Genomic DNA, 72,089 nt, shown 5'->3' with positions numbered 1-72,089 from the left:
TTGCACACTTGCCAATGTACTCTTGCACACATATGCCATCAATATGCCATGCTCATGATCCGGCTTAATAATGCACACTTGCACACTGCCAATTTCTCATTTAGAGCTCGACTCGCGTAAAACGCATCAGGTTTGACTCGTGTAAAACGCATCAGGTCTATTCAATATCCAACACTTCCTGGCCCACGTAAAACGCATCAGGCCTAGTGTCTCTAGCCCGCGTAAAACGCATCAGGTGCAACACCGATCTCCTTATACGAACAAAAACCTGCGTAAAACGCATCAGGCTGGCCGTCTTCCGGCAATCCGGGCATCGTCCCGTGTAAAACGCATCAGGACGGGTTCAATACCCCGCGTAACACACATCAAGGCTTATAGTGATCACACATATACACGCACCAGATTTTATCTGAACCCCGCGTAAAACGCATCAGGGCAATTAGGTGATCACATGCTCATGTCAGGCACGCATACCGGAACAATTCTTGTATCATGCCAATGCTCAGCATACGAAATGCGTGACCATGCACAATTAGCACTCAATTTCACATAGGCACATAATCAAATCACACCAAGTCATGCTCAACAAATGCCACGACGTACTCTAGCAACGATTCGACATGCTCAATTTAGTCATCATGTGCCCAATTAACATATTAGCATGCCAAATCAAGCAATCACATTCAATCTTGCATGGCACAAAATCCATACACATAATCCACGCAACTAGAACAATATAATTAGGCACACTCGAGGCCCGCCATGCTAGTACATTCTCGGCCACCCTAGGCACGCGACATGGCATCACGAAATCAACATCCAATCAAGCATAAATCAACCACCAAATGGACAATACGAAGCATGCTCGGAATTTCCGTTATTAAACCTTAAATTAACCGAACTTAGGCCAATTAATTCCAATGCTTCCAGCCATTAAACAGCCCACTCTATGGCACTAAACCACATTGAAATCAGCATATTAGACTCCCAAAACATCATATAATCCATCACTAATCAACAGCCCAATAATCACTACTAAACCACCTTAAATTACCCCTAAATTACCCCAATCCTATCTAGAAATGCTAATTAGCCTAATTAGGGTTTCGGGTTAATACTCACCTAGGCTCCTAAGCTCCAAACATGGCTGAACAGGTGGGGGAAAGTGGGCGGCTGGTCACCGGCTCACGGCGGCGGCGTGCGGCGGCGACGGGCGACGATTCAAGGCGACGAGGGGAGATGGTGGTGCTGGTCGGTGGTGTACGGGACAAGGGAGAGGGAATGAGTGGTGGTGGCGGTGAGGCGAGATGGCGGCACTCGGCGAGCGGCGACGGTCTGCGGCGGCGCTCGAGCGGACTGCGGTGGTGCTCCGGCGCGGCCTTCACGTGGTCGGGAGGAGAGAGAGAAAAGGAGAGAATGAGAGGTGAGGGGCGGTCGGTTGAGGTGGTGCAAGGTGGGCGCGGACGGTGGCACGGCGGCGGCGTGCGGTGGCTCTGGCGAGCGGCGGTTCACACGGCCAAGTAAGGAAAATGGAGAGGGAGAGGGAGAGAGAGAGAGATATATACACATTGGGCTAGTGGGGTTGGTGAACAACCTTCTAACAATGACCATCCTAACCTTGCACTAAGGGCTAGGATTAAATCTAGACTAAATATCTAAGGGCAATCTAGACCAAAATTTCCAGCATTATTGAGGTTGACTAAATCCAATATAAAATCCCAAAATTCGGAATCCAAGCTTAGGGGTCCAGGGGCAATTTGATAATTTTCCGGTCCCGGGTCAAATTTCCAATTTTCGACTCTACCGATCCCAAATATAACTGGCCACACTTATACGATGTTGTCCTTGCAAAATAGTCGCGTACGTTCAAGAAATTCGACACCGAAGTCCGGACTCAATTCCACGATCGATTTCGCTCAAAATGCGATTTTAGCGTCTCTCACTAACGGGCTGCTGTTTAGGGTTTATGCGTATTGATCTAGGGTTACTCGAGTCGTGACGGTCTCGATTTCCCAGAGAACACGAGGATTTATCACTAGTTCCGGGGGTCGCGATCGTTCGGAATAAGTTCGGGATCGTTCACCATGCGTACTCTCGGTCATGCGGAATCACCCGCGATCCGACCGTACGTCGTTGGCCAAACCAAATCCGTCATTCTCCTTGGACCGGCCCACATTGGCACAAAATATATCCTCGTCGCTTCTCGGAATCCGACTCAATTCACGGTCGAGTTCTTCGGTCCACGTATCGTTTTCCTAATTAGCCATTCCCTATTGGTCAGTATCCCGAGAATGATCAGGTCCGGGCGAGACTTGCTAAAACGAAATGAGAAATGCATATTCATTTTAGTGATCACGAAAGTGGGTCGAATTCAGGACGTTACAACTCTTCCCCCCTTACAAAAATTTCGTCCTCGAAATTTACAATTCAAACCCGATTATCTAAATAAATGGGGGTGCTGACGTCGCATTACTTCTTTGCTTTCCCAGGTGGCGCCTTCCGTCCAGTGATGCTCCCAAACAACTTTGACCAACGGGATCGTTTTATTCCTCAAAACCTGCTCCTTCCTATCATCGATTCGCACCGGTCTCTCCACGTATGACACCCTGTCGTCCACGTCTATTACTTCATGATTTAGCACGTGGGTCGGATCCGGTTCGTACTTCCTCAACATTGACACGTGGAAGACGTTATGAACTTGCGACAGATTCGGTGGCAGGGCGAGACGATAAGCCAACGTTCCAATCCTTTCCAAAATCTCGAATGGGCCTATATACCTTGGACTCAGCTTTCTTTTCTTGCCAAACTGAGACAGTCCTCTCATTGGTGAGACCTTAAGAAATACATGGTCATCAACCTGAAACTCCAACGGTCTATGCCTTCGATCCGCATAACTCTTCTGACGGCTCTGAGCTGTTCTTAGCCTTTCCCGGATAATCTTTACCATTTCCATCGACTGCTGAACCAACTCTGGACCCGTTACACTTCTTTCTCCCACTTCATCCCAACACAATGGTGTTCTACATGCTCTGCCATAAAGTGCTTTAAACGGTGCCATCCCAATACTCTGCTGAAAGCTGTTATTGTAGGCAAACTCGACCAAATGCAACTGCTCTTCCCACTTGCCTTGAAAATCTAATACACATGCTCTCAGCATATCCTCTAAGGTCTGAATAGTCCTTTCAGATTGGCCATCCGTCTGCGGATGGTAGGCCGTACTGAATTGTAACTTTGTTCCCATGGCCGATTGCAGACTTTTCCAAAAATTAGCAGTAAACCGGGGATCACGGTCCGAAGTGATTGATACCGATACTCCATGAAGACGAACTATCTGCCGCACATATAACTCTGCGTACCTTTCTAACTCGAAGTCCTTTCGCGCTGCCAGGAAGTGCGCTGACTTGGTCAATCTGTCCACTATCACCCAAATAGAGTCGTGTCCCCTCTGGCTCCTTGGCAATCCCGTTACAAAATCCATCGTAATATGCTCCCATTTCCATTCTGGGATTTCCAACGGCTGCAACATTCCACCAAGTTTACAATGCTGTGCCTTCACTTGTTGGCACATCAAACACTTGGCCACATGCTTGGCCATATCTACCTTCATTCCATTCCACCAATAGTGCTGACGAAGGTTCTGGTACATCTTCATGCTACCCGGGTGAATGCTATAATTGCTCCTATCAGCTTCCAATAAAATCTCTTCCTTAAGTTCCAAATCATCGGGCACACACAAACGTCCCCGAAACTTCATAATTCCGTCCTCGGACACTTGGAAGTCCAGTTTCCTCTTAGTACCATCCATCTCTAGAATCTTCTGAATCTCAGGGTCCGTAGACTGCAATGCCTTAATCTTGGTTTGCACTTCCGGTTCAATCCTTAATGTTGCCACCAAACTAGAGAGGTGTCCTACCTCGAACTTAAACTCTGAGTCTCGCGCTCCTTCTAATAAAATCCACTCTTTGACTATTAATTGCGCGATGCTCGATTTCCGGCTTAAGGCATCTGCTACCCGGTTGGCTTTTCCGGGATGATACAAAATGTCACAATTATAGTCCTTCAGAAGTTCCATCTAACGCCTTTGCCTCATATTCAATTCCTTTTGAGAAAATAAATACTTGAGGCTCTGATGGTCCGTGTAGATCTGGAACCTTTCTCCACACAAATAGTGCCTCCAAATCTTAAGTGCGAAAATGATTGCTGCCAGTTCCAAGTCGTGAGTCGGGTAGTTCATCTCATGAGGCCTTAACTGTCGCGATGCATAAGCAACCACCCTTCCATGTTGCATTAGCACGCATCCCAATCCCTTGAGTGAAACATCGCTATAAATCTCATATCCTCCTGAACCTGAAGGGATCGTTAGCACTGGCGCAGTCGTCAATCTCTGCTTCAACTCCTGGAAACTTTCTTCGCACTTTTCCGTCCATTCAAACTTCGTCTCCTTCTTAAGCAACTTTGTCAATGGAGTGGCTATCGCTGAGAATCTTTCTACAAATCGTCAATAATAACCTGCCAATCCTAAAAAGCTTCGAACCTCAGTAACTGTCGTCGGTCTCGGCCAATCCATCACTGCCTCAATCTTTGCCGGATCCACGGAGATTCCTTCTCCGAAAATTATATGTCCAAGAAATGCTACCCGATTCAGCCAAAATTCGCACTTGCTAAACTTAGCATACAGTGCATGTTCTCTTAACGTCCTTAGAACCTTTTCCAAGTGTACCTCATGTTCCTCGGGACTCTTTGAGTACACCAAAATATCATCTATGAAGACAATGACGAACTGATCCAAGAACTCCTCGAATACCCGATTCATTAAGTCCATGAAAGCAGCAAGGGCATTAGTTAGTCCAAACGGCATTACCAAGAATTCATAGTGCCCATACCTCGTCCTGAATGCCGTCTTTGGGATATCCTCCTTCTGGATCCTTAACTAATGATACCCTGTCCTTAGGTCAATCTTAGAAAATACCGAGGCTCCTTGCAACTAATCAAACAGGTCATCAATTCTTGGGAGGGGATACTTATTCTTGATTGTCACTTGATTCAGCTGGCGGTAATCGATACATAGCCTTAGGTAGCGAATGATAACCATTCTGTTCTGGAATGAGTTCCTGAACCAGAAATAGATTTTTCTATTTCTGGTTCCTGGATGAGTTTCTGAGAAAAAAAACCCGTTTGATAATGACAAAAAATTTCTATTTCTAGAACAGAAACCCGTTTGATAACAGCACAAAATTTCTATTTCCTGAAACAAAAACCCGTTTGATAAACAACAGAAAATTCTATTTCCAGGAACAGAAATCCATTTTTTTAGAAATGGAATAAAAATAATAAAAAATCCGAAAAATTCATAAAAATCTTTAAAAAAATTCAGAAAATCCCAAAAAATTGAAAAATTCCAGAAAAAATCATCAAAATGTCGAGAAAATAAAAAAAAATTTAGATTTCGGGAAAATAGGAAATTTGTTGAATTTTTTCAAAAAAAAAAATCAAGAAATCAAAAATTTCAAAACTTCACAGAATTGCTTAGAATACCTGTGGCCACCCACTTTTAGTGAAATTTAAATTTTTTTAGGTGCCAAAAAAAAATCAAAAATTTCAAAACTTCACAGAATAGTTTAGAATACACGTGGTCACCCACTTTGAGTGAAATTTAAATTTTTTAAGGTGCCCAAAAAAATTCAAAAACTCAAAAATTTCAAAACTTTACAGAATTGCTTAGAATACCTGTGGCCACCCACTTTGAGTGAAATTTTAATTTTTGGAGGTGAAAAAAAGGCAAAAAATCAAAAATTTCAAAACTTCACAGAATGACTTAGAATACATGTGGCCATCCACTTTGAGTGAAATTTAATTTTTTTTAGGTGAAAAAAAACATAAAAAATCAAAAATTTCAAAACTTCACAAAATGACTTACAATACCTCTAGCCACCCACTTTGAGTAAAATTTAATTTTTTTTAGATGACCAAATGGTATTTTTTATTTTTTTTTATTTTTTTTGGTTCCTAAAGAAAATTAAATTTCACTCAAAGTGGATGGCTACATGTATTCTAAGCCACTCTGTGAAGTTTTGAAAATTTTTCTTTTTTGCTTATTTTTATTATTTTTCGACACCTAAAAAAAATTAAATTTCACTCAAAGTGGGTGGCCACAGGTATTCTAAGCAATTATGTGAAGTTTTTTTATTTTTTATTTTTTTATTTTTTTCGGCACCTAAAAAAATTTAAATTTCGCTTAAAGTGGGTGGCTACAGGTATTCTAAGCCATTCTGTGAAGTTTTGAAATTTTTTCTTTTTTTCTTTTTTTTTTATTTTTTTCAGCACCTAAAAAAATAAAATTTCACTCAAAGTGGGTGGCCACAGGTATTTTAAGCCATTTTGTAAAGTTTTGAAATTTTTACTTTTTTGCTTATTTTTATTTTTTTTGGCATATAAAAAATTTAAATTTCACTCAAAGTGGGTGGCCACAGGTATTTTAAGCTATTCTGTGAAGTTTTGAATTTTTTTATTTTTTTTATTTTTTTCGGCACCTAAAAAAATTTAAATTTCACTCAAAGTGGATGGCCACAAGTATTTTAAGCCATTCTGTGAAGTTTTGAAATTTTTTATTTTTTGCTTTTTTTTATTTTTTTCGGCACCTAAAAAAATAAAATTTCGCTCAAATTGGGTGGCCACGAGGTATTCTAAGATATTCATGAAGTTTTTAAATTTTAGAATTTTTTATTTTTTTGGCAACTAAAAAATTAAATTTTGCTCAAAGTGGGTGGCCATAGGTTTTCTAAGCCATTTTGTGAAATTTTGAAATTTTTTATTTTTATTTATTTTTTCGGTACCTAAAAAAATTTAAATTTCACTGAAAGTGGGTAGCCACAGATTCTAAACCATTCTGTTAAGTTTTGAAATTTTTGATTTTTTGCTTTTTTTTCTCACCTCAAAGATCGTGACTTCCATATGAATATGTGTTGAAGAAAATGAATTCCTCAGAAATGGTTTTCACTTTTGTTCCAGAAATGAAAAACCAACTTTTTTTTGGTTCCCATTTCTGGTTTCAGAATCAGTTTTGGAAGCAAACTTGTCCCGGAAATAGAAAAATGAAATTGCGTTACCAAACGGGTTTCTGATCCAAAACTGATTCTAGGAACAAAAAACCAGTTCTGGACAGAACCAGAATGGTTTTCATGCAGCACCTTAACGACCCATCCTTCTTCCTTACGAACAATACTGACGCTCCCCATGGAGACGCACTCGGTCAGATAAAACCTTTACCCAGCAGTTCCTGCATCTGAGCTTTTAATTCTTTCAACTCTGACAATGACATCCTATAAGGCGGCTTCGAGATTGGCTCAGTCCCAGGGGCCAACTCGATAACAAATTCCACTTCTCTTTCTAGTGGCAATCCCGGCAATTCCTGGGGAAATACATCAGGAAAGTTGCACATCATTGCTATGTCCTCTAGCCACACTTCTTCTACCGTCGAATCAACCACACTTGCCAGGTAGCCTTGACATCCCTCATCCAACAACTTAGTTGCTTCTACCGAAGATACCCAAGGGATCGAGATTCCTCCTTGACTCCCTACAAACTCAAATCTAGGGTGTCCAGCCAGACTAAACTGAATCACCCTGCTATTGCAATCCATCACAGCATTCTATTTGACTAACCAATCCATGCCCACAATCACATCAAAATCATACATCGGCAAAACAGCTAAATCTATCCTGCTTTCTACACCATCGATTACTATCTCATAGTCCAGGCATCCTAACGATATGCATATCTTATCCATTAACGGTGTAGTCACACATAACCGCACTTCTAGCAAAACAGGTTTTAACCCAGCCAATTCAACAAACTGAGCAGACACAAATGAGTGCGACGCTCTCGAATCAAACAAAGCATATGCGACATGATTGCACAGAGAAACTATACTTATGACCACGCCTGGCGCATTCTCAACTTCTCTTCGCGCCATGGCGTACACCCGTCCTTGTGCCGGCGGTCTGTTCAGATTAGCCGGCGGGGGATTCCCAGCCTGATTCCCCACTCGAGGCTGTTGTGGTTGCATCGGTGGACCTACTGGGCGTTGCTGGGGACAATTTCTTATCTGGTGGTCCATACTCCCGCACTTGAAGCAAGCCCCAAATCTATTCTACCGGTGGTTCGACTTTCCGATATTCTTTCTAATCGGTGGGACGAATCGCCTGTTTCCCGCCATCGGCTTCGTCCCGAGACGGCGGTTACCCCTAGCCAGGGTAAACCGCGATCCCGAAGCGGCTACCCTTTCCAACTGATCTCGCTCTATGGCTTGAGCCCGTTCATACATTTCCCCGTAGTCCCAAATATTAAGTGATATCATCTGACTCCTGAGGTCCGGCTTTAGCCCATCTCTAAACCTCCGAACCTTATCCTACGGGTTCTCCGCCATCCTTGGTGCAAATCTCAACAATCTAGCGAACTCCGCTTCGTACTGATCCACAATCATCTGTCCTTGGCGAAGCCTCATAAATTCTACCAGTTTCCTCTCTTGGGCAGTCTCTGAGAAGTACTTTCTATAAAAATTCTCGGTAAACATAGCCCAAGTCTGGGCGACACCTTCTGGAAATACTCTGCCCTTGGTGGCCTTCCACTAGTCATTTGCATTATCCTGCAGCTGATATACCGCCAATGTCACCCTTTCAGTCTCGGTGCACCCCAGAACATCAAAGGCTTTCTCTAATTCTTCTATCCATCACGGTGCAGCCTCAAGATCACCCTTCCCATTGAACTTCGGCGGTTTCAATTTCAAGAACTACTCGACCAACTTAGACATCGGCCTGATCACATTTACCGGTCCCGGAATTGGATTCCCATTATTCCCCTGATTCTCATTATTTCCGTTATTCCCATTGGCCCCATTGGCAGCAGCAACGGCGGCCTCAACAGCAGCGGCAATAGTGGCATTCCTCTCCTGGTTCTGCCTACCTCCTAGAATTCCTACTTCCTCAAGAGCCCTCAAAATTCCATCTACCCTTGGGTCCTCTGCAACCCTCACTTGCGGTTCTACGCGATCTTGCTCACGACCTCGACCTCTACCACGACCTCGACCCCTACCTTTTCCTTGGTTACTCATCTTCACAACTCGCACGCTCACCTACCTGCTATAATTCCATTCAAGAATTAGAGACCTAAACCAAGCTAAACTGGTCTAAGGTCTTAGGCAGGGAACTAACACTATAGCAATCAATCACTCAGCATGCGGCCAGCACAAGCAGCATAAGACCTCAACCGAGGAGATACACGTACTTACATCGGGTCCTGCCGCACCTACACCTTACGGTCAATTCATATAAGCACTCAATCAAAACATAGACAGTCAGGAGGTACACGTAGCACACACGGTCTCCCTACTAGCTACCCAAGGTCATCGCTCCTTATTACTCCAGACTTAGACAGAATTGGACCGAGCTGACCTTGCTCTGATACCAAATCAACGGGGGATGTCACGCCCCGAACCTACGGCATGCGAGCATCCCAACCGAGGTTGATTAAAGTGCGACGTCCCAGGACGCGTCGCCGACCCAACACCCAACATAGAGAATCATGCACACGCGGAAGCAACATAAACACCCGTACAATTTAAAACACATGACCAAGGATAGCACAAACAATAAACAGCATTATAAATATACACTTGCATTAACATCGGGAAATATATACAATATCTATTTACAGCCAAAATATACACCACCAATAAAAAACGGGTCAGCGGCCACTACTAGCAAAAAGGGTAAGTGGCCCGGGCGGTCAGGGATACTAAAACTAGGTAGGGCTCCAGTCAAAAATGTATTGGCCCAACCTATCTAAGACTAAGGCTAAACCTTACGGAACCCAGTCCGGGTCGAATCACGAGGACTCAGAGGAACTGTCAGACAGCTCGACCTCGGAGTCTAGGGAATCCAGCTCGGACTCGGCCTCTGCCGGCTCCTCCTCAGAATCCATCTCCTCAGGATCGCCCTCCTGCTCGGGGTCCTGCTCCATAGGCTCTGGCTCCTCGTCCGACTCCATCGGCTCCGGGTCAGAGTCCCAATCCATCGGCTCCTCGTCCATCGGGTCAAACTCGTCAACCTCCCAGATAACAGGCCGGCGGCCAGAACTAGAACTCCCCTCGGACGTGTACTCGGGGCTCGCCAAGTCTCCATCCTGACACTGAGAATCTACCTCACCTAGCCCGTTGAACGGGACGTCAAAAGTCCTGAGGGGCCCGAACGTACCAGAGTAGTCTCTGAAACACCAGGCTATATACTCGTGGGCCTGAAAATACTGCGTGCCCACGTCGACCCATACTGTGGTAAAGTGTCTAATATATGTATCCCCTTTCCCTATGGGGTACTCGATCACGTCCCGGTCTATCCGAGACGGAATCCCAAAACGGATAGGTACATCTGACATCTTCATGGCTGGGGGTCTGAAAAGTTGGGTTTTAACAACAATGAGAACGAATCTCAGCGAGTAAAACCCCCTAAACCTAAACTAGGCTAACATGCACCTCCTGACAGGCAAACGAAACACATATAACCAGTAACAATTGACAATCAATTGACCTAGGCCCTTAGGCCCAGATCGAGCACACAATTGACCCTGCAGGTTAGGCATAATATAATTACCATAATAGCACATACGCGACAGGCTTATTCACACGTTGTCGCGACCGACCTCCCTATTTTTTTTACAAAAGAGGGGGGGTCTCCTGGTACGTGCTAAGTCTAGGTTTGGGACTTAACTCGGGCTCTCCCAAGTCCATACCATATCGCGACTTAGGGTTTAAGTTTTTAACATGCAAGTGATTTATATCAAGGAGTCGCCACTAATCGATTTGGGGTGAGCCGATTAGAAACCCAAATAGGGTGATGGGAGAATCACCCTATTCCTGCGAACCAGAGATTAACCGAGTTTGGGGACTTGATTACACTAGTTAGATAACTAATGCCCTTTCGGTACCTTTTTACCTTGTTTATTTCTGAAAATATTTGTCAAGAAGTTTGGATTGATTTTAGGACATTTCTCCTAACATGTGAGGCAATCAAAAGAGTGCATAATCAGAAACGATCGGCAATCAGGAACACAACAATTCATGCAGCCTAAGGTTCTAACCTTAACTGAGTCAGATGACATTCAAAAATACAACAACTCATGCAATTGTACTAAAACACATATAATAATACAACGGTAATAAAAACTAACATGCAAAATACTACCGCGCAACCTCAGGCTTGTCTAATTTAAACAAGATAAAAACTTACATAATAATACCACAAAAAATTAAAACAACAAATATATCACATAAAATAAATAAATAAATAAAAATTTTTAAAAAAGTTTTTTTAAAAATAAAATAAAATAAATTCGAAACTTTTTTTTAATAAAAATAATAATAATAAAAGGAAAAAGAAAAAAAGAAAAGAAAATAATTTTTTTAAATTTTTTTTATTATTATTATTTTTTAAAATAAAAATAAAAATAAAAATAAAAAAGTGGGCGGATCCGGACCGGGTCGGAACCGACCCGAGTCAACGGATCCGACCCGGTCGTTGACCCGGGTCGGGTCAGTTGATCCAGATCGGTCGGACCGACCCGGGTCCAAGGATCCGACCCAGGGCATTGACCCGGGTCGGGTCGGCTGAACCGGGTCAGGCCGAACCCGCATGAGCAGCCGCCGGCGAAGCCGAAAATCGGCCTTTCGCCGGCCGACCCTGTGACATCCTGAAAAATTAGTCCATTTGGGATTTATGAAATACTGGATTTTATGAATATACTCGTAGTCAGTTCTTGCCCGGAACTGATCATTCCTGGGAATGCTAACCATTAGGGAAAGGCTAATAGGGGAATTAAATTCGCGCGACTAAAGAAAATTCGATCGTGAATGGATTTCGACCATTAAATCGCGGAAGTGATATTTTGAACCACTGTTGGCCGATCCAAGGATAGTTAGGGGTTAATTCGCCACTGTCCTAGTAGTGGATCGCGGGTGATTCCGTTGGACCACGAAACGACTTGACGAATGATTCTGAAATTATACCGAACGATCGTACCCCTCGGATCAAGTGATTGATCTTCGCGATTTTAATGACAACCGAGGTCGTCACGTACCGAACGGACTTGCACGTGACTCGATTCAGTATCAGTCATGAGTCGATTCTGCAAATTTCCCCAGCAAGCCGCCCGTTAGCTCGAGAAACGCTCGAGTTGCGTTTAATAGAATTTAATTAAGGAATTTTGCCCAAATTGGACACCGGAAAATTAGGAAGTCACGCCGAAATGTTAGGACGACGTTGCACGTGTCACGTATGAATTTTTGGTGCGCTCAATTCCTTCGGAAAAATTCGATTTGGACAAGAAACGGAGGAAGTGACCATTTTACCCTTGGGAATTAATAAAGGGTTAGTTGTGTGAGAGAAGGGCATTTTGGTAAATTACCAAAAAGCTGGTCAAAATTGATTTTTAAGCCCTTGACCCCCCTTTCTCTCTCTCCTCTCTCTCTTCTTCCTCCTTCCTCATCGTGACATTCCCCCTTTTTGGCCGTACGCCCCCCCCCCCCCCCCACCGTGGACCCATTTTCTCTCTCTCTCTCTCCCTTTGCCGTTGTCGCCGCGCCATCACCGCCGCCGGTCACGCCCGCCGGATCGCCGCTGCTCCACCGCCGAGCCTCAAGCCCCCCCCCCCAGCCGCCGTTCTCTCTCTCCCTCTCGGTCTTTCTCTCTTGGCCGTGAGCCCCCAACCACCGCCCAAGCCGCGCCGTCGCCACCCAAGCCGATTGCCGCCACCCAAGAGCCGTACGTCGTCGCCGCCGTTCTCGATTAAGGGCCGCCGCTTTCCGTTCTAGCCGCGATAGTCTAGAACGCGGGTAAGTCGCGCTCTAAACCCAATTTAGGACTTCGGGTATCGACAGGCGATTTTGGGCGAAATCTGTATAAAGTTAGGTGCGGAATTGTATGAATTGGTAGTGGAAATTTTATGGCGGGCCTTGGGATTTAGTTCGGGCATTAATTATTGAAAATTCAGAAAAATAGGGGCTGCGAATTACTGTTCACGAGCTGTGATTTACTGTTCATGGGGCTGTGATGGTCCGATCGGGACGCAAGTTGGATTTCTAGAACCGAGATTTAATGGTGAGAAAGTCCCGTGAAGGACCGGAATCAATTTGGCGTCGTTTGGCGGGAGAAAAATAGAAATTTATGTGTTTTACGTGTGTTTTAATTATAATTGAGTTGGGATGGTGAAATTTACAATATGCGGGTGCGAAAAATTGGGGATTATGATTGGAATTGTTTGGCGGGCCTTGAGGATTATTTTTGGAATTTTTGGAGAACAATTTGAGGTGAATTATAAGTTGCGAGTTACTGTCACAAGCTGTGATTTACTGTTCACGGGGCTGTGATGATTTGTTCGGGACACAAGTTGGATTTTTAGAACCGGCATTTAATGGCGAGAAAGTGTCGTGAAGGATCGGAATTAATCCGACGTCATTTGGTTGGAGAAAATTGACAATTTACGTGTTTTGGGCATGTTTGAATTATTCTGGATGGGGTTGATTTAATTGAGTATTTGTTTGTGTGTTATATGAGGTAACTTGAGGATGAAATGAGGATGTTTCGAGGTTGGAGTGAGACTCAATAGAGTGTCGGATGTTGTGGGATGGAATTGGCGAGCCTAGGGCTCGATTTAAGGCCAAATGGTGTTGGTTTGGTGTGTGGTAGTATGGCTGGATTGCGGTGTTTAATATGCTCGGAAATGTCGAAATTATGCCTATGAACGTGGCTGTGTTTGTGGGTCCATGAGTGGCCTTGTGTGTTTATTGAACTGTGATTTGATGGGTTGAAATGTGTTTGATTATGTGCAGCGTGGGCCAGATTAAATTAATTGTTGAAATTGGCCATGTCGAATGCTGAGTGAGCATGTTTTACGTGTTAATTGATGCGTGCACGGGCTACGTGTGATGGGCCAGTTGGGTGTGGTATATGCGTGTCGAGCATGCGCATGAGTAAGGAAGAAATGTGGTGTGGCATGTGATTGTGGAATTTATGTGAAGGTGTGGAATTGCGAGTATTGGGATCGGGCCGAGTATCATAAGCTCGGCCAGCGATCACGTAGGTCTGTTGCATTTGGCACAGGCTGAGGCTTGAAAAAGCAAGGTTGAGAATCGGTCCGAGGCACGATCAGCTCAAGTGAGATCGGGATTGGACCGAGGCATCATATGCTCGGGTTCCAATCATGTAGGCCTGTCGCATTTGGCGCGGGCTGAGTTGGAATCGGGCCTAGGCGTGTAATGCTCAGGTCGCGATTGGGGCCTGAGGCGTGAACGGGTACGCGGGCCGGATGTGGTGAATGATCGCAGTGTGCCTGAGGCATGTACTTCAACGCGAGTCACTGGCGAGTGTTGTGGAAAATGAATTGTCGCAGTGTGCCTGAGGCGTGTACTTCAACGCGGGTCACTGGCGAGTGTTGTGGAAAATGAATTGTCGCAGTGTGCCTGAGGCGTGTACTTCGACGCGGGTCACTGGCGAGGAATATGAAAGAGGAATGAGGATGGAAGGAACAGTGGGATGAGAATGATACATGTGCGTGTGTACATCTGACATGATTGAGTTTGAATGCTGATGTGTGCATTATTGAGCCTAACCGTCTTAATTGATGTGCCTGTGATGTGATTACTTGATGTTCGTGAATGTGTGTGATTGCGTAATTGTCTGGAGGTACGTGATAGCCTAGGTTGGGTTTAGGGGTGAACTTACTGAGAAGTGTTCTCACGGTTGTTTCAACTGACAATTTCAGAACCCCGACAGGAACCATGAATCCTCCACCACCGCCGCCAGTACGTTTTGGGATACCAGTGCATGCGGAGTACGATGTGGCAGAGTTTCCGGTGGGTTTCAGAAGGGTAACATTTTTGGAAGTTAGTATGCCAGGTCGTCTGTTTTTGTTCTTACTTTCGAAGGTTTTAGGAATGTGTGTACTGGTAAACTAAGGTTTGTTCTATTGTAAATATGGTGGAATAAGTTTGATCGAGTACTGGAAATGTATATTCTCCCAATTCTCCCCAGTTTAATTTTGTCCGGGTATTTATGGTTTCCGTGTGCGCAATTAAATCTCTGACGTTAGGATGAGGTCGGCGATAATTCCTGGGTTGTCGCACAAATCGACCAGAGGAGGATGTCGCGAGCTCGATAGGGTTCGGGGCATGACAGACCCAGACCGGCGCTGCCCCAATTCGGCCCATGGGACCAATACTGAGCCCCTCCACCCACATGGGTCGCCGTCCGACCACCGGCTCGCCGGCCGGCGACCAAATTAAAACCGGCTTCATTGGGGAATTTTGTCGAGCAGATGGTGTGCACGACCAAAAACAGGATATTCCAACCTGTTCCGGCGAACCGGAGGATTCAGGCGACCCAACCTACCTTCGGTGACGACACACGGATGGCGGGGGACGGCGGTATGGTCCGGGACTCGCGCGAAACGGCCGGCGCGGGTCCCGGCCAAATCGGGAGCAAAAACAGGGAAAACAGAGCGGTTCGGGCCGGAGGGAGAGCTCACCGTCGACGGCGCGTCTGGGGGTTTTCCGGTTGATCGGGGGGCGACGTCGACGCGGCTGGGAACCTGTAAAAACCAACTCTCCTCTCTTTCTCTCTCTATTTTCTCTCTTTCTCTCTCTGTTTTTCTCTCTCGGTTTCTCTCTAAAAAATGACCGACCGGCCTCTCTCTCTCTCTCTGGCTATTTATAGCCGGCGACGATGGTGCCCCCCTGCTCCGTTACATCTGCAATGACGACGGTTTGCACCGGCCTACTCTGGCGCGCGACTTTCGCGGCCATTTAGGCCGGTGCAGAGTAGGGGGGTCAGTTCAATGAGGCGCAGAGAGGAACAGGGAGAAGAGAGGGCAGAGGGGATAAGGGAGGCCGGGAAAACGGGGAGGATGGGACTCGCAATTAATGCCAGTCCCGTCGGCGTGCCTCTTCGGCCCTGCTCTGGCCGGATAGGGACGCCAAGGAGCGGCGCCGCCGTGCATCACGCTACCCTCGGGAACAGAGGAGAATAGGGCAACGAGAGCGACGGGGGAGAAGGAAGGAGAAGGGCTGGGCCGGGCCAGGCCCAGCCGCGCGCGCGGGGGAGAAAAAGAAAGAAAAGCGGGCTGGGCCCGCGCGGAGGGGGAAGAAAAGAAGAAGAAAAAAAAAGAATGGGCCGAGGCCCAAGCGGGGGAAGAAAAGGAAAAAGAAAAAGGCCGGGTCGACCCAGCCCCGACCCGGCCCGACTCAATATTTTTTGTTTTTTTTTATTTTTTTTAACTCTAATAGACCCTATTAATACAAATATGCCTAATTTCTATATGCAATGCATTTTAAATTGAAATATTTTTTTGTTTCAGGAATTAAAGAAAATTAATTCCTAAATTTTATGCAACTAATTTTGGGCAAATAAAAAATAGGTGTCAACACACGTATGCCATACACATGCTCATGCTCATTAATGCCCGCTTTACACACGAGTCACCGACACTCACATGCTTGCACACTTGCCAATGTACTCTTGCACACATATGCCATCAATATGCCATGCTCATGATCTGGCTTAATAATGCACACTTGCACACTGTTAATTTCTCATTTAGAGCTCGACCCCCGTAAAACGCATCAGGTCTGACCCGCGTAAAATGCATCAGGTCTATTCAATATCCAACACTTCCTGGCCCATGTAAAACACATCAGGCGCAATACCGATCTCCTTATACGAACCAAAACCCATGTAAAACGCATCAGGCTGGCCGTCTTCCAGCAATCCGGGCATCATCCCGCGTAAAATGCATCAGGACGGGTTCAATACCCTGCGTAACACGCATCAGGGCTTATAGTGATCACACATATACACGCACCAGATTTTATCTGAACCCCGTGTAAAACGCATCAGGGCAATTAGGTGATCACATGCTCATGCCAGGCACGTATACCCGAACAATTCTCGTATCATGCCAATGCTCAGCATACGAAATGCGTGACCATGCACAATGAGCACTCAATTTCACATAGGCACATAATCAAATCACACCAAGTCATGCTCAACAAATGCCACGACGTGCTCTAGCAACGATTCGACATGCTCAATTTAGTCATCATGTGCCCAATTAACATATTAGCATGCCCAATCAAGCAATCCCATTCAATCTTGCATGGCACAAAATCCATACACATAATCCACGCGACTAGGACAATATAATTAGGCACACTCGAGGCCCGCCATGTTAGTACATTCTCGGCCACCCTAGGCACGCGACATGGCATCACGAAATCAACGTCCAATCAAGCATAAATCAACCACCAAATGGACAATACAAAGCATGCTTGGAATTTCCGTCATTAAACCCTAAATTAACTGAACTTAGGCCAATTAATTCCAATGCTTCCAGCCATTAAACAGCCAACTCTAGGGCACTAAACCACATTGAAATCAGCATATTAGACTCCCAAAACATCACATAATCCACCACTAATCAACAGCCCAATAATCAACCCTAAACCACCTTAAATAACCCCTAAATTACCCTAATCCCATCTAGAAATGCTAATTAGCCTAATTAGGGTTTAGGGTTAATACTCACCTAGGCTCCTAAGCTCCAACCAAGGCTGAACAAGTGGGGGAAAGTGGGAGGCTGGTCACCGGCTCACGGCGGTGGGCGGCGGCTCCCGCGGCGGCGTGCGGCGGCGACAGGCGACGGTTCAAGGCGGCGAGGGGAGATGGTGGTGCTGGTCGGTGGTGTACGGGACAATGGAGAGGGAATGAGTGGTGGTGGCGGTGGCGGTGAGGCGAGATGGTGGCACCCGGCGAGCGGTGGCGGTCCGCGGCGGCGCTCGAGCGGACGGCGGCGGTGCTCCGGCGCGGCCTTCACATGATCGGGAGGAGAGAGAGAAAAGGAGAGAATGAGAGGTGAGGGGCGGTCGGTTGAGGTGGTGCAAGGCGGGCGCGGACGGTGGCAAAGCGGCGGCGTGCAGTGGCTCCGGCGAGAGGCGGCTCACACGGCCGAGCAAGGAAAATGGAGAGGGAGAGAGAGAGAGATATACACATTGGGCTAGTGGGGTTGGTGAACAACCTTCTAACAATGACCATCCTAACCTTGCACTAAGGGCTAGGATTAAATCTAGACTAAATATCTAAGGGCAATCTAGACCAAAATTTCCAAAATTATTAAGGTTGACTAAATCCAATATAAAATCCCAAAATTCGGAATCCAAGCTTAGGGGTCCAAGGGCAATTTGGTAATTTTCCGGTCCCAGTCAAATTTTCAATTTTCGACTCTACCGATCCCAAATATAACTGGCCACACTTATAAGACGTTGTCTTTGCAAAATAGTCGCGTACATCCACGGAATTCGACACAGAAGTCCGGACTCAATTCCACGATCGATTTCGCTCAAAATGCGATTTTAGCGTCTCTCACTAACGAGCGGCTGTTTAGGGGTTACGCATATCGACGTAGGGTTTCTCGAGTCGTGACGGTCTCGATTTCCCAGAGAACACGAGGATTTATCACTAATTCCGGGGGTCGCGATCGTTCGGAATAAGTTCGGGATCGTTCGCCATGCGTACTCTCAGTCGTGCGGAATCACCCGCGATCCGATCGTACATCGTTGGCCAAACCAAATCTGTCACTCTTCTTGGACCGGCCCACATTGGCACAAAATATGTCCTCGTCGCTTCTCGGAATCAGACTCAATTCACGATCGAGTTCTTCAGTTCACGTACTGTTTTCCTAGTTAACCATTTCCTATTGGTCAGTATCCCGAGAATGATCAGTTCCAGGCGAGACTTACTAAAACGAAATGAGAAATGCATATTCATTTTATTGATCATGAAAGTGGGTCGAATTCAGGACGTTACATTTATGACCCATTTAATGATATATGGGCTAAGAAATTGGTTTATGACCCATTTTAACATGTCTAATTATGGCTCAACAAAAAGCAGATGTCATTTTCTTCAAATAAATATTGAATTTTGGAATTCGAATGAAAATTTATATATAATTGAGACATATATCCAATTGTGACTTTTGGTAAAATGTGAGGTGAGGAGCATCAAATATCGTACTACTGTTACAAGAAAGAATTTAACCCTCGCAGTCCTGAACTTTTAAATGATTTTTAAAATAGCTCTTCCGATCAATTTAGGCTGGAAATCGCCGACATAGATACCGGCCGTCCTACGTGGCATAGTCGGTGATCTAACGTGTCCAACTCCACCCAAAACAATGCCATTTTTAGAAAACTTTGGAATTTATTTCTTTTTTTTTCTTTCTTTCATTCATCTTCTCAGATTTCCAATAAGAGGGGTCGCTAATGCCTTGGCGACGGCGGTCGACCCTTGTTGTGGGGATCCCTTTCTGATGCGAAATCTATTAGTGGTGCGTTTTTGGACCGATTGGACAGGCAGAAGTCCAAACGGAAGGCGAAACAGTGATGTGACTAGAACCGGTGGACCCGATCGACGACATCGGATATTTTTTATGAGTTAATTTAAAAAGGCAGTTTTCTAATTTTGATGTTTTACGCTTTCCAATTTAGATTAGGTAACTTTCCTATTATGATTAGGTTTCCAATTCAGATTAGGTAACTTTCCTATTATGATTAGGTTTCCTATTGTAATTAGGTTTAACCCCTATAAAAGGGTGTTTAGGGTTGTTTTGAAGACAGAACATTCTTATCATCAATATTGAATTTCGAGATTTTTCTCTCTAAGCAAGGTTTTGCTTGAATTATTCGCGGAACGCTGCGTCAGGTGGTATCAGAGCCTATGGCGACTGGCGGTGGTCTTCGTGACGATGCTCAGGAGACTGGAGCCCCAACCCTTGGGGACGACGCGCTGCAACGTTTGGAGCAGCGTTTAATGGAACGCTTGGATCAACGATTCGATCAAAGTCTTCGTCGTTTCGAAGAACGATTCGACGAGTTATCAGAACGATTCGAAGGTCTCAGCGTTGATGTGAACCGGAATCAGCGGAACGACAGAAGGCCGGGTGCAGATCTTGCTCGCGGTGATCCTGTTGATAGGCCTGTTCCTGTCCGCAGGCAGAATAACCCTCTGTTTTCAGAGAGTTCGGAAGAAGAAGAAACTGAAAATTTTGATGAGGAACGTGCTGATTATGGCGGCAGACGTCGTCATGGAGGATTTCAAAGAGGATATGATCGGAGAGATGGAAGACGACGCTATGACGATCGTGAAGGTAACGACTTTAAATTGAAAGTCGATATCTCTTATTTTAATGGTAGTCTGGGCATAGAAGAATTTCTGGATTGGCTTGCTGATATAGATAGATTTTTCGACTATATGGAGACCCCTGGTGAGAAAAGGGTGTGATTAGTAGCCTGTAGATTAAAGGGCGGTGCGTCTGCATGGTGGGAGAGATTACAGAATAGGAGAGAACGAGAAGGGAAAGAGAGAGTTCGAACTTGGACTAGGATGAGGAGGCTGCTGAAGCAAGAATTCCTTCCACCCGACTATGAGCAGATTATGTTCCAGCAGTACCAACGTTGCCAGCAGGGCAATCGGACTGTGCATGAGTATACGGCCGAATTTATGAGATTGGCGGAGCGGAATAATTTATCAGAGACGGAGGGACAGCAGGTGGCCAGATATCTTGATGGTTTGAAACCCTTCATTCGAGATAAAATTGGAGTGCAGTTTCTGTGAAATTTAACTGAAGCAAAGAATATGGCGATGAAGGCAGAATTGATGCAACAAGATAGGGGAAGAAGAGGCTACGAAAATTATCGGGTAGCAGCTCGAGCAGTTCGGTAGAAAAGAACAGTTTCAATAATCGCTTTAACGCAAGGCGAAATCAGGAAGATAAGGCGGTAGAAAAGCGCCCTATGAACGAGCCGAGGGATAAGGGAATGCAAGCACAGAAAACTGCGAACCCTAACCCTTATACTAAACCAGCCGCGATAAAGTGTTACAGGTGTAATCAGCCTGGGCACCGTTCTAATGAATGCCCTCAGAGAAAGACCGTAAACGTAGCAGCGAGAGAAGAGGAGGAAGATGGATATTGCTGTGCAACGGATGGTGAGGACGATGATTTTGAAGAAGAAGAAGAGGAGCAAGTAAACTGTGTGGTGCGTAGAATGATGTTGGCCCCAAAACAAGAAGATAATTCGCAGCGCCATCAGTTATTCCGAACCAGGTGCACCATTCTGGAAAAGATCTTTGCTGTGGTTATTGATAGTGGAAGTATGGAGAATATCATTGGGAAGGAGGCAGTGAAGAAGCTGGGGATACCCGTGGAGAAGCATCCTAATCCCTATACGTTAGGATGGATTAAATCTGGAGCGAAAAGCATTCATGTGACTGAACGATGCAAAATTCAATTCTCCATCGGTAAATATCATGATGAGCTGTATTGTGATGTAGTAGACATGGATGTATGTCATGTGTTATTTGGGAGACCGTGGCAATTTGACGTAGATGCTCAGCATTCGGGAAGAAGCAATCAGTATAACCTCGTGAAGGATGGAGTGAAGTATACGTTGCTGCCACTGAAGAACAAAGGAAAACAATCTGCTGAAAATAATTTCCTTACCCTTACGAGGAAATTTGAAGCTGAGGTTAAGGAGACCCGACAGATTCACGTGCTGGTCGTGAAACAAGCAATTGAGACTGAGGCTGAATTACAAGTGGAGCAGCCCGAATCAGTTAAACCTTTATTGAAGGAATTTATCGAACTGATGCCTGAAGAGATTCCAGATGGGTTGCCGCCTATGTGTGATATTCAGCACCATATAGACTTAATTCCTGGTGCTAGTCTGCCAAATTTACCGCACTACAGGATGAGTCCAAAAGAGAGCGAGATTCTAAAAGAGAAGGTGGAGGAGTTGTTGCGAAAGGGACACATTCGAATAGCATGAGCCCATGTCTTTGTTCCGGCCTTGTTGACTCCTAAGAAAGATGGGAGTTGGCGGATGTGTGTAGATAGCAGGGCTATTAATAAAATAACCGTGGGTTACAAGTTTCCAATTCCAAGATTGAATGACATCTTTGGATAGGTTGCACGGTGCTAAGTGGTTTTCAAGCTTGGATTTGAAGAATGGATACCATCGGATTCGATTCGGCCCGGAGATGAGTGGAAGACAGCTTTCAAAACAAAGGAGGGGTTGTACGAATGGTTGGTGATGCCTTTCGGACTTTCCAATGCTCCAAGCACTTTCATGAGGCTTATGAATCAAGTTCTGAAATCTTTTATTGGCAAATTTGTTGTAGTTTATTTTGATGATATCCTGATTTATAGTAAGACCGAGGATGATCATCTGATGCATTTAAGGGAGGTGTTGACAGCCTTACAGATTAATAAGCTGTATATTAATCTTAAGAAGTGCAGTTTTTTAACTAATAAGCTGTTATTCTTGGGGTTTATTATTACTGCTGAAGGAATAGAGGTAGATGAGGCAAAGGTAAGAGCAATCAGAGAGTGGCCGACTCCTAAAATAGTTTCTGACGTTAGGAGTTTTCATGGGTTAGCTACTTTCTATCGGCGATTTATTAAGAATTTCAGTACTATCGCAGCCCCAATTACTGAATGTATGAAGAAAGGCAAATTTCTATGGGGAGAGAAAGTTGAGAATAGTTTTGCTATTTTGAAGGAGAAGTTATGTACTGCACATGTTCTTGCTTTACCTGATTTTGATAAACTGTTTGAAGTGGACTGTGATGCTAGTGGAGTGGGTATCGGAGCTGTTTTATCTCAAGAGCGCAGACCAGTTTGTTATTTTAGTGAGAAGCTCAGTGACGCAAGGCAGAAGTGGACACTTATGATAAAGAATTATATTCTGTCGTAAGGGCTTTGAAGACCTGAGAGCATTATCTGATTGGGAAAGAATTCGTCCTTTATTCTGATCATGAAGCTTTGAAGTATCTGAATAGTCAGAAGAGGATTAGCAAAGATATGCATGCGCGATGGTGTCAATTCTTGCAAAAATTTCCTTTCAGATTACAGCACAAGTCAGGTGTGCATAATGTCGTAGCAGATGCATTGAGTAGGAGAGCTGGCTTGTTGATTACATTAAGCCAAGACATCTTGGGGTTTGAGCAGTTGAAAGACTGTTATGCAGATGATGATGACTTTGGAAAAATTTGTGAGTCATGTGCTGCTGGTCAACCTGTACAAGAATTTTATGTGCAGGATGGCTATTTGATGCGTAGCAACCAGCTTTGCCTTCCTCGAACATCATTACGAGAAAAGGTAATTCGCAATTTACATGATGGTGGATTAGCTGCATATCTAGGTCGTGATAAAACTATTGCTGCAGTCCGGGAGCGATTTTACTGGCCCCAGTTGCGTAGAGATGTTAGTAGGTACGTACAAAAGTGTTATGTTTGCCAGACTGCTAAGGGTCAATCTAAGAATACAGGTCTGTATATGCCTTTACCTGTTCCTAACAATATATGGGAAGATCTGTCCATGGATTTTGTGCTTGGTTTACCACGGACACAAAGAGGCATGGATTCTGTTTTCGTTGTGGTTGACAGATTTTCCAAGATGGCGCACTTCATTCCTTGTGGGAAAACTTCTTATGCAGTAAGTGTGGCCAGATTATTCTTTAAGGAAGTGGTTCGTTTGCATGGTGTGCCCAAGTCTATTACCTCAGATAGGGATAGTAAATTTCTAGGGCATTTTTGGCGGACTTTATGAAAACTGTTTGATTCATCTTTGAATTTCAGTAGCACAGCTCACCCGCAGACTGATGGGCAAACAAAGGTGGTTAATAGAACTCTGGGAAACTTGATTCGAAGCATTTGTGGAGATAAGCCGAAGCAATGGGATGTTGCTTTATCACAAGCAGAGTTTGCTTATAATAATGCAGTTCATAGTTCTATTGGCAAGTCGCCTTTTTCTGTTGTTTATACAAAGGCGCCTCAGCATACTCTGGATTTGGTACAGTTGCATAAGCAAGCGGATAAAAGTGTAACAGCGGATCATATGGCTAAACAGATTGTGGAGGTGCATCGTGAAGTCAAACAGAAGCTGGAGGAAGCTAATCAGAAGTATAAAGCTGCAGCAGATAAGCACCGGCGGAAGCAGGTGTTTGTGGTAGGTGATCAACTCATGGTTTTTCTTCGTAAAGAGCGATTACCAGCTGGATCTTACAGTAAATTACAGCCAAAGAAGTATGGACCTTACGCTGTCAGCAAGAAAATCAACGATAATGCTTATGTTATAGACCTTCCACATAGCATTGGCATATCTAACACTTTTAATGTTGCTGATTTGTCACCGCTTCATGAGTCCACAGAGCTGTTATATCCAGATCCTGATTTTAACTCGAGGACGAGTTCTTTTCAAGTGGAAGAGAATGATGCGGAATCTATTAGTGGTGCATTTCCGACCGATTGGACAAAGCGAAGTCCAAACGGAAGGCGAAACAAGATGATGACTAGAACCGGTGGGGCCCGATCGACGACATCGGATATTTTTATGAGTTAATTTAAAAAGGCAGTTTTCTAATTTTGATGTTTTACGCTTTCCAATTTAGATTAGGTAACTTTCCTATTATGATTAGGTTTCCAATTCAGATTAGGTAACTTTCCTATTATGATTAGGTTTCCTATTGTAATTAGGTTTAACCCCTATAAAAGGGTGTTTAGGGTTGTTTTGAAGACTGAACATTCTTATCATCAATATTGAATTTCGAGATTTTTCTCTCTAAGCAAGATTTTGCTTGAATTATTCGCGGAACGCTGCGTCACTTTCGACCAAGAGAAGGGGTATGTACACAAGCCAATATAGATCAAATAACCTTAGTTCGTCCATTGACGCAGCTCAAAAATAACATCTCCCCACTTAGTTACACATATTCATGTTACTAGGCAATAGATCCGCGTTCGACTCCCGGCAGACACATCGATCAAAAAAAAAAAAAGCTCAATTGTCCCCAATCATAAGCTATTAGTATATAGAGCAATAGTCCTTGATGCACATATCTACAACAAATCCTAAGGATATTTGATAGCAAGTTTGGGAAATTATGACATGAGAACATACACTAGCTTCGTGTGATTAGAAAGTCACTAAACAAACCAATCTCAAACTCACTTTGCAATACTTATGTGGCCACATAATGCATAAAGTTCCCGCTTGAACCCCGTATTACGGTAGTGACAGGCTCGCTTAAGTAAGCAGTGGCCATGATTAAAACTCAAAATTTTCAATTTAGATGTGTACAACTCTTATTCTTACGCACGGCCCAGAACTAGTCACTGACTTTGGTCCCCCCCTTCTCACCTTTCTAAGTTTCTACCAGCGAAAATTCTCCCCTGAAAAGTCAAATATTGGATAATGGTACACGCATTGACAGTTACTTTATCGGACTGGACTCAGTCAAACACAGTTGTCACTGCTCATTAGCAGAAACCACGAAAGTCAAATGTACATACATGTTTCGCTTTATGTCTAGCATTTACACCCTTCATGCACGCAGATCCATGAAGCGCGTCGGTGCTTGCACAAACATGGGACAATTCACCACGATATCATGTTTACACTGAACCGAAGGGCAGCTGCACATGATTGGGATATAAAATTGCTTGCATATTTTACTCCTGGCCCGAAGGTTTGAACAGGATATCAATCTATATGTGCCTCCTATGCTTGTACTGTACTCAACTAAAATAGAGAGAGAGAGAGAGTTGGTATATTGTAATAATGGAGTGGTTCAGGAGGATTCAATTGAGGGACCCATGTTCTTCTCATGTTGGCAGACCCAATAAGCACACTGAAAAATAATAAGAAGACCAGAAAATTCACATTTTTATATATAGGTCTATACTATTTTATAATCATGGTTCACAAATTTTATTTGCGTAGGAATTAGGATTGTTGTGTTGTAGAAAATATTATTGGATATTGTTGAAGTATTATCCCACATCGATTGACAACGGGTCATAAATGCTTTTTATATTCATATGGCCTCCCTCCACCTAATAGTTTAAGCTTTTGGGTTGGACTTTCTAATAGATATGTACAAAGTGGCATGCTTATTCTTTTTTGTAATTTAAGATTTATCAAATCACTTTAGAAATTAAAATTTTCATGTAATATTTATATTTCCAACATCGATCACTTCCCTTTACTCAGGAAATATCATATGAAGAGAACAGAGTGTTAACATTGATTAGATTAAAGCCTGATCAGAAAAAAAATTTAGACCAAATAAAGTGTAACATGAAACAGGCTTATTTGTTGACTATTGAGAAATACCCCATTAATAGTGTTCAATTTCAATATAAATTCATTACACTTTTTTTCTTTTAGAGATAATCCATTAGTTCAAAACTAACGCAAAGCTTTGTTAAACATACGAAAGAAGATACATGAAGTCCAAGGACCCGTGCTAAGAACTAATAAAATCGAGATCAACCGAAGCAGTAACTTCATTCTAAATATAAGCATATAATTTGAATATACAAAAATAGTTGGTAAACATGTAGGACTTGTCATGTCCGCTTTACACATTGTGATCTGAAATAGCACGCCTTACAAAACTTAACGTGAAAAGTACCATGCTAAAGAAATATCGCATAATTTTTCGACAAATTTTCCCAAACATAGGTACTTAATCCTATTGAATTCATTAGAAAATTGAGAATTGAGTGTTTAGTTTTTAGGGACAAAGAGAGTTTTATGGGACAAAGAGAGGTTCTCGGTTCTAGGGTGGGAACTGGATCGATCGGACCAGACCGATAAATATATATTTATTTTTTGGTCAAAAATATGGATTTATAGATAAATATATATTTGCTACGTATTGGGAGGAGTTCCAATTGGGATAATTGTTCAATGTTCCTCTGATTATGTATCTAATTCACCTGCATCTAGTTCTGTTAGGCTAAGTTCCGGCATCAACCTTGGATACTAGCCGTGAAAACTTTACTATATAAAGTTTGAATTCATTCCAATAAGTAATTGGTTCCATTGGAACCGGACCCACCATCGGTCCGGTCGGTCGGCGATCCGACTAGCCGGTCCGATCCTTAGTCCTAGAAATTGGGAACCGGTCCTCCCGATCCGGTTCCCAGGTTCTAGGTGGGACCGGACCAGAACAGGAACCGCTCACCCCTAAAGAGAGTCATCGTATATTAAGATGACAAAGATTATGGTTTTGTACTTTTTGTTAAACTGCAAAAAGAAGTTTATTTACTCCACCAATTTTAAAATCACCTAACTTTTGTGGGATGTAGTGGGGGAGAGAGAGAGAGAGAGGCCAGGGTATCAGATATGAGCTTAAAAAAGGTGGCCGTTGATATGCTTCTTTCAAATTTCTAATCATCCAATTTGATATTTAGTAAATCACAATAACAAAAAAAATGACAATGCAGCTTGATACCACAAGTGCATGCATGTCATCCCTGACAAAAAGTTGATCGTCCCTCCCCTAATTAGCTCCCTTGCTTCGTGAAAGATATATTATGTAAAAGTCGCGTCGCATGGAGAAACTAACCATTGAAAAGGGGAGAGAGAACACACCGTTTTAAGTGGGAATATGCATGACAAAATTAACCCGACACATTCCGTGTATATTTCAAAGATTTTCGAACTTGGTAAAAACAATCATATGTCTATGAGCATCAAGAAATTATGGTGTCAGGTCCACCTATTGCTAGATGTAAGTCTCCTGAAATCACGTTTTTAGGCCTGCCCCAAGCCCACTTAGTGTCGAACCCGACACATAGGGTATATTTTAAAAGATTTTCTTCCTTAATTGAAGGGCTTCAGAGGGCGCCTTAGGGTCGGCCCAATCTTTTGTGCCTATAGATTTTCATGGAGTCCAGCCCAATTACCATCAAGCCCACTTATCTCCTTAGGCCCGGCCCAACCATTTGCGTCTAACGATAAAGTATTGCTAGAGATATTAAAAAGAAGAAATCGTTTTCCCAAACTCTCTTCCACACGCACTCTTACATAGAGCTTCAATCTACGTACCCTCTAAGTTTGTTAACTATTCGCATTTTGTATTTTCTTTTATTTTGTATCACTTTTTAGGGTTGCTTTATTTAGATAATAAAAGAGCATAAAATGTATACTTCTTCTATTAGTTATATATTGGACAAGCATTTCGATGTCGTCTTAACATCTTATATAAAGAATAAAATATACCCACGACAGAGAGGATAACCTTTTGAAAGTAAAATCTGAACATTGAAAAGCTTTTTCCAATTCACTTTCGAGTATAGCACCGAAAAACCGGAAACTGGTCATTTTCCTTGGATATGGTTTTGGTGAAAAACATTTTCCTCCGTCAAGAAACTTTCAGCGAAACAAACATACCCTAATACCCGTAACCTTAATTAGTTCACAATATGATGCGTTAAATGGTAAGTAGTTATTTAAGTTAATGGGGCCATTCAGGTACCCAACTGCAGTTTTAGTATTTCTAGCATTATGCAAACTAAAATATGTTCCAAACAATTTTCTCCTCGGCAAATCCCAATCAATTCCGACCCACGTTTGCTAGGTACCAGAATCTCTGCATAAATGCAAATTCGAAACGTGCACTCGCATCGAAAAGTCAATAGTTTAACGAAAGCAACATGACCGCAAGCTAATCGGATAGAGTGTTAGCTTGTCTTCATCGTCCAAATCTCTCACCCTATAATGCCTCTTAGGTTCGGCCAGTACAGCAAACCCATGTGCACCAGCTCAGAAGTGCTCAATATAGTCGGAATTTTCCTCCTGTATTTCCGCTTGCAAGTCTACGAAATACACAGAAATAGAAATGAAGCTTCAAAGTCTCAATCATGGAGGAGACAAGTTTGAAGTCATGGTGATGATTTTCCATTTAAGAGGTGACGCCTATGGCATCTGAATGGTAATGACATGTGATGTAGGCTTCACATGGAATTGCATTGCACAGTGTCGGTGTAGAGATTGATCTTTTCTTTCGTTACATATGTATATAGATAGAATTTATCTATCACATAATCCGCTCATTCCACGTGGCTTAAGTAACAAATCTCTCTCTCTCCCTCTTTCTCTCTCGGGCACGCGTGTGCGTGTGCAGGTGTGTATGTAAATCAATGTGCGTAAGTTTGTGAGCTACGCGCGCGCCTGTTCAAGTATGTGCAGGGGCGACTCTATGTGTCTGTCTTTGAGAGAGAGTCTGCTAAATGGGACAATGGCAGGCAGTGACCTCATCGGAGATGATACAATAGTAGCTTCGTCATAGATGATGAGGTGGCAACGACTAGGCTTCTAAAATTGTGAGTGTACTTAGATGGAGGAGAGAGATGTTAAGTAGAATTTTGGTTTTTTTACAATGGGGGTATAGCGCTGATCAAAACTACAAGTTTTAAATTTCCAGTGAAAGGCCCATGTAAAGTTGGGTGGTCCAAATGCCATCCAACTCTCTATCGAAACACAATGAGATAAAAATGAACAGTTGATGGTATAACAAATTATTACTCCAGACCTTATGTTTAGTTGTAACAGTGAAATTTTATGAGAATCGAGTTTACTTTTGAAAGTGATATGATAAAAAGAGAAGGAAGGATAAATTGGAAACTTAAAAATGATGGGTCTTTTAGTAGAGAAGTGAACACAACCTTTGTGATGTTCATGCCCAACTTTATTCTAAATATATAACCAATCTAGGGATAACTCAATCAACTGCTCGTAATGTCATTTTCAAAGATCATTGGGATTGTCCTCCAGCAAGATCTGATCATTTGATTGGTATCCTTGCAGCTTTGGCAGATGGCATCCAATCTTGTCCTCCAACACAGGGTTTTCTTTTCTGGCTCTTTCCGATGGCATGTTTACTCTATAGTCTCGATGCTTGGGACTTCGTTAGGCATGAGAAGCAGCCTGTAATTACTTGGCACTCGGTTGGTCTGGTTCAGGCCAAACCTGCCTAAGTTCTGGTTCATTTGATAGAATTAGTAAATGGAGCTCCATTCATGATACTTGATTCATAAATGAGCTTGTTGTGGGGGGAAGTTTTCATCCACTTGATATTGGTTTTGCGCCATCAAAGGGTAACTTACTGTGAGGAAAAACAAAGGCTCCTACCCTTTCCATGATGGACTCTTGATTGCATCTGTAAAGCTAAAATTGTATCTGCATGTTAAGACCATACTCGAGTGGCTAGAGGACATAAATGAAAGGGCAATTTGGAGGAAATTTTCTCCTACCATACCTTTGATCGGTGGGTTACAAACACGGGCATCATCCAATTTTAATTTTAATTAAGTTTGCATGTTGGTGATATTTATAACTTATAACCAATCGATTAGAAACATTATTTTCCCCCAATTAGATTTGGAGACATGATGCTGACAGTAAGAGCGAAATTGCTCTTACTTAGATTAGAGCTGAGTACTTTTCAGTCTTCAGAATACCTTTTGGTTACTCGAATTTCCTCTTGCTTCAAACCGTTGAAATCTAGCCAATAGGGGAGTTCTTATTGTATGATCCATGTGCATGTGAGTCCAAGGAACATGCATCGTTAGATTATGTAGGTCTCGCGTGGAGCCCGATTCATCCAAAGATGCATGTGAATAGGGCTCGCACGTACCGAAATCATCCCATAATATTGCCAATAGAGCTAGTGCCCTCAAAACCGTCATAACCTTTTTGAAAGTAAAAACCGTCTTGGTAGAATGCACTGTAGTACCTATCACATATCAGTCTAATAACGAAAGATTATGAGCGCACCGTGTCCCTTGGAGACTATAGCTTGAACCCACATGGATGAGATGTTGCAACCATCCAGACCGAGATCTATTGAACGGTTAAAATCTATTACATAACGGTAAAAGATTGCAATTATGTAAGTCTCCGCGAGACTATAGCCTTACCCCCCACATTTCAACCCATGGAAAGGGAAGTTTTGGCTGGTGAAAATAGGGCCAACGAGGGAGGGAATATCGTGAGCTCTTCAATTTTGGAAGCCCGAGCATCTTTAGCCAAGAATGGTTGAGCTCCCTCATAACTCGTGCTGAAAATGCCCTGAACCTCCTCAATCACGTCCAGCCATACACGTCCTTGTCATTCTCCTCAGATTCTCCACATCAACATAAAGATCACTCAATGACTTTGTCTCTCGCCCTTTCCTCTCTAGCTCACAAAAAGGGTCATTCCACTCCACTTATCGTCTCTATCCCAACCCTGCTCATTTCCCATCAGATGTCTGATGATGTTTCCCAGGCACCACGTTCGCTGCCTCCGCCACCACCAGCCCCCGAGAGCTCGCAGTCGCCCTTGCGAGTCCAGATGGTGCCGAAGTCAGTCTCCGACCGGCTCCTCCAGAAGTTCTTCGACGCATCCGAGTTCGACTTCGATTACGAGCAGAGCGGGTTGTGGTCTCCCCCAGTGAGGAGGAACGTGTTCTTGAGCTCCCCTGGGAACATATTCACGGAGCGCCAGATCGGCGAGATGAGCACCAAGCTCAAGAGCTTAATGGACGTCAAGCGCCGCCGGCGACGGCACAAACTTTGGTTTAAGGTACGGCGTTCAACTGCCCAATCCACATTTTGTTTGTTGGTCTAATTCCCTCGGGAACGAAACGGTCAAGCAATAATGCATACCTTTTAAGATTTATAATTTCTATTTCTATTGCAGGCATTATGGTGTTTAAGAGGATAATGTCAAATTCTCCTCCTCTCCTTCTTTGATGTTTAGGGGATAGACTATTTGGAAAGTAGTAAAACCTCTTCTTTCTATCTTCCATGTACTGATGTAATTTCAAGAGAACATTGACATTAGTTGAGTGATTAAGTGAATAGGTACTAATTATATACAAAACGTATTTAGCTTCACCAAATATTACCCATTATAGTTGTCGATGAACTGGCTCAACCGATTCCCGAGGGACGCTCCGAGAAACAAAAAATCGAGGGCAAAATCGATGAATTGTTGCGAGCGATTTGCTTAATGTGATATTTTCTTTGCCACTGAACTTTTTTCCGTTTTTAGTTGTATTTTTTGCGAAGTTTCTTAGGCTTACGATAAATTTTTGCCGCGCAACTAGCTTGAAATATCCCGTGAACTCGTCGGAAAGAAATAAATAAAGGAAGAGAGAGAAAAAGTATTTTAAAAAAAACATTTATTTCAGTGTGATGTCAAGAAAAAGCATTGATGATGCACGGAAGCTGATGTTGACAAAAATTGAGAAGAAAAAACTGAAAAAAGCAGCCTCAAGAAATGCCGGAGAAAAAGGCGATACCACTTGGTCTCTTCAACTTCAATTATGATAGTACTAATAATCCGTATGCTCAAACAAAACCACAATTTTTCTTTTGAAAAAAAATAATTATTCCTCTAGCTAATTGCCCCACTTATATCTTCTCCTGTCGAATTGGTAAAAAAAAAAATGGGATCGACTTTGAGATTGATTTTCTTTCGCATCCAATCTTGAATTATATCGTTAGTGCTCGCAACTACACCATACACAAGGTCACTTAGTTACCGTCACTTATTTCAAATGCTTTCCAAAACTCTAAAAGAATGTGATTTATGCATTTAGTCTACACAATTTCGTGATATATCATGTGCCATAATACTTATGTGACAAAATGATTGAATAGATGTTGTCAAAACCTAAATAACTACTCGCTACGAGCCACACAATGTGTCTCGTCATGAACAACTTAACAATGCAGGATGCCGCACTTGACGGGCCAAGCACTTGCCCAAACAAACTCGATTCGAGTTAGGCATAACACAACATAAATGAAATAATAGTATTTGATATACTTTCTCAACGGACGCGAGTAGCAACGGCATAATTAAGATCGAAATCTTGCGGAATCAACGAGATAGATCGAAACGAAATTGCATAAAAGTCGAGTGGCCTCCTGTCGATCGGGCCACACTGTCAGGAATACGCGAGAGGGGTACCACTTGATCGCGGAAATCTGCATCTTCTGGGCATGTGCAAATGTGATGAACTCGTGATCCTCTCTCCCTCTCTCTCTGCCCGTGGTCCACCATACCCAACGAAATGAAAAGGCATCATCCCTTTGAAACTCATGATTGGTGAGATGGGCCACATGATTTGAAAGTGCGGATGCTTAAAACAAAGAGAATAAATGACTGCATTGCATTTTTGTCCCTGGACTGGAGAAAGAACCCGAGGCTTTCTGGGTATTTGCTTCTGTCAACGTTGTATGTATTGTACGTCATTGTTCCCAGGATCTGCCGCTGCTGCCATGCACTGTTCCATTGCCTTTTCCCTCGCCCACATTCAGCCAGAGGAGTGCTTGAAGAATGCGTTTGTGCTTTAGTGGGTTCACCATGATCTGGAGAGTTACTTCTTCCCTTTTATGATCACATAGCCTACTGAATAAGTAAACTCCATGCACCATTGATCAGATACAACTGAAGTCGAAGCCTGAGCATCTTCCCAACACCATTTTTTTTTCCCAACACCATTGATCAGGTAAGACTGAAGTTGAAGTCTGAATAAGTGGTTCAAACATGAGATTGTTTTCATATGCTAGTGTGAGGAAGCAAATGTCGTGTCAAGCACCTAATCCATATGCTATATCGGCAACTCGACCGCTAAACTAATCGTGTAGGACTATGGTCTAGGGATATGTATGTGAGGCTATGTATAGGACCATTTCATAGTTTCTAAAATATTGTTAACACGTTTATATTTCAATTAGAGAAAGGGGCAGAAACTACATACACCATGTGATAATTTAGTCTGCATACTACGTTATTTATATATCAAAGACCCTCTGGAAATCTTTATGAAGGACAAAAGTAGATAGGATATTAAATAAGTTCATTTTTGGAGAGGATTATGAGCTTTCTTAGCAAGCCATGGATAGAAAGAGGTTTTTGCTAGTCTGATAGTCTTGTAATGTTCTTTCAGTCACTTTCCAGGTAATTTCATGCCTAGACTCAGTTCACTATAGACCAAGTGATTCGAGCCGTCAGATGGGACGCTCCCGTGTGGGATCTATAGTTTGCTCAGATCATCGGTCGGTCCCCAGGCAGACCGAATTACTAAACAAAGAGTTTTGCCGCTTCCATTTCACTACTTAATACGCTACATCGATACAACATGCTTGTGACACGGCCCAAGGAAGCGAAGGGCTCCGAGCCCGTCCGTGAACGAGACGTGGCCCCTTATGTACAGGGGATGTGGCCCATTCGTGCATGGGACGTAGCCCATTTGTGACTAGGCGTGACCACCGTCCCTGACCCTTCAGTTACCTCTGACAAACAACCCTGCAGCTTCCTTTGACAGACGTCCCTTGAGCTTCCCCACGCCCCTAAGACCTCTGGAACTTTTTGTGTAATTGTGTAATAATTGTATTAGTTCAAACACCACCGTTGGATCATGAGTGTATCAATGGATCAGATTATACCCGCACTTGTATATATAGAGAACCCTCCCCCTCCATTTGTACATGCTCATTTGCAAAGAAATACTACTACGTTGCTTTATCTCCATTCTTGTGAATCGAGTGTGTGTGTGCGCAAGGCTGACTTGGAAGTGATCTTAAGGCTGCACGGGTGTGGGATCGTTGTGAATCGACCGACCCGTGACAAGTGGTATCAGAGCCTTTGTTCCTAGCGCAATGGCTGACCCACGTTCCAGTGCTGTGAATGTCCAAGATGAGGACCGCGAGGATCATCAAAGGGCGACCGAGAGAGTCGACGTCTAAACTAGGAGGAGTCGTGCTCCCTCGATCAAATGGGTGACTTGGACCATCGAATGACGGCATTAGAGGAAACCGTCATGGATGTTCAAGGGATAGTCGATGACCTACAACAAACCGTTGAAGAAGTGGAGGCCGGAAGGGAGGAGCTCTTAGCCGAGATGCAAGAGCTCAAAGCCGGCATGGGAGAGCTCCGCGACGAGGTGTTGGGGCCCGTGACTCATGAGCTGCAGCAGCAAGATGAGACCCAGGAGGCCGCCATACGCGCTGAGATCGCTGAGCTCAAGGGGAAGCTCGCGAGATAGAAGCAACACGCGTGAATGAGGTGATCACCATGCATCCACGTATGGACGCACCCAAGCTGAGAGAGTCCAAAGGAATGATGTTTGTGAACATGAAAATCGAGAGTACCACGATGAGTGCGTTCGTAGATACCAATGCGTCTGACCTCTTCATATCCCAAAAAGCCGCGAAGAAGCTAAATCTTCGGATTAAGGAAGGAGGAGCCGGTTGACTCAAAACGGTGAACTCCAAGAAGGTCCCAACTAGCGGTATGGCTAGGGACGTGGAGCTTCATCTTAGTCCATGAACCAGCAAGGAAAATATCGAGGTAATCCCCCTTGACGATTATGATCTTGTACTGGGTTTGGGATTCCTTGATCATATAAATGCGGGTGTAATGCATTTACGGATTGTATATGTATTCTGGACATGCGATGCCAATGCGTGGTCCCGATCCATTGCGAGTCGGGACGCGATAGGAAGATGCTCTAAGCTATACAGCTTAAGAAAGGAGCAAACAAAGGTGATGTGACCTTCTTGGCAACCTTGAAGGTCGAGGATGATAAGGGCAAGGGCAAGGACAAGGAAAGTGAAGTTCCAACCGAGGTGACCCACGTCCTCGATTCGTTCCAAAATGTGATGCCACCCCAGCTACCCAAGAAGCTGCCATCTCGAAAAGAGGTGGATCATAAGATCGAGCTGGTGCCTAATGCCCGACCACCGACCATGGCACCTTATTGCATGGCCCCACCCAAGTTAGAGGAATTACAGAAACAACTCAAGGAGCTACTCAATGTGGGATACATTCGGCCGTCCAAAACTCCGTTCGGCGCCTCGGTACTATTTCAAAAGAAGCATGACAGGTCCCTCCGTATGTGCATTGATTACCGGGCGTTGAATAAGCTCACTATAAAGAACAAGTATATGATCTCCTCATTGCGAGACTTATTCAATTAGCTTGGGGAAGCTCGTAGGTTCACCAAGCTTGATCTTCAATCGAGTTACTACCAAGTCACATGAATAAGCTCACTATAAAGAACAAGTATCCGATCCCCTCATTGCGGACTTATGCGATCGCTTGGGAAAGCTCGTTGGTTCACCAAGCTTGATCTCGCTGGGGATGGACGTACGGTCAAGATCCGTACCATTGTCAAATGGGAGCCCCACCAAGGTGACTAAGCCGAGGTCGAAGCTTTCTCGCCTCACAAATTACTATCGACACTTTGTTCGGGATATTCAAGCATCACCGTGCCACTCACGAATATGTTGAAGAAAGAAAGGCCGGGAGTGGACGGACGATGCCAAAAAGCGCTCGATCGGTCGAAACAAATCATGACCGAGGAGCCAAAGCTCGTGGCCGCCCAATCATGCCAAGCCATACGAGGTAGGGACCGACGCTCCGATTTTGGCGATAAGTGGTGTTCTCATGCAGGATGGACATCCGTATGCGTTCGAGTCTCGAAAGTTGAATGAGATCTTGAGCAACATTACACGATCCAAGAAAAGAAGATGACCGCGGTGGTTGACTCCGCCTGTACGCGGAGGTACTATCTCCCGGGATCAAAGTTCGCCGTTCGATGAATAACGGGCCGCGAGCTACTTTCAAATCCAAAAAGATGAGTCCGAAACAAGCTTCGGTGGGTAGGATTTCCGCCGAGTTCAATTACGTGCTAGAGTATAAACCAGGAAATGCCAATTTAGTGGTCGATACCTTGAGCCGAAGACGAAGTTGGCCAACATCATAAGTCGACCTAGCTCCTAATGCATCGGTAGGACATCCAGGGATCTACCGCACCATGGCGCTCGTTGAGGACCAATACTGCTGGCCTCACATGTGGAACGACGTCGAGGCGTATGTCAAAACATGTCTCATGTGCCAACAAGATAAGATCGAACAATGTTCACCGTCGGGACTTCTCGAGCCACTTCCTGTCTTGGAACGTTCATGGGAGAGTATCTCCATGGACTTCATTGTGAATTGACCCAAGTCCAAAGGATGTCGGACCCTCATGGTCGTAGTGGACCGATTCTATAATTACACAACGTTCGTGCCCACAACAAAGGATTGTCCGACCGAGAAGGCGGCCAAACTATTCATCAAGCATGTCGTCAAATACCGGGGAGTCCCACGAACAATCGTGACCGATTGCGATCCTTGGTTCACCAAGTGGTTTTGGACCGAGCTCTTCAAGTTGCTGGGGTCGAACCTCAACTTCTCCACGAATTTGCATCCCCAAACCGACGGACAAACGAAGAGGGCGAATGAACTTCTCGAAATATATCTCCGGCACTATGTGAGCACAACGCAAGCAAATTGGGCGAGACTAATCGATGTAGCTCAGTTCTCGTTCAACTTACAGCGAAGTGAGTTCACAAACCAGAGCCTGTTCGAGATCGTGACGGGGCAACAGCCGCTCACTTCGAACACGGTTGCCTCGGGCTATCGGGGGAATAGCCCATCCGCATACAAGTTCGCCAAAAAGTGGCATGAGGAAGTGGACTTAGCGCGGGCGTGCTTACACAAGGCCTCCAAACGCATGAAGAAATAGACCAATAAGAAGCGACGGCACGTGAAATTCCAAGTCGGGGACCTAATGTTGGCCAAGCTACACGCAGTCCTCCGATACAAGGACGTGCACAAAGGCTTGATCGGTCGCTACGAATGGCCTTTTCGAGCGCTCAAACGAATTGGAAATGTCACATACAAGCTGGACTTGCCACCGAAGCTCAAGCTACACCCGGTGTTCCACGTAAATATGCTTAAGCCTTTCCATGTAAATGAGGAAGACTCAGACCGAGAGAAGTCGCAGCGGGCACCGTTTGGGGAAAAAACCTCGTATGACCGAGATGTCGAGTGCATCATGGCTGATCAGATCATACGGAAGAAATATCGGGTGCCAAGGCGAGAATACTTGGTCCGATAGAGAGGTCTTCCAGAGAGTGAAGCAAGTTAGGAACCCTCCGAAACTCTTTAGCAATTCCGAAAGTACATTGATGCATTTCATGCTAAAAACACGACGAGGGCATCGCCCGATTAGGTTGGGGAGAATGACACAGCCCAAGAGAGCGAAGGGCTCCGAGCCCATCCGTGAACGAGACGTAGCCCCTTACATGCATGGGATGTAGCCCATTAGTGCATGGGATGTAGCCTATTCATGCATGGGACATGATCCATCCGTGACTAGGCGCGACCACCGTCAGCAACCCTTAAGTTGCCTCTGACAAACGACCCTGCAGCTTCCTTTGGCAGATGTCCCTTCAGCTTCCCTATGCCCCTAGGGTCTCTAGAACTTCTTGTGTAGTTATATAATGATTGTATTGGTTTAAACATTACCATTAGATCATGAGGGGATCAACATATCAGATTAGATTCGTACTTGTATATACAAGGGACCCTCCCCCTTTATTTGTACATGCTCATTTGTAAGGAAATACTACTACGCTGCTTTCTCTCCATTCTTGTGAATCAAGTGTATGTGTGTGCAAGGCTGACTTGTGAGTGATTCTAAGGCTGCACGGGTGTGGGATCGTTGTAAATCGACCGACCCGTGACACTTGGATCTACAATGCATTTAATATACTGCTAAAACGAGTGAATCGATCGCGAGAATGCGAAGTGAATACTATAGATTCACAGAGATCAGTGTACCAATAGCTCTGGAGGTATCAAATTACATATGAAGGACAAGATGATCAGGTACCGCTTGAAGCAAAATCAAACAAAAATACTGTGTTTTTCATGGCTACAGTCAAAAGAAAATTCTGGGACCACTTCAAGCAAGAGACAAGAAGTCATCTGAAGGGTGCTTTCGCAGCCTGTTTGATAAGTACTTAACCAATAAACTTTTACCCAAGACTCCTGCATTTTCCCTTCATACATATGGACGCTTGCCACAGGTACAGCTGTTTTCTTTTCAACAGAGACTCTTCAACACTGTCATTTTTTCCTTTTTTTGGTTATGTCCTTGCCTTTCTTGATGAAAAAAAATGACCAAACCGTTAGCTACAATCTGTCACGATTTCGTGTTTATATTTAGCATGATCTAAGAATCATTTTCCTTTTTCTTTATGAAGCATCCTAGATTTTGCTACTAATGTGATGCCTTTAGTTTGTTAGAAGAAATATCATTCAAGCTATAGTGGATGATCCATTGTACCTAGTAGTTTTTAGCAATATCTCTAGCGACACCGTCCTCAACAGCATAAAGAAATGATAATTCACTGTCAAATTTTCATCTGTAGACAGTGTTTAGAATCCCTCACAACAAAGCCTGTCTTTAATTGAAAAAATTCTGCCCGGAACTATACATGATGGGTTGTTGAGGGCAGATCATATAATTGTTACAGTGAAAATGACTCTGGAAAGGATTGAACATGGAATGAGACAGACAATCGATCATCCAACAGAATAGTCAAATGCCAAAATTCGAAGAAGTGCTACCAAAACAGGATGCAATACCTTTTCGTATAAACATAAGTTTCAGTATACAACAGATGAATGTTGATCCATGTACTTATAAACAAAATGAACCAGCATCCTTTTGATTGTCGCTACACCAAGTTTGATGAAGTGACGTGAGAGTTTCAGCACTGACATATATTTTCCCTAGTGAGTTTTCTAATTACATAATGTCTGCTATCTTCAGAGCAAGATTCCTACACGATACAAAGAAAAAAAAGTAAGTTGCAGTCTCGCACTTGATGTAAATTAAAGAATCCAAACTTGAATTGCATTTTAATTAGAAAGATGACCATGTATATCCACCATTTTTCCAGCCAATATCCGTGCATGTTAGTTTTAGAACTTTCACCAAAAAACGAATCATCTCAACAATTTCTATTCATCTGTTTCATCTGGAACTAGTCTAAAAAGAGTCACAAGAACGATGACGTGTAAACCATGCACATACAGTAAGCAGTTCGCACAAATTCCAAGAAATTAATTCAGAACAAGTTACAAGATGTACTTACAAGTATGATGTGAAAGATCTAAGATGAACTGGCTATTAGACAGCAACGGGACTTTTCTGAAGGAACTCCTTCCCTGTGATGCCATCTTTCAAATTTTTGAAGTACTCATTGTAGTCCTTCTCAGGAGGCGGATTTTCAGGGTCCACTGTAAAAGGCTCGCTGAATGGGACTACACTTTTAACCTGCAGAGACAATTAAATTAAGATTCTTGACAGGATGAGAACAGACATCATTCTCACTTTTGAACCACAAAATCTTGCTTTGACTGAGCACACAAAATCCTCTCACAATGCTCATTAGTGTATCTAGTCAAGGCAGATAATCTCCCTCATCTAAAAGCAAAGATCAGCTCATTGAGTTACTATCATAAACACTCATATATCTCACCAAATAAAAGAAAATGCCCAAACTCCTTAACCTATCTGTTTCGTTCCTTTGGCGTTAAGGACAGAACATTGAAACAAATTCCCCTATTGCCAAAGGAAACTAGTAATCTCCCTCTTCTCATCAATAGTTCCAGATAAGCAGAGAACCTTCCCTATGCGACATGAATTCAATGCCATTTACTTACCTCAAATGTCTTGTCGCAAGCAGATCGACTTTCCAGAGCAGCCACACAAATACAAGCAATCTCTTCCCTTGAAATTTTCCCCTGAATAGTAGAACCATTCCACAAAAAAGAAAATTAAGAACACATTAGTTTCCCATAGACACTGGATAAAGAAAATTCAAAAAATATACATCAGAAACAAGACACAGATGAAAGAATCTAGCTATGTAAGGAACCAAAGATAGTCCTTTACCGTAATGTTGTCTCCTTGATCAAAAATAAGATCTGCTCCAGCTGGCTCCTCAGTCAATGCGCAAGGCCTCACAATAGCATATGGAATTCCGCTCTCTCGTATCAAATCCTCCCCCTGCTCCAGATAAGGCCAGAAAAATGATAAAGTGACAACAGGGAATAAAAATTGATTCCAGACTGAACACTTTCCATGGGAAGAAGAGGTGGAATAAGTCGGACCGGGAGAAGTCATAACAAGAGCAAGATGATATGTAGTTTGGCATTATATAGAGTTGACAAAACAAAATTTACAAAACCTACAGAGTTGCAGAAGTAACATCAATACATAGTTCACGACATGGCTACAAAATATACACGGTGATGTCACAAAATCAAAGACACAAAGGCAGCTGTTTTTCATTGAAAGGAGTATTTTATTATTCACTTAGCGACTGCATAAGACTTCCATAAAATGAGCTTTATCTAATGCAAGCATGGTAGGACCATAGAAATCCAGAACCCCTCCCTCAAGAGAAAGTTACTGGTCCAACCACACATTATCAAAGTTTTGAAAAGTTGTATTTTTCTCCCTGAGATTATACTCATCCCCCTGAAGATTAACTTGTGTCACTTTGACCCCTAAACTTTCACAATCTATATCAGTTTGCCCCAAGTCCTTGCTGTCGGCAAATTTTTCACTAGAACTGAGTTGCTTTTGAGGCACGTGACCCAGGACTGATGATATGGATTGTCCAAAGAGATTGTTTGGTGCAAATCCTAGTCATTCACCAGTGAATTCTCTGTCTGCCAATATAAGAAAGTAAAAAACCTTTGGTTCATTAATGGCATACTTTGGCATCAAAGGATTTCCTCAAACAAATATATTCATCAGTTCCGACAGCTAATATCTTGTATGCTTCAAGGGCGAGTTAATTTCGAGATAAATTTGCCAGCAATAAAGAATATGGGGCAAACTTATGCAAGTTGTGAAAGTGTAAGAGGTAATCTGAGATGAAATAAACTTTAGGGGGCAAAGTACCGAGCCTTTTTATTGTGTCAACCAAATGATATTATATATAACCAGCTTCAAATGTCCACAGCAAATTATACTGCGACTGTCATGCAGAGTCCAAATAGCATTTTTGCTGAGGAAATCTATAATCTAAGCACCGAGAAAATAGGATAAAATTGTAAAAGACCACACCTTCAACTTAAAGGTGAGAATGAATCCTAATTCCTTGTTCAAGCGGACAGCAGGAGGTTGCTTACTGAGATCAAGTCCAGGCCGATCAGGTCGTGTCACTCCTGCAGAGCTCACGTGTACAAACCTAACATTCAACCAATTTAAATGTAACTGATGATGACTGCTATCAAATCAAAAGCATCAGGAAAGAGTAACCAGCCAGTTAGTGTTGAATTATCCAGAAATCCCCAGAGTTCCGAATTGAGCATTTATATCTTGAGTCTACCCTGTTTGCAGAATAGACTTTTGCTTAATAATTTGAATTCTTTGTGGGTATACTGTTAACTTTACTTCACATGTAGTCAAGCAGTTGTGGGTTCAACAACTTCTGCTGTCTTCTCATTAATATTGCCATCTTCTCTAATCATAGTTTACAGAGAGGAAATGAGTGTCCAAAATGTGTCGGTTTCATGCAATTTTCAAATAAAGAAAACAAACCTTGGAGCAACAGGATCCTTTATGTAAGCTCGTATATTTGATATTGGTAGTTGAAATGCACCCTCCACAAAAGTTGGGTTCAATTTCCCATCATACTCAAATTTGCTGAACATTAGCTGAAATGTATTACCATTAAATCAACAAGAAGGGTTAAACAAGTTCTAGCCAAAAAAAAGGAAAGGTTTAAGAATTTGAAAAAAAAAAAAACCACCAATCTATACATGAAGAATCACACCTGCAATGACACAATACTGCTTGGGTCAAATGGTGGAGCATCTGTCACAGTTCGTGCTCGAAATATAGGCCTCAAAGAAGAGAATGGCAAACAAACCTAAATATACAATTGAAGATTAAATGTGGGGAATCTTAGGAGAAAACAAGCTCAAACTTTGACTCCACCAAGGCATACCGATTGCCACAGCCCTCCAACAGTGTCAAAGCCAGCTGTATAACCAACAGTGTCCCAATCACGGCTTGTTCGAACAATGAGTTTGTAACGGCGGCCATCACCGTTTAGACGAAGCTCTAAACCATCATATGCAGAAAGATCCTCAGCTACTGTAAAATTCTGAAAATCAGAAAGTAAAGTTACCACAGAAAAATGTCCAACGGTTTTAAAGTAATGGAACATATGACCTGACACACACAAATAAACAAAAGACCTGCACACACATCACACTATTGGAGAAAACAATAACAAGATATGTGGATATAGTTATCAACAAACATGGGTATATAGTGATAAAATTGTTGCTGCGCCAAGTAAATGAAGCCAATAAACTGCCAAGACAGGTCACTCATTTGCATCAAAACAACAAAAACTACTGCAAATGTAGACAACTGAACCTCTTGGATACAAAATGATATAGATAATTCTTGGTGCAGTTGTCAACTGAGAAACCAGTTTACTAATACTTCACCAATCAACGTAATATAACAATAATTCATTAATTGCCTTGTAAGAGAGACAATTCTAACCAGTAGTAAGGGCATCCCTCATCATTAGAACCAATCCACCAATTGGCAACCAAATTGATGTTTACTATCACAATGTGTGTGGATAGTGGATAACCAAAATCCAATTTAATAGAGAATAAAACATTGGGGAAAAATCGATTAGCCTAGTCCAAGGCTCAAGGTATCTTAAGATGCAGGCACAGATAACAGGATGAGTTAAGCTCTAGAGGCTGTTTTAATACCTTGAGCACATTAGATTCAAGGAAATGCACGTAGCTTTCGAGTACGCAGTTGATATGTCAACTCACTTTTTATGCTTATGTAGTCAGATAGATTTCTTGCACTAAAACGTTACAATTTTGCATGACTAATTTTTTCTCAACCTATGCCCTGAAGTACTCCTCCCACAAAGTTTTCACCTAAGAATTTCCTACCATGCGCCCTCATTTATGGTTCTACTTCTATATTCAGGTTATACAATGTTTCAAGCTAACCAAGAAAAGTAACAGTTCATGTTAGCTGAAGCCTTTTGGATATAAAAACACAAGTTTCAGAAGGAACTCTCTACATCTACCTTAGATGTCCTTAATCGAACATGCAATATGTGATTAAATAAACCACAAAGAGTTTCTTTGAAATAAGCATCTTTTTGCAGGTAGGCACCACATATGCTATAAAAAAATTGTGAACTCTCGACAAACATAAGATCAGACCTTTGTTCTGATACTGGTAAAGCCACCATTGTTCGCAGTGGAAACAACACCTTCAATTAGATAGACAAATAAGAAAGTTAATAAAAATGTAATGCAAACCATAAACACATTGTTCATCAAGAGAGAACTACATGTTCCATGCAAGCAACAAATTCGGCAAGAACAAACCTCGAAAAATTCCAGTAGGCCCACCATTTTCACCACCGTTGGTGTCCATCATGTATGTGCTTTCACTAACTCCTCCCATCACAACATCATCCAAAGCACCCCAAGGCAGATCTTTAAATTTATCGTCTGCAAAAATATAGCACATAAAAGAAACCAGAATTAGAAACCCAGTCGGCCAGCTTATTTTTTCCATGTAAAGAACCACCTAAGTGCTTATGTTCCCTCTAAATTGTACAGTAGTAAATTCACAAGCTAAATTCGAGTGGCTTCTTTTTAATCAATGTGGGAAGCCCTAGGTAGGTCGTTAGTCTCATGCAATTCCAAAAATGAGCCCCCACTCTCTTCGGGCACTGCCTCAAAAATGTTTCTTTTCCCCAGTTGGCTACAGCTAAAAAGAATGTCAATGACTTATGGCCTTAAGTACCAGAGATAACCATTATTAAATTTGCTATTCAAGCTTGCTAATCATGTGAACAGACCACTCATCTCTAATAAAGCAGGCTACAACTTCTTACATACGGTCAACTGAGTGTATGTAGTCATGACTTTGATTCTTACAGCCACAGATAAAGGCGCACATTTTTCTTCAAGCTAATTTAATTGCCTTAACATCTTACAACCCAGGCCAACATAAAAGGAAAGTAACTCTTCACAGTGAACAACTTCAAAGTTTTCTTTCCAGGAATAAGGAAACTTACTTGCAAGGGACAAAAGGGAAGTATAAAAAGAATTAGACGACGTAGTCAGAGTATCCAAAATGATGGAAGTCACACACCTTTGAGACCAAATAATACTTTTCCATTCCGCAGTCCAACACCCTTTTTGACAGCATTGATTAAATTTCTCATCCCAATGTACTCGACCATTTCAGGTGAATCGCCTTTGATCTGCATGTTTAAATAGGAAATCACTCTTATCGCGATCATGGTGTTCAGTTATACCTTCAAATTGAGCATTTTAGTTAAGAATGGATCTGACTTCTCGAGGATATAGAGTAATTTCTCAACCTCTGGTTCAAAAAACTTGATTCCCTGCACATCAACAATTTTCAGGTCAAGAACTCAAATAATACAGGACAAAAGCAACTTACACAGAAAACTTGATTGGAGGTACACAGTTAACATAAATTTTATCGATACTTTGGTAAATCTCCGGCCTGAAAATTTTGCATGAGAAGCTCAAAAAACATACTTGGCTGTATTTGGCCCTGTCAGGAGTGTCCCCTTCCTTTGGGCCAACGATGACAGAAACAGCATTGATGACTTTTCTCACTCCTCTGAAGTTCTCAAGGGCCAGAGTGCTTTCCTTGGTGACGTCCCCAACTACCTGAGATTTAGGAAGCAGAGAAGGATCAAGTTGGGGAAAATGGCAGTTTGACAGTGTGAAAAGAAAAGTCAGACCAGTAAGGATAGATAGGACATATGAATGTCATATTTTAAACAAAGGGACTGAATTGGCCATTCACTCGTTGGATATTCAACCAAAATAAACATGCTTCATGTGCTCTACCTAATTAAAACTAGCAAGTTTTGTAATGCGCCAGATGTTCTATGAGTAAAATGCGGTAAGCATAGAAATAAACAGAATTTTATTTTTGAAGGGAGAACATTATTTGTAGTGCATTATCAAAGCCTCCAAATCATGAACACTAGTTGCTCACAGCTTGCATGTCAACAGACTACATACACATAAGTTAGGCTCTATATAGGTCTACAACCAGTAGTTCTCAGCAACTTTGTGACTGGTTTATCTCAACTGTGAATGTCATACAGTACATCTCACTATCTTAGAGTCGTCTATGGTGCCCCTGTTTTACGCCGTCATCAATTTGTTCATTTTGTCAGAGTCCAATAAAAAGTGTCGTAAATCGTTATAACCCACTTCACCACAAAAATGATCATTTTATCGAAAATAGATGTGAAATGTCATAAATCACAAATTCTGATCATTAGATAGTTATTCATTGCACTTTTATCGAAGTATGACAAAAAGAACTGATTACAATAACCTACGAGATGAGGCAAGGGCATAGTACCACCGAGGCAACACACAAGCACATGTGCATCGCTGCATACAAATGCATATTATTGACAAGAGTACACCCTTGGAAGCTCCAATAAGGTAAGTCTAGCACTCTAGTATACAAACTCATATGAAGAAACATGTCTAAGCAATGACAGAAAAACAAACATGAATAGTTCTTTATCCATTATGCACAATACATGCTCATGTTCAGTTACATAATATGGCCAGTCTGATGGTTGGAATTCGGCTTATGAAGTCATTTTCCAAATCAAGTAAATCCAGTTTAAAGAAAAGGACACCACGCTTAGTTAAGCTGCAAAATATAAATTGCAAGAAGAAACAAAATTCAATAGGAAGCTCACCAAGTCAACGTCTGGGCCTAACATCTTTCTTGCCTTCTCTTCATTTCTGACCTAGAAAGTTTTCCGCAATGAAACAAATGAAATGTGGAATCGCAGATGGAGTGCAATGATCAAAAAAGCATATTAGATACCTTGTCTGAAACAATAAAGTAGTTAATTCTTTTTTTAAGCTCAACAACATATAAGAAGAAGTAAGAGCAACCAGCAAGGCAAGAGATAAGTACCAATACACGGACAGGCAATCCTTTTTTGCGTAAGATGTCAACCACTCTTCTCCCTACACCCCCAGTGGCTCCAGCAACTAGGACTATACCGGAAGACTCCATTCTTTTTGGCGGTTCGCTGAGTGCAGGACCCGACAGTTTCTCAATTATGAATTCAACGAACTTCACAAGAATGATAAAAAGCCACAAAACCAGATTAGTTAATTCATAAAGAGAATTGCATTTATCGACATTACGAAACCAGTAGGATGCTAGTAAGCACCTTAGAAGGAGATGGGGGTCCTTGGAAAAAGTATATGGTCTTCAGAAATCTTCCTAAATCCCAACCTTGCTTTTCAGCTTCTGCTGATATTGGACTCCTATAGGAAATTGATAGGCGACTATCTAATGAAGACTTGCTAAGTAAAGTCTTGGACGTTGCAGTGAGTTGTAGAAATGGTTTAGGAAGTAGAGAAGGTGGGCCCCAAGGATGTACAGATTTCTTACAATATTCACAGCCAATAATAGAGGCACCCTGCAGCATCAGTTGATTGAGTAAGAAAAAGCTTAAACGAACCTTGATTTCAGTATAGTGAGCTACACCAGTACAGTAAATAAAATTAACAGAGGATAAGACCGATTAGAGATGCAAAGGAAATTAGGAAAGAAGATTGTCAAATCAAGATTGCGAAGCTTCAGCATATTCTGGACCAGATGATTCAACTACCGCTTTAATCCAACCATGACAGAATTGCTGTAACTACAGGGCTAATTTGCAGTTTCACTGGATTGTGGGAATATAAAACAAAGTAGTATGTAGGATGCTTTTAGGAATTCATCTGCTGGCAACACTAGAATCACTAAGCAATGAAGAATGAAAACATAAAACTATGAGCTTGTTATTACTTTAAGCTTCTAGATTCACCAGTTCACTACTCAATTACCAACCCTTCAAGAAATGGCCAGTTTTTCAATGATAAGGTAGGTAGGTAAAATGGTTAAATTTAATACGCAACAATTTAAGCAAATATTTCGACAATTCGCGGTCTGCTTCTACACCGTCTCTTTTAAGGGGCAATTTTTTACATTGGTTCAATTGAAAGAGCGCAAGGACCAAATTGGCCAAAATTGAAATTGGAGGACCGAAATTGAATATCGAAGAAGAGCGCATGGACTATTTTTGACATTGTCCCCTGTTTTAATTCTCACTGTGCAATAGACATCATGGCATAGAGAAATGCACCACTCTAGACCATCATCACTTCATGTTTCTACACAATTGAGGAGCAAAAACTTTTCCCAACTGGAAATCACACTTAGATATTGCCCTTCAATCTGTCTGCTACGAACCCCAAAGAACTCTTAACTTTGCACGTAAGCAAAACGGGAAAAGTTCTAATTTCTATGCCAAATGAGTATCACTCCAAACTAACATGAAGGAAAGTGGACATTCAAAGCACAAAAATCCATCAAGAATCAAAATTTTTGTTGCAACTCGAAAGCAAAGCCATTTCGCAAGTGGGCAACCACTGCAATCAGATTAACCGAAGAAAGAAGCCTGGATTACCTGAAGATGAAGCATCTCCATGAAAGAGCCAAGCGCTCTCTCAGTTTGACTGGAAAATTCGAGGACTCTTCACAGTCCAGTTGAAGTTTAGAGATGATCTTGATATGGTTCCCGCACTTACTAACGGAGTTGATGGGGTTGTTCCTGATATTTTGAATGACGGGAGTAAATATAGACCACACAAGCAAAGCAACGTGTGACAATTTGCTAAGTATTGGAACATTTTCATGGGCTGGGCTCATCAATGCAGGACCACTCGCCTTATCATACATGCCGAAAATTACCAAAAAACTCATAAACTTATTGTATTAATATCAATTCAGTAATAAACATTTTAATTTAATAAATTCAATTTTAAAATTTTTGATAATTTGCAAATATAGTTCATCCACCAAATTTTAACTGAAAATCACTGACATGGACATTTGACATGGACGCTAGTTATTTTATTTCACAATTTTTTTAATTGAATTATTTTTTTCTTTTCTTTTTTCTCTTATCTTTTTTTTTCTTTATTGTGGCCAACGAAGGCACAACAACCGTCGCGAATCACTGGGCGAGGGGCCACAAGCCCTTGATGGCCGTTGGCGAGGGTTGTAGCCCTCACCTAAGCCCTCGCCAACCGTGAGCAAGGGCCACCTTGCCCAAGCCCTCACTAGTCGCGAGTAAGGCGACCCTTCCCCAAATTTGGCGAGGACCCTCGCCTAGCCCTCATCGGCCACCAGCCAAAAGGAAAGAAAAAAACAGAAAAAGAAAGAAAAATCTGAAAAGATTTTAAAAATTGTCAATGTCAATATCAATGTCGACCACACCATAGAGGATGGTCAACGCTGACTAAACCACCACATTAGCGTTTCGGTCAAAATTGATAGGAATAATTACATTTGCAATCATTAAAAAGTTTAGGATTAAATTGACACAATTAAAAGATTTAAGAATGAATTAGTGCATTAGGTTTATGATTTGTTTGATAATTTTCCTATCACATGTGCTTACAGGAGTTATCTTCGCTCCTTTTTAAGTTTTGGTTTCGCATCACTTTGCAAGTTGGGAGATACAGGCCAACGAAATAATCTACTATTCTAATGGATTATGTCAGATCCTGCTAAAGCTCTGGTGAGGGGCCTAATCGTGGAACTATTCGCAATTGGTAACTTTGAGCAATCCAACCCGTGTCATGTATCTAATCCACGCATGGCCATTCGTTAATCACTCCACGAGGTTCTTGAGGTTCACTCGCCGACTGTTTTTCTTCACAAAACTGAAGATGTGTGACATGTTCAGCTCTCTTTTAGATAATGGAAGGAGATAATATTCAAACTCCTTGTATGTTTGTCCTCAAGCGTGAGTCTTCATTTGTATGTCGACCACTCCTTCCTATTTAAGGAAGCTATTAGTGCGAATAGTTAAATTTAAGTCGATTAAATTGATGTAAAAATGAAATGAGTAGTCTAAAAATTACCCTGTTGATGTGTTCCATTACCATTCTAGCTGTAAATGAAAGAAATTGTTCGGTATAGATGCACAGTATGTTTGTATTTTAGAGATCCTATTGGATCTTTTAGTTGTACTTCAGCATGACACTTACTATGAAATTTTAAGGAAATGGCAATGGTTTTTCATTCTTAAAAGAATTATTATGGGTTAGAAACAAAATGATACCTTTTTTTTTGGTTTTGCAGTGACTTAGGTTCTTTTATAATTCATGCACCTGAAAACTCACTCCAATTTACTATAATGGACTATAATGAGGAGGACAATAAATTCACTCACAATCTATTAAGAAGGAAAGTAGCTTGATTGGTTCAAATCCAATTTGCGAATTAGCTGCAGTTCCTTTGTTACTCACTCTGTGCCATGGAGCAAAGACTTTGTTAACTGTTTTACGTTGATGTGAATACTCTTATCCAAAAGATGTTTGTAGACACCTAATTTTGATTTAAGGTTTAATCAAAGTTGACTGAAAATATTACTTCTTTAAAAGTTCGATCAAAGAGGACCATTGGGGCCGTGCTCATCAAGAGCTTCAAGAATGATCAAATTTTTAACGAAATTCAATAAAACCCTAACTTCCAACTGAATCACAAAATTAAAAATAATAATAAAAAAAAAGTTCAGTGAAATTTGAGTAAAAATGTAAATATTATTTTGCATAATTTTTCAAAAATTAAAAGGCTGGCCGCCATTTGTGCAAGGTCAAGTTGGGCCTGCGCAAGCTTCCCCTCGATTCAAAATTTGTCCCTATAAATAGAGCGTTCATTTGCTTATGTTTTTTAAGGTAATTAATTTTAAAACTCCCTCTTCTACATGCTCTCAAATTTCCATCACTAACCGGAATCTTTCATAACTGTTACTATGCCACAATGAACTTAGAAAATGTCATATATTTCTCTAGTCCGTTGTTATGCATGCCGTGATTTTTCAAAAAATGTTCTCAAACCCTGTGGCTACAGTTTTGTACATTGCAAAGGCAATTGTAAAATCCCCAAGGCTGGTGCAGTTGGTTGGGGCATTGTGGAAATTCTAGTGTAGGAACTGGAGATTGCATGCCAATCCCATCAATCGTATGCAATAAAATTTGAGTCAAAGCCACCGCAGAGGTTAAAGGCCTGAACATAATCGATTCATGGAATTTACAAAGTGTTTAATGAACTTCAGATAGTCGGATCTTTGCTCTCGTGCCTTTAAATTATAAAAAAAAAATGCAAGGATAGATGAAACAACATTTAGAGACTTGCGTCAATAAAACAATGCTATCAATTCTTAGGCAACAAGTATTCTGTAGCTTTCAAATACATAATGTCCATAGATACTAAAACAAAAGGTGCAACTTTTTATAGATAAGCATATGAATTTTATGAATTGATAGATACTGAGTCTAAACTGTACCTATAAATCACTAGATTCATTCACTTTTAGGAGATTACATATTCATATTAAAAGTATGAATTGCTTGAACCTGGAATGTGATCGAATCGTGTGGGACATGAATCTAGATGCAATCGATTCCTAGAGCTAAGACATCCTCTTATGGCTTAGTAGTCACACAGTTGTTTTCTAAATGTGATCCACATATTATTTTTTGTAATAACTGCACTAAAGTTCTAAAACTTATCACGGAAATATAAATAACTCCTACAATTTTCAGAAAGTGCAATAAAAAACTTGTCACATAAGTGTAATCGAGTCCTAAAACTTTCAAAATGTACAATTAAGTCATAAAACTTGTCACAAAAATGCAATCGGGTACTAAAATTTTTAAAGAGTGCAATCAATGGAATGGCTTGATTAGTCTAATATGACAAGTTTTATGATTTGTTTTAAGATTTAGGACTCATGTTACACTTTTGTAATAAGTTTTAGGATTAACAATGTACTTATTTTTTATTTTTTTTATTAGCAAAACATTTGTATCCTATGATACATTGAATTTCTTCTGAAAAGACGAGAACTACTTTCGGCCGAAGCTATTAATGCGGCATACTTCTCGTACGAGGGAAGATGCCTAAAGGGAGGACAAGGAGAACATTGACTGGGGGGAGGATCTGCAAGCATTATTTCTGTCATTTGGTTCATTGTGTACAACCTCATGTGCCGACACTCTAACGGCGATGTTATTGTGGACCATGACTTTCTGTTTCCTTAGGTTTTGTTCTTCAGGACCATGTGGGGCTGCAAATATTCTCAATTTTTGTGAGTGTTTGTTCCATCTCCCATGCACATGATGGGATTCATTTCCACCACAGCAATGGTTAACCTAGTGATGTAGGACTTACTCTCAGGACATCCCTAGTTGTAAGTTCGAATCTACCGGTCATTCCTCGATCTTAGGAAGCCTTCGTTCGTTTGCGGCGTAGGTTTGGCCATGCCATGGCGTAGGATAACCCCAATTCTATTCTCACTAGCATCGTAGTGTGGCGGCAGTGATGAGATGGCTTAAACTCAACATTCCGTTGTGGGTATGGAACTTGAAGTTGAGCGCCTCTTCCCACCCTTTTACGTATAGAAAAGAGGAATCATTTCTAATGATAAAATGGACCAGCCAGATTTGATAACAATCTCTCCACCAAACATATATCTGTATGTATATAATGTCTAATCAACGGAAATTTCACGAATTTCTCTAAAAAGCTCAGAAATAGTTAGAAATAATAATAAAATAATTGAGAAAAAGTACATAATCAATGAGTTCCGTATATCATTATTTGTCATTAGTTTGCAGCTTCTAATTGTTGGGCTTGAACATTTTTGGCCCAACTAGGCTTGGATTGGGCTATCGAAAATTATAGTAAAACGCCTCGCATCAAGTGCACCAACTTATTTGGTCATATGTCGTCAATTAGCATTTTCTTAGCTGGTTATGAACGTGATGGCATTTTTTTTCCCTTTTCATGTCCTAGCGTTAATGTTAAAAAGTGTCTTAATCTACTAAATCACATGTAAATCCCAAAGAACCCTAATTTCCTATGTAGATCTTTTTTATTGGAGATGGGTACCGCTCCAAAATAGTTTTCATTTACTGTCTCTGTTTTATTCATCACTAGGTTTGCGTCACATGTCCACCAGACATGCAATCTCAAAAAGCCCTAATCTCACATGCCCACTTTCCCCCCTTATGATCTCAGCCCCTAGATAGGAGCCGTGCCATTGCCCCTATATGCTGTCGCTGCACGCACATAGTGGGTGCCGTCTCTCCCAGCTTGCGCGGCAACAACCACCTCCTCTCTCCTCCTTGAGGAATCTCTCTCTTCTTCGTCGCTATCACCGTCAAGGTGAAGGAGACAACAACACCGACAAGCCCAAGCCAAGATTGAACGCGAGTCTTGGATCTCGGGCTTGGCCGCACTTGACCGAGTCATAAATGCTCGATCTCAGATATGGCTAGATTGTGCTAGCCGAGCTGGAGCCAAATTGATTGGGATTTTTCTTACTGTATGTTAGATCGTCACGTGACACAATGATAAACAGAGGAGTCGTAGAGTCCGGGGAAAGCACATGGAAAGAGGGCCCTCCCCTCCGTTCGAGTTGTACCTATAGCAGTCGAGAGTTACATGTTTATGCGTTTGATTGGACAAGAGCACAAATCAGAAAGATAAAGAAAGAGAGAAAAAGTTTTCCACGCAAAAGAAAATCAAGAAGTCATTTCAAGTTTGCTTAAAGGCAGCAAGTTTGCTCATTTCCTCCTCCTAGACGGCAAGTTCGCTTTTGAAATGAAAGCGCAACCCTCACTAACGGGCACGAATTCAGGTAAAAGAGGGTCCTATCATATACCTCCAAACGTTTACTTAGAACATAAACATGCTTAACAAGAAACAAAAATACATTTACTAAACTATAAGCGAGATATCAATATGGTTCTCTTATTCAACCAAGTAACATTATTTTAAAGCTCATGTGGGATAAAGCATGGTTGCCCACGCCAAGGGGAATCGTTACCCGACAAATGTTGGCTGACTTTTTAGGTGCAAGACAAAATCCTCGTTTGAAAGTATGTCCAATTGGAAAAAGCAAGACAGCTTGAGAGGTTTTACATCTTCGGCATGGGATGGATTGATTTGATTTTATGAAGATACAATGTCAAAAGGTGCAAATCCAATGACAAGTGACTCCTGTCGGAGTCATGAAGGCAACGCACGGCAAGTGACTCCTGTCGGAAGGTGATGGTAATGAGCAATGCACGGTGGAGATGATGAGCATTTGAGCCCAACAAAGGTAGCGAGAAGAAGGAAGATGAAGCAGAGTGAGATTAGGATTCTAGTTAATGTGCACTCTACCAAATGTGAAGGTCCTTTCGTAAAGTGAAGATACATTTGGATGTGGTTATTTATGAAACATCGATCTTTAAATTACTTACCCGTCCTCCAATTAAAATGGATAAATTGAAAATGTCAATTTCGCCCCTAAAAGGAGAGAAGCCAATTAATGTGCATAGACTCTAGTATATTATTTTGATGATGTAGTGACATGACTTATCTAGTGAAAATTAAGTAAAGAAACAAGCGTTTTATAGTGGGGCAATATAGTTTAGGCCATAATTTCCTGAAATTTGTTCCTAACAGCATATGATTGGTGGGTTTACCCCAAACATCTCACGCCTAGGTAACTCAACAGAACCAAAACCTCTCTCTCCTCACCCTCCCTCTCAATACTCTACAATGGCGTGAACAGAGAGGCCGCGCTCACAGCCGAGCTGCTGCTGCAGAGTCCCTCGACTGCCGCTTCTCCCAGCTATGCCCCCGGTGTAGGAAGGACGCCCAACTGTCACCGCCGCTGCCTGTCTAGTACCTCGATCAGCCTCTATCCTTGCACTTTCGTGCTCCTAGCCTCTCCTTCTCTCCTCCGCCTCGTTGCCGGCGTCCTCAGGCCGTCAATCTAGTCAGGGTATGGGGTAGTGCTAGAATATTTTGGGGTTTGTATGCTTTCAGAAAGTTTACATGGAGGTGATGTTAAGATTAAGAAGATGAATGACCAAATAAGGGGCACGTCGGAGGAAACTTCGGATAAAAACACAATTCGTATGCAACTTTTAGTTTTCCTTGAATGGCGAAAAATGACTTGTTTTCTTCCTACTTTCCTGCCATGAGCAGAGATAATTATTGGTGAAATGGTGCAATGGAGCAAAGTCTAAGCAATCTTGAGCAATAATCTCTCCCGTGATTGGCAAGTACAAGTCTAGACACTCGTCGGTTATCCATTCTACCAACATTTCATATTGTAATCGCGATAGCGATGGTCACGAACGATTTGGAATCACTGTGTGCAGAGGTCACATTCAGAGTTGAATTTAAAAAGAGCCTTGCTTTAGGAATCCTTTTCTCAGGTTCCTTTGTCCTACTGGCTCGATTTGAGAATCACTATTCGTCACGAGGGTTGACGAAGTACGCAAATGATTTGCGCCTGGGTTTGCTTATATTCTGTGGTCCAATCCATATCACCGTTAGTCAAACCATTTTTTTTGGCAAAATCATAGTTAATATGATATGTATACTAATACTCCTCTAGTAAGTTGGATCTTACATATACAATTAAAGATTAAACGTCGAAACCAAAAGCTTAAACTTATATGTGGATAGACTTTCTATCATGGTCAGAGTCAGCTTTTACATCGGTTTATTTTGCGTGTGCGGTCTCACGTTTGTCGAATTACACATGTTATTCCTAATCCGATTTACACATGAGAATGGGTGTTAAAGTATTTCACATCACTTGTCTATGAGATTTATACGCTTTTTATAAACATATGTTCTCTCTCCACCTATAGGTTTAAATTTTTGGCTTGGACCTTGTAACAAGGATAAACACAATAGCCGCATTAAACACACAATAGGTGGCATAAGACAAATTCTTTTTCTTTGCGAATGTTTTGAGTCATCAGAGAACAAGTCGTCCACAGTCCATGTATCCTACTTCTTGACAAAAATAATGTCTGACTTGATGCAAATTTAAAGACTCTTAAGCATTATTAACTCAAAACCCTTTTCTCTATAGTGCGTACACACATATATATCATATTCTTAGAGCTGTTGAGAACCCTGAAAATAATTCCTAACTAAAGTCAACTAAACTTTTAGAAAAATGTTTTCTCAGTTCGATGCAATCAGCATCCAACTTCACAGCATAGTCATATCCTTAGCCCTAATTTTCAAATCCCGCTTTGGAGATGTCGAAATGGACAAAACAAGAATTTGTCATAGGTATCAATGGAGTGTTCAATGTGATACCAAACGCATAAAGAAAGAGCCTATCAAATTGCTAGTAAAACCCTAAATCATTTCTTAGTCCTTTGATCGACATGTGTACAAGAAATAGATCACTTATTTCTTTTAATAAAGATAGGTCAATGACATTATTTAACTAATGTTTAAAATAATTCGAGATGTTGAACTCATCAAGACCCCTCTTATAGTGTTAGCTTGTTGTGCGAGTGGCCGGAGGGACGGCAACTTTTGGACGAATGCATGCCAACAACCAACATCAAGAGACGGGCTAAATGCTCTTCATTTGAGTTGAGTGAACATATTATTTATTTGGGTTGTCTCTTGAGATAAGATTTCGCCTAATCGAGATTAAAAAAAATTGGTGGGTTTGGCGTTTCTTGTTTGGATCTTGGGAAAATGATTCGGATAGAAAGTTTGGCAGATGAACGATGCTGATTGTTTGGACATGGACAGTCCAGGTATACCTAACTTAATGGATATGAAATGATTGAAATATATGTATAGTCCTATCTTCCTTGCTTTTTTAAGCATTATTGCAAAATGAAGATAATGAATTACGAAAAATGCGAACTATATTCTAATCTCAAAGTGCACATGGAAAATCATAATCTCAAGTCGTTTGTGACCCTTATCCAACATGGGTATGCAACAGAAGTTTGAGCTGCTTAATGAAACCCTAGTTTCTTGATAGGCTATGTAAGTACTCTAAGCTCTCTCATTCATCTTTGTGTTCCTTTATAATTTAGCATGGAGGGAAAAAAAAAAAGGACTTCTATTTGCAGTACAACCCGCTTGAAAAAGTTTACACTAATTGCGTTGGATTTGGGACATGTGCCATTAAAAGCTCTTAGTCCAAAATGACGCATATCGTGAATTATAACTATACTAAATCGTAGCGTCTCTCGCTCGTATTGTTTTTGAAGGTCACGTCCCCGTTTCGGGTGATAGATCCTTACTCTGTTAATGTATACATGTGGATATGTAATAATCGAGTCGAAATGATAAAAAATGGTCAATTGAAAAGGAAATCAAAGAACCTTAAAAGGCCGCCACAAGTTTGAGCGGCGAGAAAATCTCATTAGACATCGGCGCGCTGAAAACACCACCACGTGGTGGCGAGACCATTTATTAGCAAATCCTCTGTTTCTACTTTAGAAACATATCTTTCCCATCAGAAAACCGTCCAAAAATCCCAATTCTTTATATGCATGTGGGACACCTTTGGATCTTTACCTTGAGCTTCACGAGTTTGACTTCGTTGTCCCTCGGACAGCTCCGTCTCCACTTCAACTTTCTAGCTCGGCTAACTTTTTCTTTTTCTTTTTTTTAATTTATAGGAAACGAGGATTGCTATAGTATTTTTATAATCTAACTTTTTGTGTCCAAAGTCGTAAGTGCATGAAAAACTTCGAAGCAACTTATTGGAAAAGAAAAACAGGCTCTTGGACTAACAAATTGAAGACACAATTAGTCAATTCATCAAACTTTAATTTTATTTTATCAAATAACCCCACAAGAATAATCAATTTTGACAAAAATAATTGCGGTTTCAAAACTTAGTCAAAAAGTCATGGGATATTATGGAAGAAGTGGGTGCTTTTTTGTAAGTCATGTGACTCTCGCAATTTGATTTTTCATGTGAAATATCTTGAAATTCTTTGACAATTTAAATATTGACAAAAAAATTTGTATTCTTTTTCCAATTTTTTGTTGTTGTATTTTTGTCACTTTTTTTTAATTTTAAAGGAAATAGAAGCGGTAGAAATTCTTAGTGGAAGATGATCCCGCCAAACAGACCGCCACGTACACCGATGGTGGCAAGGACTGTTCTTGTACACTGTTGGGAGAAAATTGTAGGTGCATAGTAGGAACGCCGTACTATGGTAGACACCTCAATTTATGATCTAAGATTATTAAAGTTTGGCCAAAATTTGATCAACTTTGACCAGAGGTCACATCTCATCGAAAACCCGATAAGATGGTGTAATTGAATAGTGTTTGTTAAGATCTTTCCGAGATACAGTACCAATTTGATACACGAACCGCGTGACATATTTCATTTTCAATTTGGACCATTCGATCTTGATGACATTAGAGAAGTTCGCAATTTTTTCCAATCAAAAGACGGCTTGAGCGTATGTTTAAAATTCCGAAGTCAGGAAAGTGATCGAATACACATTTGAAAACTAGGCGTAGCAAGTTTCCAAAGGAGCAAGAATACTGCAAATCTGACATTCGATGGAATAAATATAAACTTTGAAAGAAAGCACAAAAAATATGCAAAAACCAATCGGGAGACGCCACATCAAAGTACCCGGTAAACCCTAAATCAGCCAGCTTAGGGTGAACCTCGCAGATTTTCGAAGGCGGGGCTCTCCTTGAGCGCTACGGACATATCCCGAAGGCATGGTAATTCTGACCCTTTTCTTAAATAAAATAAATTTAAGTATATATTTTTTGGTTTGTAAGTTAAGTACTTTAAGATCATAATAAATTGTTATTCTATAAAATAAGCGATCACAGATACGTCATTGCACAATAAGTCGTCATATGACTTGTCATCGTATATCACATCGTTCCATGACATAACGATATATCACATGTTATTCATGTTACGTCATCATGCTTTGCATTCATATTTTCAAAAAACCCAAGCATACCGGAAACCATAAGGTCTTTCCCGAGGTGTGACTTGACATGATCATTTCACCCGTTTACGTCGATATTTTTAGGAAATCAAATGATTAAAGGACTTAAACAAAAATGTGGTATTGAAAGGACATTGTAGGGGTGCTAATCCTTTCATACACATAACCAAACTCCCGAATTGATCTCTGATTTTACAAGAGACCAATTACCTTCAGCCGTGCACCTAGATAGCTTACTTTCTTAGAACAAATTAGGATCCTAGGGTCCAACCGGCCTAGGTTAATAAAATTGATTGATGGTGACTCTATCATGTTCAAAATCCAAAAATCACTTTCCCCTCATTTTGGACCACCCCAGACCTAAAGATCCTAGGGAAGAGTCATAGGTGCTCGAAAGGCTTCGCACAGGTTGGCGGCCCTCGGCTCCCAAGTCCGATGAGACACAGGACGTCTTCGTTTCGCATTGCTCCAAAAGTAAGCTAAGGGTGCGCATGAATACCATTCTGTGTTCGAAAACTATTTCTGAACAGAAATGATTTTTTTTATTCTGTGCTCGGAAACAATTTCTGAGTATTTGAAGGCGTTTGATAAACTGTCCAAAATTTCTATTCCTAGAGTAGAAAAGAACAGAAATGCGTTTGGTAACTACACAAAATTTCTATTCCCAAATAATATTTTAATAATATTTTCAATTGTTTAATTTTTTTTTCTTTCTACCCATTTTCTTCTTTGGCCATGGCCGGCCGGTCGCCGGCCGCCGGCCCAGCCCAAAGAAGAACAACACAAAAATAAGAAAAGAAAAAAAAGAAAAAGAAGAAAAAAAACTAATTCTCAAAATTGTGCCGAGAAACAAGAAGCAACTTTTTTTTGCTTCTTGATTCTCTTCCAAAACTGTTTCTTGGCACAAATTTTTGCAAAAATGTGCCCGGGAACAAAAAGTTTACCAAACGTATTTCTGTTCCCAAACTATTTCTGGGAACAAAAGAACAGAAATTTTCACTGTTTGGCACGTTGCCAAACGGGCCCTAAGTGTCGACCTTACATGCATACATGTTCCAATCATTTAATAACTTAACCTTTTGGATTGAAATTTTCGCATTAAAACTCGATTCAAGGCTCATTTATCACTAATTTCTCATTGATTATCTTGCCTAGCACCACAATTACAATCCACATAAACAAATCGGTTAGCACATGAAAAGAATTTTTAATGCAAATCTTTCAACATGGTATAGGAATGGAGGTGGGTCGGGTCTAATTCAATAACTTCTTATAAGATTTGGACAGGTTTGATTGGAAATCTGGAGGTCAAACCGAACATATCTAAATTACTAAGATAGGCTTATTTCATTTAAGATCGTTAGTCATTTAGTAATCTTACATAGGGTATGTTTGTTTGTGCGTTTTAAAGAGCAAAAAACGACAATTTCTTTTCCCGTTGAAATTTATGATATTATCTAAATTTTGATCAATCGCAAAAATATAATATATGAACTTGCGCGTCATAATTTATATTTTGTAACAATTTCAAGTGTTCAGCGAAAGATCGCTGTTGACACCTAATTTTAATTATCCAAAATTAATTACACAAAATTCTAGCAGGTCGCGACAATCATTAAGCAAAAAGTACAAGGTAGAAGTCTATCGAATTTGTGACCAATACTGCTCACCATCCTTTGCTTGTCTATGCTGCTGATTGTCGTCCTGATGTGCTCGTTGAATTGTTCTACTTCTTGTCGCTATGTGTCATCAAGTTTTTCTCTATTTTGTCAAGGATTTGGTTGTCGGTTACGAAATTGAGTTGAAGTATACAGTAGCTTATATGCTGTGTGAAGCATATGGAGGTATAGGTTTTAAGCCAGCTATTTTGCTTTATTCTCTGTCGAGTTTGGAACTGGTTTGGGTATGCACTAATTCTAGCAAGGCAAGTTTGGGATATTCCTCTCAAAATCCATAACAGGTTAAGGATGGGTTTCAGGAGGTACCGAAGATTGCTAGGACGGGTTTGGGGGGCACTTTGCCGTCCCGTTTTCGTGTCCTTCATGTGGTGTGACTGTCAAATGAAATGCTTATTCCAATGAGAGGAGATCGTTTGTAAATCCCTCGTCTTCGTATTTACTTATTTATTGTTGTAATTAAGGGACATGGGAGTGGAGACTCGACAAATATATTCATATTTATTCAATTACACCCGAAAAAAAAAATTATTTACTAAGAGCCAATAGTGCCCCTAGGAACTCGAGGTTTCCCATAGTATAGGGCATAAGAATTTCCAAAAAAATATGAAACGGGTTTCTCGATCCGCTTGTAATGGTTAATAAGCGAAATTTTATCCATCCTCAATGCTAGGATCTTCTCATTTTGTGGTCAAAACACTATTATTTTCACCTCTTTTACCAATGTTATGAAGATGCCATGTAACGTGGGAGCAAATCTTGGAGATAAAGAGATTTCCCCGAAGACTAGGGAGATTCCTTTCTAATTCTTGATCCTCATAGCATAGCATTTGCACCTCTTAATTTAGAACACACCTATCCATCAATTAATATGCATGCACATATGTATAAGCACACTACATTTTCATCATTATGTGAACGATAGTTACTAATGCAAGGTATAAACTCATTGTGGAGTCTCTTTATCACTGAACCCACATGAGGTGATTGATTATGTGATCTCATCCCATGTGGACGCAACTTATAAGCATTTCATCAATCGGTCCCGGTTAGGATTTTTCGAGTCCGGACGACGTTGATGGGGTCATAAAGTTCTATTGGATGTACATTAATTTCATATTCGCGCCAAAGATTCAACAATCATTTTGCAAGGAGGGAGGAGCTAGGGGTAAATTAAGTCCAACTTTCCTCTTAAGTTGAGATTCATACCCTTCTAGAAAGAATTGCATCTTCCTAGCTAGAGCTAATATACGAAATGCTATCGATTTAGAAAATTTTCAATTGATGTCATGAAGTCCTAAAATTTTTATTGAGAAGTTCAATCGAGTCAACATCTCACATGATGTAATTAAATCCCAAACCTTTCCGAAAAATGTAATCCCAATCCCATTGAAAAATGCAATTTAAAACTATTACGGAGGGAATTTTTTTAAGCGTACGTAAGCAACTTTTAGTAATGTTTACCAGAAGGACTCGATCACACATGTTATTACCTTTAAAAGGCAGTTTCATATGATTTTGTAAATCTATACCATCATACAAAGTAAAGAGCACCTCAAACTTTTAAGGGATCTCGAGCTTTTCTTCTTTCTTTTTCACTCAAATTCCTCAGTTGCTTGTTCTACAAATATTATGTCCATGGACAAATACGTCATTTAATAGTTTTACTATGTCCCAATCAAGTTCCAATTGGAAAATTTTTCCATTGCTCCAATATCGTGGCAAACCTTCCTTACAAAAGTTCTTTTTCAATGACTTGGTTTCTGATATGTCATCGATTATTTTATAGGCCCCAACAAAGTGGAGCCGTGGAAAGCCGCCGAGCAGAGCCAAGCCGAGCTGGAAACGGTGGGAATGTTTGACTGTGCATGCATGGGCGAAACCGAAACTGCCAGGAAGCCGGTGGCCGGCGGCTGATCTCATCCCCTCCACCTACCAAGCCCTTCCACGCGCGTTAACCTTTACTAAATCTCACTTATAATCCCGACATTAATAATCGCTTAGCTCCAAATGTATTCATGTTTGGTACGTAAACGCATCATCTGTGCATACAACAAGTGGCGCACACTTCAACAGTCCGCATATGGACTCGGATGCCTCCTACGCATCCTACTCGCTTTGTAACTTTTTCAAACCCCCCTCGATGTTGACCCCTTCTCTCTCTCTCTCTCTCTCTCTCTCTCTCTCTAGATTGGCCGTCCTGCTGTGTAGAAACAGGAGTGCGTCACCACACTTCTTCTTCTTCTTCTTCTTCTTTGAACTATCCAATCCCCCATATATAAACACCCTCAAACCCACCCTCCTGGAATCAAAACACCCTGCAGAAAATCGCTCTCTCCCTCTCTCCCTCTCTCTCTCTCTCTCTCTCTCTCGAGAAGAGCACTAGCAGATGGGTCGTTCTTGCACGATCGTGTTGGTCTTCATTGCCGTGGTCTTCGCCTCCTCCATGTCGCGCTCCGAAGGGAGGATGATGTTGGAGAGAACAAGCAACCTCCACGGCGACAAGAGGACGCCATTGTCGAATCCGAGTCTGTACCTGAGCGCGCTTCCCAAGGGCACCGTCCCGGCCTCGACGCCGAGCAAGAAGGGCCACGCCGAGATGGTTGAAGAGAAGCTCATCGCGAGGCACCTCGGTCGGATCTTGATACAGTCCGTGCCGAGTCCTGGGATCGGGCACTAGTATCGAAAGCTGTTTCTTGACATATTTGTTCTTTTCATTGTTATTTCGTGGGCAACGATATCGATTGATTGCTCCAGGAATAGGAAGTTTTGGGGGTTTTCCATCTTCATACTTTATTCTTTCACAAAAGTTAGGTCAGAGGGACTAGATAGTTACGTATTAGTTACTTAGTGAGACATTAACTGTATAGATAGTGCATAAGCTATGTTTCTTTTTCTCTTTTCTCTTTTCTTCCGTTCCAGTGGTGGGATTGATTTTGCTATGTATACGTCTCCTATACGGTTCATGAGAGTTTTAACAGTATATGCAGATCGTATATATTTCCTCACACTCTCTCTCTCTCTCTCTCTCTCTTATTTATTCATCTGGTAATAATTATTGCTCAAATTACAAGGAATATAAGAAAGGACTTGGGTCCCAGTGCGTTTAGTGTTGGTAATTAAATCAAATTCGTGAATGTCCTACATGCATGCATTGGATGTTCATGTTTTTATGTCTAGTTCAATATTTTGTAAATTTAAGGAATCTATCTCCTTGAAATCCTTGATACATTTATGAGTTATTTAAGAGTTAGAGTCATGTAATAAGTCCTGTAATTAATTTATAAAGAGAAATAGAAATAAAAAGAAAAAAAGCCTTTTTTGTCCTTCTCTTCTTCATTAGAGATGAATTGAGCGAACCGTGAGTGTTTGGTCTTCAAATTATTCTATCATTTAGCCCGTACCATATGTCCATGTCATGGGGGGCACGTCCTCCATAACATCTGTAAATCTGTTCTCCACCTCCTTCATTTCCTCATCTTTTCCATCATACATCGTTTCCTTGTTTCAAGGATTTTGCGATGTCGCAACGTTTTTAGTCATTGACAAGTCTATAACTTGAAAGAGACGAGAAAACCCACGATATTGACAATTAGTTGTACCAAGTTGTTGTAGTCGAGACGTATAATTGATGAGACTACCCGCGCTCTATTCCGGGAAAAAGTTATAAGATACGGATCATTCATGCGAGCCCGATGCATCACGGCCGTCAGATTCAGCGAGTCCTGAACGAGATCTAAGAAATCTGACGGATCTGGCACGTGAGGCTTACACTAAACCCTATGCACTTATTTAAATGAAATCTCTAGGAATCAAAGAAGGAAGAGGAAACAAGATTACTGTGGCCACGTTGTGGGAACAGAGACAAAAAGTAAGAAGTGATGGAAGCTTGTATGCTTTAAATGTTAGGTCATATGCTGCCCATCAACGTTGACCAATGACGAAGGGGTTCGACGAGGAAAGAAAACGAAATTTGGTAGGACTTCTTCCTCGAACCGCTCGTGCTTTTCGTCATATGCTTTTTCACGTGTGTTCTATTTAGGATATCAATAACAACTTAATCATGTTTCTTGATTGATAGACTTTCTGAGAGTCTTATGAAATGTGGTGACGCATGATTTTGCCAAAAAAAAAATTACCTACAACCCTTTTTAAAATTGTACCGCTTTACCAATTAAAAAATTTTCTAATTTTAGAAATGCCATTTTTGCATCCTGGGACTAAATCCTGATAGCATGAAATGACCGTTCTACCCTCAATTGCAAAACACCAATGTTTCCGATCCCTCACAAATCTCAATAGGACACCCTCCCAGCAACCACAGCTCTCTCTCTCTCTCTCTCTCTCTCTCTCTCTCTCTCCGACTTTGACGATCTCGCTGAGGTTGTTGACCACCTCACATGGCAACCTCAATCTAGGGTGATCGGCAGCCGTTGATGACCTCATCGAGGTCTTTCATGGCTTCGACAACCTTGATTTGAGGTCAGGCAAAACTGGAAAGCTCAGGTCAAGGTCACAGGAGATTGTTGTGTCCTTTCGAGGTTGTAGTCACTCTGGCTGTAGTCCTTTCACATAGAATTAAGATGTAAAACAAATATTGGACAGTCTAGAAATAGAAAAAGCATTTCACAATCCATTTACCGAAGAATAAATTGAAAATCGTATTTAGTGAGTGAGACGGTGGCAACAAGCAGTCGTGACGGGCAACAAGATTTTCTAAATGGATAGATAGGTTTCGGATTGATGGGGTATTTTGGGTAGAACAATGGCAACTCGGTAAATAAACATTTATTGTAAATTGGAATATGGTATGTCTGAACGGAAAGATAAGAAACACATAGATGTCTCTTCGAAAATAGAGATTGAAAAAGTAACACTGAGGTAAGAACTCACGGTGGTTCTTGGTATTCCGTCATCCGCAAACTATACATGCAAACAAACTACTATCAAGGAGAAAGCATCAGTCAATAATTTTAGCTACAAGAGAAACTTTTCAGCGTTTCAACATACCAAAGCAGGCAAGCAGCAAGTCAAGCTGGACGACCAATCTTCACTAGACAACGTGTCTCCTGCGATCACGTGCACCACAAAAAACAAGGTGCTTTGTGGCTAAACCGACCAGGAACACCAAATTCAATGCCCGCGTACGATAACCATACGAAATGAGTGCGTGGTATTAGGTCTTCGTCAATAAATATTTCATGCATTGTGGAACCAGCCATGGTGAGGAAGCATAAAAATCAACGCGAGATAGTGAAATCGATGGCTACCATTATTCGCTAGAGGAGGTGATAAAGTATTTCAGGCTTTTATGGCGATGTTTTTATAGCTAAGAGGATTTGTTTCTTGAACCGAAAATAGTTCAAAATGCACGAGCAAACGTGACTATAGTATCAACGAGCAAATCCATAAGATTGCTTTTGAAAAGTTATGCAGAATTAAAAAGAAAGATCGCCCACAAAAGAAGCATGAACGATGAGACATGCACCGTCGAAGTTTTGCCCTCTCAAACTTCTTGCAATAGGACAAATAACATGACACGTGCTCTATTAACTTGATTCCTCATTTGATTCCAAAATTTCAAAATCCCGGCATCTCTTGCCACCCAAGCAATTGCCACTCTCTCTCTCTCTCTCTGAGATAAAGATTTTATCTATCGACACACCTAGACCCGATCAGGTCCATTTATTTGCGACTTTTAAACTTCAATCCGTATCACTGTATCATATGAAGTATTTCATTGAAGCGGTAGATAACGACACGTGAATTCACATTCAATTACTTGTATAACACATCAAGATCTAGCATGAAAACCAAATAAAAAAAAAGGTGTGCTTTATTCATTATAAAAGCATGAATAAAAAGGGCCTCCATAAAATCGGGTCGTGGTGGAAATTTCTCCTCATAATCTTCTCGGAAATTGCTGTCTTCATCATGGTGATGGTGGGGAAGGCATAATTACTGTGACTTCATGTGGTCACGTCTTCGAAGTCAAAGAACATCACATGGCCGGCCACTGCACCTTTCTGCACGAAAATCTTTGACTCCACTCCTTGTCTACTTCACACCTGAAAATTCCCTGAAAATGTCTCACGATCCAACACTGCTTCAGCGAGTTTTCCTGCTCTTATTCATTCTTTTTCTTCATATGGCTATGAATTTTCGCTCCTTTGGACAAGAGAAACGCGAATTGTCGACAGCCTGATCAGTTCAAGGTCTAAATGATTTTCGACCCCAAGAAACAGTACAAAACCTAAAAGAGAACCCAAAATCTATCTTAACACTTCACAAAAATTGTGAAGCTCAAGAGAATGTTTGTTGACACCAAAAAAGTGCCCAGTATTTGGTAGCCTGATCGATGGAGGCCTGTTAAGATAGCGATAGGAGGGGAAGGTCGCTAAGCACTGGGAGCAATTAGTCGACTAAGTACGGTTGATCGACAAGAAGACCTGGTTTTAGTCAACAAGGATGTCGGCGATAAATGGCTAGGTGTTGGGGCGAAGAGTCGACGAGTGAGGTAGACCAACTCAGTCGATAAGGAAAAGCGATGCATGTAACTGTCAAGTAGTAGGGTCGATAATCTCGGATTTAGTAGCCGTTGGTGAATAAGTTTTGCTAATTTATGAGAGCCAGGTAGGGCATGTTTAAATTCATATTAACGGCTTACATAACTTTCGGTTATGGGTATAAATACCCAGGTTGTTTTTCTTTGTGGAGGAGTATCAATCTATCCAAAAACACGCGTTGGTCATTTTATTTTCAGTGTATTTTACATCTCCACTACCATTTACATTACTAACTGTTATATTTCGTCAGTCCGCCCATGATGTGTGTGTCCAAGAGACACCATTTGCTCTAATAAGAAGTGTGTCTGAGAGACACCTTTTGAAGAGGTGCGAGGAGAGTTTTCTTAAGGAAAGTTAAGATAACTTCCTCAGTAGATGAACAATATACACCAGACATTCAGAACTCTCTCTCTCTCTCGACGCATAAGGATTCCGTATTTATTTCGAGAAGACAATCGGCATTAACGCTGTGGAACAAGAATACTTTCCCTGTGATTGTATTCTGACTAACGTGAAGTAGATTCGTTCATCGTTTGCTGGTGATTCAACGTACGATCCTAGAAATTTTGTTCATAGTGTATCGAACAGGTTAGTCGATTCTCCCGACACACGCTTCCAACATTGGTATCAGAGCCTCGGTTATGATCTCTGCCTTGTTTTCCCGTTGATTTTTTCTACTTGCTGTTTGATATGGAGATCATGATGATGAACTTCATAATGTCTGCATGTTCATTGCTCGGGAATTGCAAGATAAATCAACTAACATGAATTGAAACGAAGAACGGGTTTGAAGGTTACGGGCGACCGTTCTGTTCGGATGATTTTCGAAAAAAATTTTATGGTGAAAATCATTTTTTATTATACAAGCTTGAAGAACTCATCAAGACGAGCAGAATGACCGGTCGAACGCCGCTGGAAGACGCCGGACGCGCCCATATGTGCGGCCAGAAGCCACGGCGCATGGGAGCCACGCACCCAAAGCGCTGGCATTGCCAGTGTGTGAAGGCCACACGCGCGTCGCTAACCGGCGCGTGCTGACGTCATCGATGACGTTAGCAAAACTGTCGGTAACGACACGCTGACGTCATTGATGACGTCATCTCGCAGCCTACCGGCGACTGGCGACCTTACCCGACCGGCGACCCGACCCGACTCGGACTCTGACCCGACCTGCGACCCCGACCTGACCCGCGACCCGACCCATGACCGGTCAACCGGTCGGACCGATCAACGGTCGAACTGGTTGGACCGGTCGGACCGGTCAACTGTCGAACCGGTTGGACCGGTCGGACCGGCTCAAAAGCTTGTATTGGGCAGGCGTGTGTGCCACACACGCCGCGCACTTAGGTGGTGCGTGTGGGCGCGTGCGAGCTCCAATCGAGCTGTGGTTGTATTGTTGTGTTCGTATTGAAATTCTCTACATTGTGGTATAATTATTTTATATGTTTGAAGCTTTTAAAGGTATGAAAATGCATACGGAACCCTAAATACGTGTATTTTTGGGGTATTATTGCATTTTACTTGTATTTCCCTATGGTTTTGGAAATACAGAAGCTGGCTTACATGTAAATGACTACATAAAGATTATGTAGAGCATGGTTCATTGATGGCATGTTTATATGGTTTGACGTGCTTGCAATTTCCTAATTTTGAGCATACTAAAACAATGGCTGGAGATCCTTATATTTTCATTACGTCATGTATTTCGCCGTTGATTATATTTGTTGCATGAATGTTCTATTTGTTGATTTACATCATGCCATGCTATATGATTGCTAGAAAGGATGTGATCATTGGTTTAAATATTTTTTTATGAATTATCTTTTCTAGTGGGAGTTCATAGGTTGGTAGAATTAGAAGAAATTCTCACCTAGAAATTAAAATTTGCACAATTTAAACAAGGTAATGATAGTAGAACAATCGTACGCCGAAACTGATTGGGAACATCGTGAACTTTCGTTTTGGTGTCTTTTGTTGAATTATCATTAATTTAGTTTGTCTTTGCTGCAAATTAAAATATGTGTATTTATGTGGAAAATGTGCTAGTATTGATTCTGCGTTTATTATGTCAATGTGTAGAAGATAGTGATTATGGCTTCGGCATCCAAGACCATTGTGGCTGACCTTAATAAGGGTGAGAAGCTGAACGGTGACAATTATGATATTTGGCATCGAAAAGTTCAATATATCCTTGAGGAGCAAGAGGTTTTGGAAACCCTCAACCACACCATGGATGAACCTGAGCATGGAACTTCTGCTCAACACAAAAGAGATCAAGAAGCTTTTCAAACTTGGAAAAAGAAAAATAGCATTGCTCGCATCACGTTGCTGAGTTGTATGCAAGATTATCTCATGTGTGAGTTTGAAAGTTATGACAAAACTCAAGCAATGTGGGTTGCCTTGAAAGATAAGTTTGGGGGTACGTCTGCCACTAAGTTGAGGAGGCTCACCATCAAATTTGATACATACCGGAAGCGCTCAAATCTATCAATGAGGCAGCTTCTTCCGGAGATGTCAAACATGATACTTGAGCTGAAGTCGGCAGGTCATACCTTAACTGACGAACAGCAAGTTCAGGCTGTTATAAGGTCTCTTCCTGACAGCTGAGAACATATAAAAATCAATATGATGCACAATGAGAATATTGTCACTTTTGACGATATTACGCGTCATTTGGAATTAGAAGATGAGCGCCTAGAGGCTGCAAAATCCTCTACCCATGCTTATGTTGCTGAATCAGGTTCGGGCAAAGCTTCGAGCTTTAAGCGCAAGAGGAACCATAAATTCAACAACAAAGGAAAAGAAACTGATCAGGCACCCAAGAGAGCCAAGACTTTCCGACGCAAGAAGCGTGGCGGGAAGAAGGACAAGGCCAAGATGATGTGCTACAATTGTGGTAAACTGGGCAACTTCGCTCATGAATGCACTGAGCCGAAAAAGGTACCACATTACTCAATTACTTTAAGTAATGCTTTTGTTTTTAGCACTGTAATGCTTGCTAAATCTCATCCAATGTGGACTGTAGACTCAGGAGCAACAGACCACGTAGCTAGAGACCAAGGAACATTTGCGGAGTATCGTCGGATATAGCCCGGAAGAAGATGGATATATGTTGAAAATAACTCAAGAGTTGAAGTGAAGGGTATCGGCATATGTAAATTAACCTTTCGTGGTGGTCGAAACCTATTCCTACATGATGTCCTCTATGCTCCAGATATTCGGCGAAACTTGGTCTCTGTAGTTGTTCTTCTTAGCTTAGGTTATGTATTTAATTTTCATGGTGATTGTGTTGACATTTTGTGTAGAACAGTTTATTATGGTTCTGGTTATGTATTGAATGGTTTTATGGTGTTAGACATTGACTATGATGTGTACAAAGTTAATGTTGATGGTTGTTTTTCTTTAATTGCATCTTCTAGTAATGTGGAGATTGATGCAAGTACTTGGCATGCTAGACTGGGTCACATTGGGTTACAAAGAATGAAACGATTAGCAAGAGAAGGCCTTTTGGGGTCACTCGCTAATGTAGAACTATCCGTATGTGAACATTATTTAGCGGGAAAAACAACTAGAAAATCATTTGGTAAAGGAATCAGAGCTGAACTTCCATTGCAACTTATACATTTTGACATTTGTGGTCCATTAAATGTGAGGGCAAGGCATAGAGCCTCATATTTCATCACTTTTATAGATGACTTTACACGTTTCGGTTATGTTTTTCTGATCTCCCATAAGTCCGAAGCATTGGATTGCTTTATGTGGTTTATAGCTTTGGTAGAGAATCAGTTGAACAAAACAATAAAAGCATTGAGAACCGATCGCGGACGTGAGTATCTATCTGAGCAATTCAAGGCTCTTTGTGATGAAAAGGGAATTGTAAGACAATTGACTATTCCTGGTACTCCGTAATAAAATGGGGTTGCAGAAAGAAGGAATAGAACCCTATTGGAAATGGTTAGGTCTATGATGGCGCAGGCAAATCTACCTGTCTTATATTGGGGAGATGCGTTATTGACTGCTGCCTATATACTTAATCGTGTGCCCTCTAAGTCAGTTGCTTCCACCTCCTATGAATTGTGGACTGGTAAGAAACTAGACTTAAGTAATCTACGACCTTGGGGATGTGCAGCATATGTTCATGATTCTTCCCATAAATATGGCAAATTAAGCCCTAGAGGGAAGAAGTGTATCTTTAATAGATACTCTGAACACTCCAAAGGATACGTGTTCATAGGTGAACAAGCTGATGGAAGTGTGACTGAAATGGAGTCACGAGATGTCACGTTCTTGGAGAACGATTTTCCTAGTAGAGGTGAGATCGATAAGGACTTCCAATTACATGAGATGGAAGATCCCGATAACACACCCACTAATGTTATTGAGGGAAATACAGATTTACCTCAACATATAAGACCTAGTGGGAGTGTAGCGTTGCCTGGCGATCTGAATTCTCAAGAAGTTCAGTTATGTAAAAGTAATCGTAAAAGTATTCCCCGTCGTCGATTTGAGATTGAAGGGGAAGCATTTATGATTGCTCCACAAGATGATGCGGAGCCTAAAACAGTTCAAGAGGCTCTCTCATCTCCTGACAAGGAAGAATGAAGAAAAGCTTTGGAAGATGAAATTAAGTCTATGAGGACAAACCACGTCTGGGACTTGGTTGATTTACCATCTAATCGCAAGGCTATTGAAAACAAATGGGTTTTCAAGATTAAACGAAGGGCGGATGGATCCATTGAAAAATATAAGGCTCGTCTTGTAGCGAAAGGCTATACTCAACAAGAGGGTATAGACTATGAGGAAACTTTTTCACCAGTTGTAAGGTTTGCCTCCATACGCCTTATCCTAGCCATTGTTGCACATTTGGACCTAGAATTACACCAAATAGATGTAAAGACAGCATTTCTCAATGGAGAACTAGATGAAGAAATCTATATGAAGCAACCGATAGGTTTTATTGCTGAAGGTCAAGAGCGTAAAGTTTGCAAACTTCGTCACTCAATTTATGGCCTTAAGCAATCATCTAGACAGTGATATTTTCGTTTTCATCGAGCCATAACTTCTTTTGGGTTCATGATGATCGAAGAGGATC

At 41.6% G+C, this 72,089-nt stretch overlaps 3 protein-coding genes across 5 annotated transcripts; 2 read left to right on the top strand and 1 right to left on the bottom strand.

The window, feature by feature from the left end:
* Nucleotides 1-30,905: 30,905 nt before the first annotated feature.
* LOC115684755 (uncharacterized) lies at nucleotides 30,906-31,963 on the top strand. The gene is made up of 2 exons (XM_030609619.2): nucleotides 30,906-31,509; nucleotides 31,627-31,963. The coding sequence occupies exons 1-2, from the start codon at nucleotides 31,096-31,098 to the stop codon at nucleotides 31,648-31,650; spliced, it is 438 nt and encodes a 145-aa protein (XP_030465479.2). The 5' UTR covers nucleotides 30,906-31,095; the 3' UTR covers nucleotides 31,651-31,963.
* A 2,772-nt stretch (nucleotides 31,964-34,735) lies between these two features.
* LOC130138166 (uncharacterized) lies at nucleotides 34,736-35,918 on the top strand. The gene is made up of 2 exons (XM_056311378.1): nucleotides 34,736-34,975; nucleotides 35,514-35,918. The coding sequence occupies exons 1-2, from the start codon at nucleotides 34,736-34,738 to the stop codon at nucleotides 35,916-35,918; spliced, it is 645 nt and encodes a 214-aa protein (XP_056167353.1).
* Nucleotides 35,919-39,396: 3,478 nt separating this feature from the next.
* On the bottom strand, nucleotides 39,397-48,550 carry LOC115684753 (protein HIGH CHLOROPHYLL FLUORESCENCE PHENOTYPE 173, chloroplastic). 3 transcript variants are annotated; one of them, XM_030609617.2, is made up of 17 exons: nucleotides 48,390-48,550; nucleotides 47,106-47,357; nucleotides 46,844-47,005; nucleotides 46,620-46,670; nucleotides 45,424-45,558; nucleotides 45,240-45,263; nucleotides 45,008-45,119; nucleotides 44,233-44,358; nucleotides 44,065-44,114; nucleotides 42,804-42,962; nucleotides 42,630-42,725; nucleotides 42,395-42,510; nucleotides 41,918-42,041; nucleotides 40,736-40,849; nucleotides 40,504-40,584; nucleotides 39,933-40,114; nucleotides 39,397-39,617 (listed from the first exon to the last, which is right to left on the bottom strand). In XM_030609617.2, exons 1-16 carry the CDS (start codon nucleotides 48,408-48,410, stop codon nucleotides 39,968-39,970), a joined length of 1,770 nt encoding a protein of 589 aa, XP_030465477.2. In that variant the 5' UTR covers nucleotides 48,411-48,550; the 3' UTR covers nucleotides 39,397-39,617; nucleotides 39,933-39,967. The 3 variants fall into 3 exon arrangements, with proteins under 3 accessions (XP_030465477.2, XP_056171566.1, XP_056171568.1); XM_056315591.1 differs by lacking the exon at nucleotides 39,933-40,114; XM_056315593.1 differs by lacking the exons at nucleotides 39,397-39,617; nucleotides 39,933-40,114; nucleotides 40,504-40,584 and having other exon boundaries at nucleotides 40,738-40,849; nucleotides 41,983-42,041.
* Nucleotides 48,551-72,089: the final 23,539 nt, after the last annotated feature.

This window comes from Syzygium oleosum, unplaced genomic scaffold (genome assembly GCF_021117445.2).
Source record: "Syzygium oleosum isolate NSW1041296 unplaced genomic scaffold, Sole_v2.1 Sole_v2.01, whole genome shotgun sequence".
Taxonomy (NCBI): domain Eukaryota; kingdom Viridiplantae; phylum Streptophyta; class Magnoliopsida; order Myrtales; family Myrtaceae; genus Syzygium; species Syzygium oleosum.
This window is presented reverse-complemented; position numbering and strand designations above follow the sequence as displayed.

Bases quoted from the DNA above. Each gene is read 5' to 3' on its own strand.
- LOC115684753 (XM_030609617.2), bottom strand. From the start codon at position 48,410: ATGGAGATGCTTCATCTTCAG. The intron at 42,726-42,803 runs GTATGCCTTGGT...TTGTATATTTAG, and splicing joins TTGGAGGGCTGTGGCAATCG to GTTTGTTTGCCATTCTCTTC. The intron at 42,511-42,629 runs GTGTGATTCTTC...AATACATTTCAG, and splicing joins GCAGTATTGTGTCATTGCAG to CTAATGTTCAGCAAATTTGA.
- LOC115684755 (XM_030609619.2), top strand. From the start codon at position 31,096: ATGACTTTGTCTCTCGCCCTTTCCTCTCTAGCTCACAAAAAGGGTCAT. The intron at 31,510-31,626 runs GTACGGCGTTCA...TTTCTATTGCAG, and splicing joins GGCACAAACTTTGGTTTAAG to GCATTATGGTGTTTAAGAGG.
- LOC130138166 (XM_056311378.1), top strand. From the start codon at position 34,736: ATGACGGCATTAGAGGAAACCGTCATGGATGTTCAAGGGATAGTCGAT. The intron at 34,976-35,513 runs GCGAGATAGAAG...GCAACCTTGAAG, and splicing joins CTGAGCTCAAGGGGAAGCTC to GTCGAGGATGATAAGGGCAA.